Raw genomic sequence first — 72,089 nt, 5'->3', positions numbered from 1 at the left:
ATTTTTTAATTATATTATTTGTATCTGTTTTCATAAATTAATTTTATATTATTAAATTAAAGTATTGTAAATCTAAACTATTATAGGTTTGCTCTAATACCAAACCTAAGTATAAGAGTAGATGTCAAAGAGAACCAGGAGATTTAAGTATAAATTGGAATAATAATAAACAATTAAATATAACATATATTGACCCCCAACTATGGAACTCAATAATAATGAGTTGGAATGCAGAAATAATAAGAGAATATATAAAAAAATGAGCATAATCACATTGGAGAAGAAATGTATGCTTATTTAGAAAATTATTTAGGAGAAACAGTAAAAGCACATTGTGAGAGGTATAAAGCTCAGTACCCTAATGAAATAAAAGAATTAATTGATTTAGGAAATAATCCCTATAATTTTGTTAATAAAATATATCTTTTAATAACTGGAGAAGATCCTAATAGTGGATTATTAAGTGTTCAACAAGATGCTATGAAAAAACTAGAACAAATATATATTAGGGATTGGAAATATATTAAAGTTTATATTAATGATTTTGTAAAACTAGGAAGTATTTCAGGAACAGAAATAGTAAACTCATGGAATAATAACATGGCACACACTAGAAATATGACCATGGATAGTTTAAGTATTAGAGGAAATTTTATCCTAAAATATTTAGTAGATAAATGTACTTTTATCCGAATACAAAAATAATTAAAATGAGACAATTTTAGTTTTTGTAGTAATATATTTACTCCACAACAATATGGAATAAAAGATATAGAGTACAAACCAAGACATAATAAAAAATATAAAGGGAATAAAAAGTACTATCAATTAAGATGAAGTAACATTAAAAGACATTTTCTTCAAAAAGGTAGACATGTAAGAAGATATAATGATGAAAGAGATTATCGAAATAAAATAACATGTTTTTCTTGTGGAGAGATAGGACACGTCTCTACTAGTTGCAGAAAGAAAAATAATAAGTTTAGTAGAGAAGCAATGTTAGTAGAACAATTTAATATAAATTTCCTTAATGTTGAAGACGATATGTGTGATACATAAAATATTTATAGTATAGAAGAAATAGACCTAGATCAAATTATAGAAGAACAAAATAATAGTTCAGATGAAGAAGAATACCCTGGTAATAAAAACCCAGAATATGAGATATTAAATGAATTTATGGATATTGGAGAATGTATACATAATTGGGAAATAAATAGGGGAAGCTTAGGAAGAGCATGTAGTAATTGTAAATTCTACCCCAGCTATAGTAAAAGAGCAAAATGTAGTAACTGTTTTGAAGAAATGTGCATTAAATGTATTAATAATTTATATCAAACTAATATAGGAGAAGTCAGTCAAGTAAAAAACATTAATAGAAGAAAGAATTAAAACACTTGAAAATAGAGTAGCACTATTAGAAGAAGAGATAATAAATTATCAACATATTAATAATACCATAAATAATCAAGAAGAGCAAACTGAACTAATAGATGTTATTCCTTTAGTTTGTAATTCTAGTAATCTATACAGTCTAAAACTAAAAGGATTATTCATCCATAAAGATATAAAAATAGAAATAATCTATTTTATTGACACATGATGTAATTCCGTAGTAATGGATAGTACACTAATACTTAGAAAAATATTGGAAAACATCTAGTACACCAAGAATAGCCCAACAAATGGATACAAATACTTTTGAATATAAATATTATCTTGACACTTGTAAATTTTGATTCTTTACTAATTGTAATGATTATAGTAACGAATATCAATCAGGCCAAGTATGGCTCAGAGACTTAAAAATGAATAATATATATTATTATAGGATTAGATTTTCTATTAAAACAAAACGGAGGCATTAACATTACTAAAGACTATGTTAATATTTATAAAATGACTAGTATTATACCCATTCAATCAGAGTTGCTGCAGAAGCGTGGTGGCTATCCTAGTAATTTAGAAAACACCCAATGTAACTGTAAAATATTAGGATCGTGTAAAAATTTAATAGAAGAAAATGAATTAATAGATATAATAAAAGAAATAAAACTAGATAGAGAAATAATATAATAAGAAAACAATTATACGACTTAATATTTAGCAACGATATAGAACATTTAATATATAAACTACAAAAACAAGGAAATATCGGAGATAGTATGAAAAATTTAAAACAAAATGATAATCCAATATGTAAATTATTAATAAAAAATCCGGATTATAAAATAACTGGTCAAGCACTAAAATTTAATCCTATAGACATAGAAGATTTTAAAGATCATATTGACGAATTATTAAAAAATAAATTTATTATACATAGTGACTCACCACATAGGAGTCCTGCTTTTCTAGTAAGAAACCATAGTGAAATAATTAGGGGAAAAAATAGAATGGTAATAAATTATAAAAGATTAAATGATAATACTGTAGACGTCTCTTATAATATTCTTGATAAATATGTTTTAATAAATAAAATACAAGGTTGTAGAGTTTTTAGTAAATTTGACTTAAAATCAGGTTTCCACCAAATAAAGATGGCATAAGCTAGTATTCCCTGGACAACATTTGTCTGCCCACAAGGACTATTTGAATGGTTAGTAATGCCAATGGGACTTAAAAATGCCCCATTAATATTTAAGAGAATAATGGATAAAATATTTAATGAATTAAGTTATTGTTTAGTATATATTGACGATATTCTAGTATTTAGCAAAGATTAAGGAACATGAGTACCATTTAAAACAAGTTTTTAAATTTTTTGAATAGTATGGTTTAATTATTAGCAAAAAGAAAATGGAATTAGGAAAAAAAATATATAAAATTTATGGGATCCGAAATAGAAAAAGGGAAAATAATATTACAAGATCATATTAGTAAAAAGATATTAGATTTCCCTGAAAAGTTTAAAGATTTAAAAGTATTCAGCAATTTTTTGGATTATTAAATTATGCCCGTCCATATATTAAGAATTTATCAAAATTACTTGGGCCATTATATAATAAAACCAAACTTAATGGTCAAAGATACTTCAATATTGAATATATTAAACTAGTAAAGAAAATCAAAGAAGTAGTAAAAACCTTACAAAAATGATCCATTCCATTAATAATTGACTATTTAATAATAGAAACAGATGGATGTGATAAGGGATGGAGAGCAGTATTAAAGAAAAATGCTAGTAAATATTCTAATAAAGATATTGAAGAAATATCAAGATATGCTCCAGGATAGTATAAAGAAAAAAATATTACTAGTATTAATGTCGAAATAATGACAATCGAATATTCCTTAGATGCATTCAGTCTTTATTTAGTTAATAAAAAGAATTTACTATTAGAACAGATTGCCAAGCAATAGTAAGCTTCTATGAAAAAATGAGGCAAAATTATAAAAAACTAATGACTAATAGATGGACAAAATTCCTTAATAATTTTATTATTAAATGATATAATCCTATTATTGAGCATATTAAAGGAAAAGATAATTATTATGCTGATGTATTATCTCGATTAATTTACAATACAGATGGACTAACAACCATTTCGTCCAAGAATGTATAGGCCTGGAATACATCCCAGAGCCCAAATGGCAAACAAACAAGCAGTAGAACAAATAATATATAGTCAACCAATGGAGAAAGGTGAGGCAATATCCTTAAGAGAATTAGTATTACATTGTTATGGTAATAATGAAACCAAATATATCCCTCACAAGGCCATTAGTAAAGAACAACAGTGTTTATTAGATAATCTTCATCACGCCTATCTATTTAACAATCATAGATATTTCCAGGCAGTATTAAAATGCCTAATAGAATACTTCCAAAGTAAGAATTTTTTTTATTATTATTTAGTATTGCGAGGGAAAAAAACCAGGATTATATAAGTCATGACAATCAGTAGCCGAAACTGTAGATAAATTTAATAATGTCCTTTGGAAAGGCCAAGTAAATTATGAAGAAGCTACTAAAGCTGCTATTATGTATTGGGGTCTCAATTATTATGAGGAGACAAAAGATAAGGGGAAAGAAAAAAGTAACCCAATTAAATTGCCCCAATTGTATTTATTATAATAAAACAATAATAGAAAAAAACTTAGTAACAAAAAATTAAAAGAAGAAAATGAAGCCTCCTGGGACCAAATTACCAGTCTTAAGCTTCAAGTGGATGCCTTTCAACATCAGCATCAGCAACATAGCACTCCACCTACCGCCAATCAAGTAACCATGTCCACTAAAGACATACAACTTCTTATCAATAAAGCTGTCGACAAGAAAATGGAGGAGTGGAATAGTCAATATGATGGGACATATGATGCAAAAGACTCCATCGTCCGACTTGGACTTGAGGACCCTACTATGGGAAGCACTGCGATTTAAAATTTGATTTAAAGATAAGATGCTCTTTTCACAAAGACCAAAGGTAGCCGCCCATGTGCTACACATCTTATCCTTTCAGAAAAAACAAAATACCACAAGTGTTGAACCTTATCATCTTATCCTCACTTTAATAAAATAATAGAGGATAAATTTTTATTTATGTATAAATATGCTAAGGAGTCTGGCTTGTAGACTCACTTCTTTTCTTCTTAAATCTTATTCTCTAAACTCAGAGAAACCTCTAGGTCTTGAAAACCATCAAACTTAGTTTTTTCTTCTATTGTATAATATTTTATAATTTTATTAATAAAATGAGTCACCATTGCTAAAACACCTTGCGATAGTAGAAGGGGATAGTAAATCTTTTTCAGAAATTCCAAACTTTCTCAAAGATCTTCGATCAGGTATTTAAATTATTTCAATAGGATAAAAGCATTGGTTATTGCATATAATATGATCTAGGCATTGCTTCATCAAAGTTGTTTATGCCATTGACAGGCTTGTTAAAAAGTTGTGTTGAAGTTCACCCTAGATATAAATATGCATTGATACGTCACCTTTTATATGAGAAAATAATAAATTTACACGATAATAAGATTTTTTAGAAGAATTGCAGTTTTAGTAAAAATATTCCATCCACACTCTACTATCATATGAATATAAATTTTATTCTCAAAACCCAAGTCTTTTTCATATCTATAAAAACAATTATTTTTATAATCAATTATAAACTAAAAATATCAGGAATATATGAACGTACCTAAAGACATAAAAAAGTATACCAATAAACTCTGTCAACTCAGTATAGATAATAACAATATAGATCTATTAATAAATGAATTAAAAGAAAATCTAGATAATGAGTATAATAATTTATCACATAACATAGTAAACGCTTTTAATGAATATCATATTCAGTTATCAAACGAAGAATATAATATTAGCTATAAGTTTATATCTGGTTAAATAACTTTATTAGAAAGTATTAAAAGTGACATTTTCAAAAATAGAAATCAGACAGTCATAAATATTACTGATTATTAGTTATTTTCAAGCCTACAATAGCTGACCTTTGATATAAATAACGTATTCACCTACAATATTTATTATTTAGCCTGCAATATTTATTATATTTTTAGCCTACAATAGTTGACATTTGATACTATATAACGTATTTATCTACAATATTTATTATAACATTATATTATAACATTTATTATTTAGCTTACAATATTTATTATAACACTATTAGCCTAATATAACTGAGTTTTATTTAGCCTACAATATTTATAACATTATTAGCCTACAATAGTTGAATTCTGGTACCATGAACGTATTTATTATACCACAAATTTACAATTTTCAAGCTTACAATTTTTAAAAAGAAAAGAAGTCCAGTTTTTATTAATTTTTAATAATATAGAATTAATTTATGAAAACATATACAAATAATATAATTAAAAAATATTGCTTATTAGATAACAATAGTAAAGTTTCTTCTAATCACTGTCATACTTATCATATTTCTAGTAAAGATTGTGAGATAAATAAGTTAGCTAAATCACAAAATTTTATACAAGATAAGATCTATTATATTATAATAATATTAAAAAGAAAATTTACAAAGATTAATAAAACTATTAAACCTAGTCTTAAAGATCAAGAGTTTCAAAATAAAATATTAGATAATATAGACTATATTAAAAAATAAATAACTAATACAAATAATAAAATAGAGTTTTTTTAATAAATATTGAAAAATTTCCTAGTAAGAAAGAAGTAAAAGATTTATTAGAATATATTAACAAACAACCTAAAATAGTAGAAATAGAGACCAAACAATTAATAACAGATCAATATCTATTATTTAAAAATAATATATGTTATCCAAAAAACAGGCATGGATGACATGGCAAACGTTTAATACACGTGGCTGACATCTGGCAGGAGTCTTGTTCGACCATCGACCAAAAAGATGTCTATGGCGCTACACTCAATCTTTATATACGACCAGCCTGGTCGTATACTCGCTATATACGAAGAAAATCTTATGCAGTTATAATCATATCCGAAATTATCTCCCAGGATTTCCTGAGTATCTGATTATTTAGGAAAGAATATCTGTAACAAATTAATGTAATCTTCCTTGAGCCTATAAATAGAGAAAGATAGCTCAAGGAAGATGACTTTTTTTCTTTCTAATTATTTGAGATTAGAGTTTTACAAGTGTATTAGAGCTATCACATTCGAGATATTGCTTTGTTCTTTAGAGGTTTGTGAAACTCATTGAACCTTAGTTCTTTGATCACTCATTTGAATCTAATATCAATAACAACTCAAGTGGACGTAGGTTATTACCAGATTCTGGGGCCGAACCACTATAAATTCCTGTGTTTTACTGTTTTTGTCCATATTCTCATCTCAACATTTCTGTCCACATCAAGCAATTTTGACTCCGTGTCAGTTGACCAAAATCAGGGTCAACATTCTGGTGCTTTCATTGAGAGTTTGATACAATATTGTTGAAATATCAATGGTGAAAACAACCAAGAATACTAGATAGGCGGCTAGCGCTGCACAATCTCAGCCGCCTCCTCCTCCTCTAAACGTGACTGAAGATGAGCCTCATTTGGAGTTTGATGAGGAAGAACTGGATTCCGAGACGCTGAGGAATACCCTAGGGGTATTGCAGGATGAACTGGCCAATATGAGGAACAGCCAGGAAAGTGCTGCCAAGACTATGGCACGGCAACAACAAGAGATCGAGCGACAGCGCCTGGAACTGAGTGAAAGGCAGGCAAAGATGGACCGTCGCCAGAGGGAGGCCATGGCAGCCCTACAGTTGGCTAGGAATCAGGCTGCACCTGCTTCGCAGCCTGATCAACCTACAAATGGGCCGCCTCAAAGGGGTCCTAATCCTAGCCCACCGATCCAGCCCTCGAGCCCCCAAAGGCCCGAGCAGCCACCGATGCCTCAGGACGATGTCCCACTGAGGGACCCTGAGGCACAACCTCAATCCCAGGCTGGTCGCGGCAATCCCCCGCAACCAAGGCATACTAGGGCCGAGCAGCTGCCCCGCAGTCCTAGATGCCATAGGGGCGAAGAGACAAACCCTCCGAGCAGAAGACAGCGTCCTTCTGGCAACAAAAGGAACTCAGAGACAGGCTCTGCGGTCCGGGGCCCCCCACGACATGATAATGCATGGGGACCTACCGACCAACGCAGGCCACCCTCTAACGCTCGGGAGGTTCCAGCCCGGGAAGGCAACCGAGGGAATAGTCGATCCCATCGTAGCCAATCAAGATTCAGGAATGGCCACGATTATAATGAGGCCGACTCAGGCAGAGGGAACACCGGTCGGAGAAATGAAGAAAGAGGTGGGGGTAGAAGCCTACCACCTAGGGATGACCAACCCGAAAGACGTGACGCTGGGGGGCAGCCTAGACAAAATAACGTCTTTAACCGGCTCAGAGCTAGCGAGCAGCGGAGAAGAGATGAAGATTTAAGAGACGTACTCAACGATCGCCGGGAACGACATGACGAGTACGTTCCCCCAGCGCCAGAGGCCCCAGCAATTCCTGGCGCCATGCAGGCCCAGATAAATGCCCTCAACCAAGCAGTGCAACAACTGGTCGGGGGAAGAACATCTTATATCGATCACGATAGGAGAAATGGCACTCCTTTCGTTCAGAGGATAGCTATGGCAGAAACCCCTAGCAAGTTTAAAATGCCTACGCTTCCAAACTTTGACGGGTATGGAGACCTGGTATCTCACGTCAACAAATTTGAGATACAAATGGACATTCAGAAAGTTTCCGAAGACGCTCGGTGCATGATCTTCCCTGCAACACTTTCTGATGCTGCACAAGAGTGGTTTTTCAAATTCTCTCCTGCAAGTATAGTTTCCTGGTAGATGGTCGTGAAGGAATTTTACAGACAGTTCTATGCGGGTCGTGTGCACCCGACTGAGGAAAATCAGCTGGTCGAAATACGCCAGCAAGATGGAGAACCACTGAAAGACTACGTCCAGCATTTTATGCAAGCAGCTGCTGGAGTGAAAACAGTGGGAGATGAAGGCAAGATGATGGCCATAACTGCAGGGGTTAAGCGCCGTACGCCTCTTTGGAACAGCCTCAGAAAGCATGGAGTCAGGACTACCCAGGAATTTTTGGATCGAGCTGATCGATACATCAAGCTCGAGGATGCCATCGCCAGCGAAGGAAAAACCCCAGGACAGGATAAGGGGACTGCCGAGCCCGTCAAAGCCGCCAATGGGTCCAAACCCAACGACAACGACAAAGGTAACGGGAATGGCAATGGCAATGGCAAGAATGGGGGGAAACAGCCGCATAATGAGCCTTCCACCTCTGACAATAAACGAACCAAGGGTAATCGTTATGAACCTCGGTTCACTAACTACACTGCCCTTATTGAGTCTTGGGGAGAGGTGTATCAGGCCACGAGTTCCAGTGTGCCTTATAAGAAACCTGCCCCCATTCGAAAGGATATTTCGAGAAGAGACACTACCAAGTTCTGTCGTTATCATAACGACTACGGACATGATACGAATGAATGCAACCAGCTGAAGGATGAAATTGAGTTCTTTTTTAGACAAGACACTTGAGAAGATATATACGGGCCTCGGAAAATTCCCAACGAGAAGCTCCTGGTGGCAACGAGCATGCGCCCACACGCCAACGCTCGCCACCTCTGCAGCTGGCACTTTACTCACCATCTGTAGAGGCCCGCACCTCGCGGGAAGCAGTGGAAAGGCGAGGGAACGATATGCTCGGACCCTACGTCACGACCAGGACATCGAGATGATGACTGTGGAGGATATGGCATCAAAGAAGGCTCGGTCAGAGGAGGGTGAGATAACCTTCTCTGATAGCAACGTCCAGCATGTCCGGTTCCCACATTCTGATCCGCTGGTCGTGGATGTTCAAATCGCCAACATGATGGTGAAAAGAGTACTAGTTGATACAGGGAGTTCAGTGAACATCCTGTACAAATCTTCGCTGGAACGCATGAAGTTGTCTATTACGGAATTGGAGCCCTGAAACCAAACAATTTACGGCTTCTCTGGTGAGGGACTCGCCCCAGTAGGGTCAATCAGACTTCCTGTGACAGCAGGTACAACACCCGCTACCAGGACATTACTCGCTACTTTTATAGTAGTCGATTGTCCTTCGGCGTACAATGCTGTCATTGGAAGGCCCATACTAGTAGATCTTCGGGCCGTCACCTCAGTATGGCACTTGGCCATGAAATTCTCGACAGACGCAGGGGTAGGACGCGTGTTGGGTAACCAGAGAGAAGCAAGGGAGTGCTACAATGCCTCAGTCACAAAGGCAAAGAGGGGAACATCGAAGAGCACTCCCACAGATAGGTTGCAGATGGCTATTGATACACAAGCCCAATCCGATGATGGAGTCACCAAATAGGGTGTTGCCCAAAGTGAGGATAGGGATTTAGATCCTCACTTTGGGGATTTTGAGGAAAATGTTGGACCCGTTGAGGACCTGGAAGAGGTCCAACTTGACGAAAAAGACCTGACCAGAGTTGTGAAGGTCGGGAAAAACTTAGAAGCAACCAGGAAGCATGCACTGGTGGAATTTTTGCGAAAGAACCAGGAAGTCTTTGCCTAGTCACACAAAGACATGGCTGGGATAGATCCTGCAGTTATCAGCCATGTCCTGAACGTTGAGAAGAGTTTTCCACCCGTGTAACAAAAAAGAAGGCTGCTCGATAAGGATAGATTGAAAGCCTTAAAAGAGGAAGTAGATAGACTAAAGGAGAATGGATTCATCCGGGTGGCGTTTTATCCATCGTGGGTCTCTAATCCCGTACTGGTTCCCAAGCCTAACGGCAAATGGCAAATTTGTGTGGATTTCATAGACCTCAATAAAGCTTGCCCAAAGGATTGTTTCCCACTCCCAAGGATCGACCAGCTGGTTGATGCAATTGCAGGACATGAGATCCTCTCCTTCATGGATACATACTCAAGATACAATCAGATTAGTATGCATCCCCCTGATGAGGATCACACCAGCTTTCGGACCGATACGGGGTTGTACTGTTATAAAGTAATGCTCTTTGGGCTGAAAAACGTAGGTGCGACTTACCAGCGATTGGTTAACCACATGTTTAAGGAGTTGATAGGAGTAAACATGGAGGTGTATGTGGACGACATGCTGGTAAAGTCGAAAAAAGCAGAAGGACATGTGAAGGATTTACAAGAATGTTTCGATGTATTGAACCGGTACCAAATGAAATTAAATCCTCTCAAATGTTCCTTTGGAGTCGGATCAGGGAAATTCTTGGGGTTTATTGTCAATTCAAGAGGAATCGAGGCCAACCCCGACAAGATAAAAGCCCTGATCGACATGAAATCGCCAGAGAAGATCAAGGATGTGCAAAGTCTAACTGGAAGAATTGCCACACTAAGTAGGTTCATTTCCAAATTGATGGACAAATGCGTCCCTTTCTTTAATCTACTTAGAGGCAACAAGAAGTTTGAATGGACAGGAGACTGCGAGCAGGCTTTCCAAGCCCTAAAAACCCATATGGCACAACCTCCTATTTTATCAAAGCCCGTCGAAGGAGAAACTTTGTTCATCTACCTGGCGATCACCGAAGTTGCTGCTAGTGCGGTACTGGTACGAGAAGAAGAAGGCATACAAAAGGCGGTTTACTATGTAAGCAAAAGGCTAATTGGAGCAGAATTGAGGTATCCGCCCATCGAGAGGTTAGCCTATTGTTTAATCTTGGCCTCAAGGAAACTACGTCCTTACTTCCAAGCCCATCCCATTACAGTCTTAACTGACCAGCCCCTTCGGCAAGTCCTACAAAAGCCTGAGGCAACTGGACGCTTAATAAAATGGGCAGTCGAACTCGGGCAGTTTGATATTACATATTCACCGCGAGTAGCAGTAAAAGGACACGTCTTGGCTGATCTTATTGCCGAGTTCACTGAGCTCCCAGACAACGAACAGTGCGAAGAGTCTAGTGCGCCTGAGCCCCAGGATAAAACTCCCTCGTGGAAGTTATTCACGGATGGATCGTCCAACGAATCTCACGCAGGAGCAGAAGTGATATTGATAATGCCAGAAGGGCATCGATTTCACTGCGCTATTAGGTTCGACTTCACTGCGTCAAATAATGAAGCCGAATATGAAGTGATAACTCTACAAAATAGAGTTATTTTACCATATTTTATATGCTAATTGTTGCTTAGTTCTTGAGTTTTTAATTGACTTATTAAGTTTTTATGTAAATTTTAATTTATTAGTCTTATTGTAGTTTTCTAGATTTTTATATGTTTTTATAGATATTTTATTATAATATGTTGTAGTTAATTATTTGAAATTTGTGTTGTTAGATTATAAGTTAAAAAAATGTGATTTTATTGAACTTAATTGCCAAAGTAAATTAAATTTCAATTAGTATTTTCATGGACTTAATATGAGTTATTTTATAATTGAAAATATTTTATTCTAATTTAATATTTACTTATTTTGTAGGATGAGCTTTGCATTTTTTTTATGCTTGAAGAGAGAAAAGTGTAGTTTTGAAAGAAAAGAAAATAACAAAAGAAATATGGCATTTTTGAAAGCATCACTTACCTTGTCCCAACAGCCGTGGCCCAGTCCGAAGCCTTCCAGCCTTTCTCCTCACCAGGCCCAGGCCCAGGCCCGCCTGGCCATTTCTCTTCCAGCCGAAGACTCCACCAGTTGCACCACCTGTCCCAGCCTGCTGCCTTCATCAATGCCCCAGCTCCTTTCCACGTGACGCCAGATTAGGCCCAACCTCATCACTTCAGGATCACCATCCTTCATCAGCCGTATGCCCATCTCAGCACACCCAGCCCAAACCGTGGGCTTGCCATCATGGGCCGCCTGCCCAAGCTCCAGCCCGGCTCACCCAGACCCGGCCCACCCAGCCACCAGCTGCTACCCGTGCCTCCTCGCCAGCACACAGCACCCAACACTTCTCAGCATCACCTCACACCCAAGCACTCCATTACCCAGCCCAATTGGGCCTCCGAATCACTCAGGCCCAAGGCCAAATGGCCACCTGCCTTCCCAGCCGCCTGGTGCTACTGTACACCACCTCCTTGAGCCCATAAAATTGTATAAGTTTACCCTTTGTCCCCTATGTCCAAAATGCCAACTTTTTACCCTTTTTTCTACACATTTTCACCACAACATCATCATTACACCCTATAATTTACCTCTACTTACCATATTTATTTTATTTAATTAATTTAATCAATTTAATTAATTTAAATTGATTATTTTAACAATCTCATTTTGGCTATAAATATGGTATTTCAAGACCATTTGAGGGTGCTTAATTTTTGGTTACTATCTTCTTTTCTCCCATTTTCTCTTTACCATTCTCTCCTCCATTTTGGGGTTTTCAAGAGCATTTTGCAAGTATGTATGTCATTTATTTTGTAATTTCTACTCTAGTTATGTGCTTCTAATCTTTTTCATAAGATTATTAAGATCATGATGAAGCAACTTGTAACTAGGTAATATTTATGTTGTATGTTGATTTCCCTTGTAATGCAACAAAGTTTATGGATTTTTCTTCTTGATATATTTCTTTCATCTTAAATATCTTGTATTTTAGATTGTTAGAACATATTTACACTTTGTTCTTCATTAGTACATAAACATAATATTCTTTGTGTAAGATGTGTCATTAAATTGTACACATCCATGCTTAGAACAAAAATATTATGTTTTGCCTTATAAATAATGTTCATTGATTTATTTGTTATTTCATTAGATTGATTTACACTAAATGCTTTGAAATTATAATTTTGAAAAGTGAAGAAAAATCCTATCTTTTTAGAAGTAATTTGTGCTTAAAATTATAAATATATTTGGAAAATGATAGTTTGAATTATTTTAACTATCACTAAAACTTGGGAATCAATATACTAATAAATATTATTAAACTTACATTTTGTGGATTCTAGTATCTTAATAATCTTTTCTTTTAACACTTATTTTCAAATTATTATTGGTTTATTTTCATTCTCTTAAATAGCTTTATTTTTCAATCCTTTATTTTATGTTCATAATATTAAAACTCATCAATCTTTGGAGCTAGGTTAGAATTTATTACTTTTGATTTAAAATAGTTTTTTTTTTTTTTTAAATTTTATTTTAGACAACTCCTTTGGGTTTGATCTCGTGCTTACATGAACACTATATTCCATATACGATTTGTGCGCTTGCGAGTATAAATATTTAAAACATACCCATTTTGGGTCCATCATGAAGCACTCCTCGCTAGGTTAAGATTGGAAAAAGACATGAGTATAAAGGTGCTGGATATTTACAGGATTCACAGCTGGTAGTGAATCAGGTCCTAGGGGAATATCAAGCACGAGGCCTCAAAATGGTGGCCTACTTAAATAAAACTAAAGATCTGTTGGCTTAGTTTGAGAAGTATAACCTCCAGCAAATACCTCGGGATCAGAATTCGAACGCAGATGCCTTAGCCAAACTCACAAGTGCGAAAGACGCTGACACTTTGAATATTGTGCCAGTAGAAAGATTGTGCGAGCCGAGCATACGAGCAGATGAAACTAATATGGAAATCCAGATGGGGGATACATAGATGGCACCATACTTGGAGTATCTCACAAATGGTGTATTACTGGCAGATAGAAACAAAGCCAGAACTCTTCAAAGGCAGGCTGCTGGGTACATACTGGTCGATGGTGTTTTTTACCGAAGAGGATATTCCATGCCACTGCTCAGATGTATTACACCGGAAAAGGCTAAAGAGATGATGAAGGAGGTACATGAAGGCTTCTGCGGGGATCACGCTGGGGGGCAAAGTTTGGCAAAAAAGATTTTAAGGCAGGGCTATTTCTGGCCGACTATGAACGAAGACTCAATGGAGTTTGTGCGAAAATGCGATAAGTGTCAAAGATTTTCCAAGATCCCACACGCAGCTCCCAACGAGTTAAAACAAATGCAGAGTCCTTGGCCTTTCACAATATGGGGTATAGACTTGATTGGATCCCTGCCAACGGGAAGGGGTGGAGTGAAGTACGCAGTCGTAGCAGTCGACTACTTCACCAAATGGGCCGAAGCTGAGCCGCTTGCTACCATAACGACCAAGAAAGTTCTTGACTTCGTCATCAAGAACATTGTTTGCTGATATGGTTTGCCTCAAAAAATTGTCTCAGACAATGGCACCCAGTTTGACAATGACTTATTCACAAACTTCTGCGAAAAACATGGCATCGTCAAAAGCTTTTCTTCAGTCGCGCATCCACAAGAAAATGGGCAAGTTGAAGCAGTGAATAAAACGCTTAAGGGCACCCTGAATAAAAGGCTCGAAGATGCTAAAGGAGCATGGCAATAACAGTTGCCCGAAGTCCTCTGGTCGTATAGAACGTCCCATCGAACAGTGACAGGTCATACCCCGTTTTCCTTAGCATACGGGTATGAAGCTATGTTGCCTGTCGAGTTAGATCCCCCCTCACACCGACGAATTACATACGACCAGGACCAGAATAGCCAATTGATGATGGAGTCCCTAGACTCACTTGAAGAGAAACGGGAAAAAGCCCAACTCCGAGTAGCTGCGTACCAGCAAAAGGTCGCCCGATATTTTAACTCAAAGGTGAAAGAAAGAAAATTCAACGTCGGAGATCTAGTACTACGACGAGTTTTCCTAAACACCCGCGTCCCAACTGCTGGAGTGCTCGGTTCAAACTGGGAAGGACCTTACCAGATTGAGGAAGTCCTTCATCCAGGCACCTACAAGCTTGCACGCTTAAATGGAGATCTCGTTCCACGCTATTGGAACGGAGAACACCTGCGCAAGTATTATCAATAAACAGTCCTTTTTAAAGGACTGGCTTGTATTAATTTTTACTTTTTACAAGTTTCGAAAAAGGGTTAGCCACATTGTATGGGTAATCGCTTATAAGTGTAAGATCTTTTTAAGATCACTCGTAAAGACATGTTTAGTCCATTTTTAATACGAGATTATAAGGGACTGTGCGCAGCCAGTCATTCTCGCCAACCTTTGTAAATTTATTTTTACAAGTATTTGTTCATTACGTGTGTTGTTTTGCTGTATTATAAGTGTTACGTTTCCTATGGAGCAGTAATGTTCGCACAGGTCGTGGTCAAGGCAAGTGACCAAGGACCTAAAGCTCCTCGATCACTTGGGGGGCATATAAGGTACATCGATAGCAAAGCATACCAATAAGTATGTAAACACATGAACAAAATGAGTGAAAGCATGCTACGGTACTTAGAGTATTTTTCAAAACTTATATTTTGTTAAATCAAGCCAAAGTACTATGCTAAGTTCGGTCATGCGAACAGATACTATAATAGACAAAAATATTATAATATCAAAAAGCATTCTTTTACACCGCGAGCAGTACTGCTCGGATGTAATTGTTTAATTAAAAGTAAAGCTGCCCTCGCAGCAATAAAAACAAATTGTCTTTACAATACGACCCGTGGGCCGTGAAAATGAAATAAAAGAAAAAAAAGTATTATTGAGGAGCAGGAGGGTCCTGAGGATTGGGAGGAGTGCCTTGGCCAGCCGAAGGACCAGCTTCAGCATCAGCGGCAGGCACTTTGGCCTTCTCTTCTTCTTTCAGCCGGATGGCGAACTGCGCCATCAGAGTCCTCTTCAATCGCTCGGACAGGTAGTTGAAGTTAGCCTCCCGGTTGTGCTTCCAGAATTCATAGAAGCAAAGGTGAGTGGCCTCCTTATAATTCTTCAAATTCTTGGCTCCGTCCTCCTCGAGCTCCTACACTCGCTTCTCAAGCTCCCTCGTCTCCTGCCTGCTGGCGGTCAGATCAAGCTCAAGCTGCTTACATTCTTGGGTGACGAGCTTGGCACTTTACCTGAATTTTTCCCGGGAATCGTTGGCTTTCTTCAAGGCATCTTGGGCATCCAGAAGCTCCTGGGTGAGAGTAGCTTGGTCCTCGCACAGTTGTTCGGCCTGTTTGGACAGCTCCTTATTCTCCTCGAGCAGCTTGTTGTAGTCAGCCTCAAATGCTTGCTTAGTCTGGGCAAGCCTGGAGTCGAAGTTCTTTCCCCGAGAAACCAACGCCCTGACACGGCGCCAGCCAGCAGTTAAAGTTAGCAGCCCCTGAAGACAAAGAATGAGATAAAGTAAGGAAAAGAAATTAGACATAAATGATAAAGTAGCAGGAGATTACTTACGCTAACTATCTCATTCAACCCTCTATTGATGACTTGATCAGCCTCCATTGAGGCAGTTTCAGTAATGGCGGCCTGGCTGCGTCTGTGCTTCGAAAGCTTGTATATCCTCTCCCTGGCTGAGTCGACCACGAAGCTGGGCAGGGAGCCTTCGGGCAAGTTGTCCAAAGCCTCCTTGTCAGCAGCCTTAGAAGAAGGCTGTGGATTAACAGGAGTAGGAGTCGACTACTCGGGAGGGGGTGGAGGTGGTGAGTTCTCCTTGGAGGGGGCAGTGGCTGGAGCATCGTCTGTTCGAACCTTCTTCGAGGTTGTCTTGCTGCTTTCCCCTCGAGCCCTCTTGCCATCCTTCTTCGGGACAAAAGAGGCAGCGGCGGCCTGGTAGTGCTCAAAGACGTCCTCGGAGTCCATACCTGCACCAAAGGAAGCAACACAAGCAGTAAGACTAAATGGTCATGCAGGATAAAAGAATAGAAGTAAAAGGATTATAAGTAAAGTACCCGCGCTACAACTACTGGTCGTAACATTATTTACTGAACTACCTAGTTCCTGGAAGAAATCTGAATTTAAGGAGGGAGCATTCCTAAAGTTGCCATCTCCATCAAATAGATGAGAGGGAATTGGAAAATGATTTAAAAGCGAGATTATTGTACCGTTTTCATCCGACGAGTCGTCAGAAAGTTTGGTAGGCTCGGCAGCCTTTTGTTTTCCTTTGCCCTCGGGGGCCAAGGGTTTCTCTGCTCGACGAGGGATGGTAGGTTCCCTGATCGTAACCCCAGTTGGTCTCCTCCGTGGAGGAGACGCTTGGGGTTGCTGCTCGGGTTCCACTTCGGCTTGGGCGTTCTCCGCCGAAGGTTCGCCCGTCTCTGGTTGAGGATTCTAGAGGCCGACCAGCCTAAGGTTAGCCTCAGTAACTAAATTTTTAACACTCTTATCAGCATTCAGCATGCAGGCTAAGAGTGCTGCCCTTGACTCCATCCCTGGAGTTGGGATTGGACGTAACCATGGGCCTGGAACACAGTGGAATGTCAAGATATTGTGACGGAAAAACACTAAGTGAAGAAGCTAGTGACGTAGAATTTTTACCTCCTCGGGTGAAGGCCAGGTTGTCTGCGGCTAAGTCGGGAGTAAGGAAGTATTCTTGGTGATACCTCCCCACGTTGGAGATGTGAGTAGTGTCGGACAAGAAAGTGCGCCTAGTTTCTTGGAGACAAAAATGGAACAATCTCGTGCCTTCTTGGTTAGGGTTGGATTTAAGATTAAAAAGAAAGTTGACCTCGTGGGGAGTGGGCTCTGACCATTTTCTGAGTTTGTAAAGGACATAGAGTGCGACCAACATTCTATATCCATTTGGGGTGATTTGAAAGGGGGCGACTCCAAAGGAATTTTCCACCCCCTGAAAGAACGAGTGAAGAGGCAAAGTGGCACCTGCCTCAATGTGAAACCGCGACCAGGCGTTGTAGGCCCCGCCTGGCAAGTTGGCCCTCTGATCGATAGAAGGTCTGACCAGGGTCACCCCTGTCAGTTTGTACTTATTTAAGTAGTTGGCGATCATCCGCATCGTCACTCTACTATGAGGAACAACATGCCACTCGACATCCGGCTGAGCGGCATGTCGAGAACGGGCATGCCTTTGTACATTGGCATCAGGGACGTTTTCACTTTGACCACTGGTCGAGGGGGCATCAGCAGTAGGCTGGCACGAGGAGTTAGGGATTTTCCTTTTTTGAGATTTTGTTTTTGTTCGAGCCATTCTCTGGGTTGGGACTGGAGAAGGGTTTGGGCTAGGGTGAGAAAAAGGGATATCTGGTATCAGAGTAGAGGGGTTTTCTTCACCTTCAAGCAGCTGAGCTAGGAGGTCATCTTCGATGGGTCTTTCTCCTCCCCAAGGGTCCTGCATATGAACTGCAAACAGACAAAGGAGGAGATAAGACACATAGCCTGCGGAGTTACGTGGGAAATTGGGATAACGTTGCTCGCGTCTATTGACCAGCAGCATCCTACCCATACACTAAGTTTGGTGCTAACAGTTTGAAAAACGGATAAAAAATGAAATAAAATGTTTTCTGAAAAGGAACTTTTTCAACTCCTAAAGGGCGGGAAAAAACCCAGTTTTTTCTACTAGCTTAAAGATTGGATTTTTACGTCGATCTTACGCTCTAAACCTATGATCCTTACTATCGAACTAGCTCCTAACTTATATAAAATAGAAATACAGTCTCCTATCAAGCATCAGATGGTTTATACAAAAATCCGCAGAACTTATACTGAAGAACGCAGGAAATCACAGAGCACAGTAAACAACATGCATGGCATAATGAAGAGTTTAAAAGATGAAGTGATTACCTGGGAAAAGGGTGGAGATTCAGAAGAGATAGAAATTTTGAGTCGGAAAGACCTTCGACAGGACGTCTGAGTGGTGTCGAAATTCTGGGCTCTGAGGAAAGTTCTTGAAATTCTTGATTGGAATGGTGAGTAAAAAATTATAAGAAAGATAAAGGGGTTACTTATAGAGGCTGAAGTATGGAAAAAAGTAGCAATCATGACTTTCCCATTTTCGAAACGTGGGGGAGTGTATAAGCCGTCGAATTGATTTCTTGAAAACCGAAAGGGCTTGATTAGACATAATTATGTCACGGTTTTAAAAAACGCACGAGGATTCTGACAGATTTCGTGGGGCATATGAACGGTTGTTTCCCTAAAGTTTCTTTATTGCTGGTCGCACTAAACAAACTTGGGGGGCAAATGTTATCCAAAAAACAAGCATGGATGACATGGAGACCGTTTAATACACGTGGCTGACATCTGGCAGGAGTCTTGTTCGACCATCGACCAAAAAGATGTCTATGGCGCTACGCTCAATCTTTATATACGACCAGCCTGGTCGTATACTCGCTATATACAGAGAAAATCTTATGCAGTTATAATCATATCCGAAATTATCTCCCAGGATTTCCTGAGTATCCGATTATTTAGGAAAGAATATCTGTAACAAATTAATGTAATCTTCCTTGAGCCTATAAATAGAAAAAGATAGCTCAAGGAAGATGACTTTTTTGCTTTCTAATTATTTGAGATTAGAGTTTTACAAGTGTATTAGAGCTATCACATTCGAGATATTGCTTTGTTCTTCAAAGGTTTGTGAAACTCATTGAACCCTAGTTCTTTGATCACTCATTTGAATCTAATATCAATAACAACTCAAGTGGACGTAGGTTATTACCAGATTCTGGGGCCGAACCACTACAATTCCTATGTTTTACTGTTTTTGTCATTATTCTCATCTCAACATTTGTGTCCACATCAAGCAATTTTGACTCCGTGTCAGTTGACCAAAATCAAGGTCAATAATATAGAAGAAAGACACACGTAAAAAATATTCGTAATATAGGTCTTTCTTAATTCATGCTTTATTTATGTCTTTTAATAACCCTGATTATATTACTATTGTAGCCTAATATTGACGAATTAATATTAAAATGTAATTAAAATGGAAAGTGGAAGAAAGAAAAAAAAATATTTATAGCTCAACGAATAGTTGTCTCTAAACGTGGAGTAGTACTTTTCATTGAATTAAAAAAAAAATAGCTTAAATTTAGCTCACCCATTAGAAGTTCATTTAAACAATTTTTTTTCTTCTATATTTTAAAGAATGAGTTATTTTCGCTCATCCCTTAGGAGTATTAGGAGTTTTATATGTTAGGTATACTTGACGTATATATTTTTTTGGAAGTCTGCATGTTTTGTAAAAAGAAATCATATTTTTAATAAGAACTTTCAAGGAATGAAAAAAGTTATAAAAAACATATAAAATAATCATTTTTAAACAAATCATTTTAAGATAAAATAATTGTTCAAATTCAACATGTCAAACTAATATCATGTTACAAATTAAACCCGTATTATTCATTTGTTCAATTATAATAAGCATACTTTGCAAAATAACATGCCGGGAATAAGAGCACTCTCAATAGATGAGGAAAAATGCGTAATTCTTTATAATATAGAGAAAAAATTGTTAAATAATCTTCCAATATGTGAAGTAAAGTTATATTTATTTACCTAAATGAATAGTATTTATCTATATGTAGTGAAATACTATTCATCAAGTTATAAATATTTTATTATTTTTTATAAACTTTTGTATATATATGAGTGTGATACTATTATATTTAATTATTTTATTTCTTAAAATAAATAAAATATTTTTTTAAAATATAATATTTAAATGATGTAGAGAAAAAATAGAGAAGTTGATATATAATATAATGTAAAAGTTTGAGGTGAATTATAAAAAAAATATGTTTTGGTGTTGTATTTTGTAATACACTTTCTCTATAATATTTAGCTAAAACTCACAAAAACATATTCTATCAACTATTTTATACATATATTTATAATAGATATGCACAAATTCCAATTAATACAAATCTACATTTACATAACATTTACATATCATTTATATAATATTTTAATATTATTATTTTTCTTTATAAGCTTTCTCTCTCCCATTTAGTATATATATATATATATATTTTTTTTTTTTCAATTATTTTATTTTACTTTAATTAATAAAATATGTTTAAAGATATAATATTTAAATGATGTAGAGAAATATATAGAGAAGCTAATGTATGGTATAATGTAATATATAAAAGTAAAATAGAAAAATGTGTGTTTTTTAGATATATTTTAAAAAATGGACTAGAGCATCTCTTGAAAGTGCTCTAAGTAAACTTCTCCGAAGCACACATTCAAAAGTTTAGATAAATCTTTTATATTTCTTTTTTTTTTCCAAATAAAAGCTTATAAGAATATTCTCACAGCATATTTTAGTATGCCATTTTTATTGATTTACAAATACGAATAGCAGGGATAGCAAGGGTTGGTACTTATCTTGAAGACCACAATTTTGGTAACAGAAACTAAAAATCCTACCTTCTATGACGAAATTGACATTTGACAGAAGCAGAACTATATTAGGATTAAAATTACCAATTATAACATTATCTAATATTGCCATATATGCAGCACTAAAGACGTTACCAAAAGCAAAAGAATTCACAAAAATTTAGCCCCTTCTATGACTCTATATAAAGGCTTTGGAACAATGAAGCAACAACACAAAAGCAATATACAAGTGAGAATCTATTCTATATCTTGTAAGAGAAAACTTTGTTAATTATAGATATGGCAAAGTCTCTTCGTCTATGCAACCTTCTCTTAATCACTATCCTTGTTCTTATTGCTTCAAGTAATAATCTCTCTCTCTTATATATTATTCCTAGTCATTTTGTGAAAGAAAAGCTCTAATTGGCTTCAAAGTTTCACAATTTTTTATTATTATTATGATTAATTTTTTATAGTTTTGAGTTGTTAATTAATGATATTATATATGATTTTTGTGTGAAGGTAATAAGGTGGTGGTAATGGGAAAAGTATGTAGCACTGTGATAAGTGATTACACATGCAAGCATGCAGGGTTTGACAAAAGATGTGCACAAGAATGTACTCAGAATTTCCCTGGAAGCCAATCAATATGTGAAAAACCATTAGGTTCCCCTGTTGGATACTTTGCTTGCAAATGCAAGTATACATGTTAAACTATATATGTATAACTTCACTACACATTCATCCATCGTATCAATCTAATAATAAATTTTATTTTTTATTGTTTTTGCCTATTGATGACTACCAAAGATTCCAGATAATTCATTTATATTGTGCATATACTATATATATATATATATATATATTAATAATGACGGAGGAAGCTTGCGTTCACCATCGTATATGTAATATTTAAGGAGTAGTTATATGATATTTACCAATAATATGGCCTAAACTTGTCAAATGGAAAGACTATTGCAAGTAATTCATTCTCATTAGTTGCATAATTTAATTGAACATCATTCAAGGTTCGACTAGTATAATAAATTGTTCGAAATACCTTGTCAATTCGCTGTCCAAGAACCGCTCCTACTGCATAATCACTAGCATCACACATTAATTCAAAAAGAATTTCCCAATTTGGTGGTACAACAATTGGAGCAGAGACTAATTTTTCCTTCAATGTATTAAACGTCTTTAAACAATCAGAATCAAAATCGAATAGCACACCATTCATAAGTAAGGTAGATAAGGCCTTTCAAATTTTTGTAAAATCTTTTATGAACCTCCTATAAATCCAGAATGGCCCAAGAAGCTTCGAATCCCTTTAACAGACACTGGAGGAGGTAAATTTTTTATTGTTGATATCTTGGCTCTGTCTACCTCAATTCCATGACGTGAAATCTTGTGGCCCAAGACTATCCCTTCTGTCACCAGAAAGTGACATTTCTCCCAGTTTAATATTAAGTTTGACTCATCACATCTTTTTAGAACCCTTTCCAAATTAAGCAAACATCCATTAAAAGAGGGTCCAAATACTGAAAAGTCATCCATAAAAATTTCAATACATTTTTCCACCATGTCTGAAAAGATTGACATCATACATCTTTGAAATGTGGCGGAACCATTACATAACTCAAATGGCATCCTCTGAAAGGAAAATGTTCCATAAGGGCATGTGAATGTAGTCTTTTCCTGATCCTCCGGTACTATAGGAATTTGATGGTATCCCGAATATCCATCCAAGAAACAATAATAAGGATGGTTTGCCAATCTATCTAGCATTTGATCTAAAAAAGGTAAAGGAAAATGGTCTTTCTTGGTGGTCTTGTTTAGTTTACGGTAATCAATACAAATTCTTAACCCCATCAACGTACGAGTTGGAATAAGTTCATTATTATTATTATTATTATTATTATTAACCACCGTCATGCCACCTTTCTTTGGAACGACCTGGACAGGACTAACCCAAGCACTGTCAGATATTGGGTAAATTACCCCTGCATCCAACCATTTAAGAATTTCTTTCCTTACCACTTCTTTCATTGAAGGATTGAGCCTCCGTTGAGCATCAATACTAGGCTTACAATCCTCCTCCATTAATATATGATGGCTTCTCAATGGATGGAAGAGGTCTTTTAGGCACTTGCCCTAACTCCTCATATTTCTTTTTATATATTTTCCCTGATGAATTCAACCACTTAACATACTCACTGGCTTCAGTGTCAACACACTCTTCAAGACTTTCTATCAGACTCAACTCCAGTTGATCCTTAATAGACTGGATCCCTTTACTTGGTTCCTCCAATACACTCACACAAAAACAACTGTCACTGACTGTAGGATATTTCAAAGCTTTGAAAACATTAAAAACAACCTCATCTCCTTGTACTCTAATCCTTAATTCTCCTTTCTGAAAGTCTATCAACGCTTGCCCCGTGGCCAAAAATGGTCGTCTTAATATAATAGGCACGTCCTCATCTTCCTCCATATCTAATACAATGAAATCCGCTGGGAAAATGAACTTATCTATCTTTACTAGAATGTCCTCTATAATACCTCTGGGATGTGTTAATGAACGATCAACCAATTGAAAAGTAACAATAGTGGGTCTAGCTTCCTCCAAACCAAGAATTTTCAATACAGACAGCGGCATTAAATTTATGCTTGCACCTAAATCACATAAAGCTCTCGCACAATGAAAGTTCCCAATGGTGCAAGGTATAGTAAAGTTGTCCGGATCTCTTAACTTTTGAGGAAGCTTCTTTTGAATAATTGCACTACACTCTTCAGTTAATGCAACAGTTTCATAATCCTCCATTTTTTTATTACACAATATCTCCTTCATAAACTTCACATAACTAGGCATTTGTTCTAAAGCCTCTGCAAAAGGATGTTAATGTGAAATTTCTTAAATACTTCAGGGAATTTGGAGAATTGTTTGTCAAGATTAGCCTTTCGAAACCGTTGAGGATATGGAATCTTCGGTGTAGGCTCGATGTATTTTGTTTTTGGAAGGTCTTCAGTAACCTCTTCTTGAATTGGACTAGTAACTTGTTGATTCTCTGTATTCTTCCCTTTTTCATCTACTGTAGGTCCATCATACTTAGTCTCACTCCTCAGAGTGACAACTTGACATTGTTCTTTTGGATTTACCTCTGTGGAACTAGAAAAATTCCCTTGCTGTCTACTAGAAAAAATTTGAGCCAATTGACTTATTTGTGTCTCCAAACTTCTGATTGAAGACCTTGTCTTTGTCATGAATTGATTTAATTGGTCTGGCTAAATTGTTGGTGGGTTCATTTGATGATGTGGTGGTGGATGAGGTGGGCGTGGGTTCAGATCATAATATGGTCTAGAATGTAATCCATAAGTTGGTTGATGAAGGGGTTATTGAGGTGGGTACTGTGGATATTGAGGTTGTAACCCTTGATTATTTTTCCAAGACAGATTAGGGTGATTTTTCCAAGCAGACGTATAGGAATTTGAGTAAGTGTTGGGTGCAGGTCTTGAAAAATTACCAATAACTTGTACTTGTTCCAAGGGCATATTGTTCACATCTGTTGAGGCAACTAGATGTGCTCAGGCATTGTTCATAAGAATGAGGTCCTCCACAAATCTCACAACTCACGACATTCTATACTTGCATTGCTTGTGCAACGAGATTAGTTTGCTGCAATTGCTTGGTTAGAGATGCTACTTGAGCGGTCAATAGCGCTATAGGATCAACTTCTAAAACTTCTACTGCTTTTTATTCTCTCGCTCAGTAGGCCAATTATAATTATTCATGACCATCTCTTCCAATAGTTCATATGCTTCATTTGCACTTTTTCTCATAAACGCTCTTCCTGATGCTGCATCTATGATTGTCCTTGTATTTCCCCCCAAACCGTTATAAAAAATATGAACTAACAACCACTTCTTTATTCCATGATGTGGGCATTTTCTTTGCAACTCTTAATCTTTCCCATGCATCATATAAATACTCCCCATCCAGTTGATGGAAGTTATTAATCTCTCCTCTTATTCTAGTTGACTTGGCAGGAGAAAAATACTTACCAAGAAACTTCTGAGTCAAATCTTCCCAAGTAAGTATAGAGGTTGCTTGTAAAGAATTCAACAACTCTTAGCTCTGTCCCTTAGTGAAAATGAGAATAGTCTCAATCGTACATCATCGTTATTCACCCCATTCATTTTAAATGTCGCACACAACTCTAAAAAGTTTGTGATATGGAGATTTGGATTCTCATTTGGTAACCCCCCAAATTGTACACAGTTCTGCACCATCTGAATAATTGAGAGTTTTATCTCAAAATTGTTTGCCTCAACAATGGGAGGACGAATGCTTGAATGTATCCCCGTAACAGTAGGGAGTACATAATTCCTTAATGGCGGATCGGCTGCGGCTACATTACCCATATTTGCATTGTTGTTGACAACATTATTTGCGTTTTCAGCCATGGCAAAGCCCAACCTTTTCTTTATCTTTCGGTTCTGTCTGCACGTTCTTTCAATTTCAATGTCTATTGGTATAATTTCCTTTTGTCTACTTCCTCGCATATACCAACAATTCCTGAAACACAATACAGTCTTGATTGCGAATATATATATACGCAAGTGCATGCAATCGATTCAAGTAATATATGATAAGTATAGTATCGTTCCCACGAAGATTTATCCAATTACCAACAATTGTTCTTTTAATTTCTATTTGGAAACTAAAACTTAGATGAGTGAATTTGATTTTAAAATTGTAAATAACTTAGAACAAAAATAACTAATTAAAAGATTTAAATTACTATTAAAAAGACATAGGGTGTTAATTTCATCAACTTTTTATTCTACTAATTTTATTAATCAATTCTAGATTTCTTTCTTCCTATTCTAATAGCAGGTTAACATAAATCGATTCCTATTCTTTTTCAAGATATAAGATCTCATCCTATATGCAGGTTTTCTACATCTTTGATAAACTTAAACATATAGAAAGCATTAAGCATGGAAACCTAATTACTATACAAGTCATACAAGTACTTTTGTCCAATATGCAACCTATGTCTATATAATGATAGCATATTCAATTCTCATCTTTCGAATTTTGAATCAAAATCATAAAATCAAGCAAATATTGATCAAATATTTACTAGCATTAAACACACATTATATAGATTAGAATAGAGAAGAAAAATCAATAGAACATCATAATTAAATTAGATAGAAATCCAAGTGACTACATTAAACCCTAGTTATAAATTGTTTAGTTCATATCAGACATGACTAAATCAACAAAATAATAATTAAAGAACATAAGATTCATAAACTTAAAGAAGAAAGAAAAATATAAAACTACAGAACTACTAGCCTAAGAATCACAATTAGCCTTTAAAAACGTAATTAAAAACCAACCTCCTGACTTAATTAAACCCTAAATACAAATTTATAGTAAAAAAACAACAAAGGCTGTGTTTTTCCTATGCGGGCCGCGACTTGGCATTCTCTGGGTCGCGGCCCGTGTTTGATTTTTAGCCATTTCGCTGCTTTGATAGTCTTTAGGTGCCCTGACTCATGCATCATCAAGTCGCGGCCTGTGTTCATTTTTCCCCTTTTCTGAGCCTTTGACTTCCTCTTGAGTCACAACTTGTAAGCCCAAGTCGCGACACTAATTGCCTCCAGCAGTCATGCGTCTCTGACTTTGCCTTGAGTTGCGACTTATAAGCCCAAGTCACGACTCTAATTCCATTTTTTTCTCAGATTACTTCTTTAAACTCATCTCTTCATCAAAAACCGTCTTTTAATCATCCTTAGCATCATTTTGAGTCCAACAACCGCCAAGAGCCTCGTTTTTCCACCATTTTCACTTCTTTTTACATTTTTCTCGTGATTCATCACACTATCCTACAATAAAGACAAACAAAAGCGTAATCTTGCACAAAACACACATAAAGACTCAAGATTACCATAAAAACACATTCTAAAATAACACTAAAATGAAGTTATCACACTATTAACTAGGTCTATCCTTGCATAGTAAAATTCAATGATATTTTCTGGGTTATTTTGTTGCAAGGGTGCTTCACTTTGTTCAAGTGATCCTCATCCTGATGCAATTCGCCAACGAGATTATCATTTGAAAACATAAAAGAAAGTATACTACACTGACTTGCATAGATATAATAACAAGTACAATTGCTTTTTTGTTTTTGTTTCTTTCCAATAGTTTATGCTCTTTCAAATTGGATGTGGTTCCTGATAGCTTTTTGCAATGTTTCAATGCATTTGGATGAATCTTTAGTAAAGTTGAAGGAGAGGTTTTATAATTGTAAAGATCCAAAAATTGATATTTTGCTGAAGATACAAAGGTTAATTCATTGGACTATTTTCAAATCACTGAGATTGATTGATTTCCTTGCATCTTATATACTATGTATTGAAACTTCTGTTTTGATAATAATACTAAAACCACACATATATATATACATTTTTGTAATTGTAGATTAATTTTATATATCTTTCATATTTTATTTTGCTTTTTTGATTTAAATCTTTTTGTTATTTTCATGTTACGTATATATGCATTTTATTGGAGTGTTTGTTTTGAGAAGTTGAGTTGCTTTGGAAAATGTAGAAAGACTTATAATAGATGTAATATTAAACTCTTGTGTACAAAAGGGTTCACTTTACCCTTAAAATATATATGAGGCTCACACAAATTATTAACTTTACCCCTTTAAAATTTGAACCAAACATATGAAGAAATTTAGATTCTCATTCCCACCTTTACTTTACCCCATACCAAACACCCCATAACAATTATTAAACATAACCCTTGATTATTGTTTCTCCATAAAATAACCCTATAAGACAATAATGCCCTCAATACTCATTAGGTCACCTTAGTTTCTTCCCCAACCCACCCCTTCACTTTTGCTACAATGAAATAGTTTCAGACCTCAACATGCCCCCTCCCACCACCCTTCTGCCCTCCTCGGTGGCACCCACGACATCCGAGCTCGAGGCTTATGCGTCTCACCCCTTCCTGACCACCAACACCAAAGAATCCACAACCCCCATCCCCTCCGCCTGCTCCCGACCCACGAACCCACATCACCGCCTCGCCGAGCTCCGCAGCCACATCGCCGAAGCCCAAGGCCTACAACCCCCAACACCTGTCGCCGCCTCTGTTTTCAACCCCCGCGTGTCCCTCAGCACCTAAGACCCCACCACCATAAAGCATGCGTGAACAAAATGGGAACCATATATGAATTATGTGTGAACCAAGTGTGGATTACGTGTGAACAAAGTGTGAATAATATGTGAATCAAGTGTCAACCATATGTGTGTATCATGTGTGCATTATGTGTGAAGCATGCATGTGTGAACAATGTGTAAGCCATATGTGAATTATGTGTGAACCAAGTGTGAATAATGTGTGAACTACGTATGGAGTATGCGTGAACACAGTGACCTAAATCGCGGAAATCAAACTAAAATTCGTCATCTCAACATAAAATTATTTCTGTTCACAAACTTTTTAGCCTGGAATAGTTCAAAAATTTCATATAAACTGTTACACAAGACACCCATAACCCATAAATAAAAAAACACTTAATCATTATCAAATCAAATGTTCAATCTTCTTCAAGTGTGGGAGATGATTTCTCTTTAATCTTCAATCTTTTTCAACTTGGATGAGAAGAAAAGAGTTGTGGGAGATAACGTCACTTTCCAAATCTTGGTGAGAAGAAAAATGGTGATGATCTTCGAGATTGGATGATTTGAGAGAGAAGAGGTGTTTGCTCTTTTTGATGAGAGTAGATCTTCTTGGTGGCTGCTAGGTACGTGCAAGGCAAAAAAGTGAAAAACATAATATTCATTGAGGGAGTATTAATGTCTTTTTAAGTGTCTATAAGGTCATTAATGTGAGAAACATTAATTACAGGTTAGGGTTATAAATATAGGGTTAAAAAGGGTTAATCCATGAAGTTTCCCTCCTCATATTCTACCCTTAGTAACTAACTCACACGTCATACACAAGCTTCCCAATATACCATTGCTGCCTAATTAACCTTTCTGCCCCTCCTAGCATAAGTAAAACGAACCACGGGTCTATCATTATCCGTCCCAATGTCTTTCACCTCGTCCTCAAGGTGAAAATTAGAAAATTGATTCCGGATGGCCTCGAACTATTCCCAAGTAGCTTCAAACAACGACAAATCTTTCCATTGATCTAAGTCAGGAGTAGTACCGCTCTTACCATGGTGTACATCCAAAACCTTGGCAGGCTCTACCTTTAATTCCAAGTCGACAAACGGTAGCGGAGGCAGAGTTGGAGGAGAATTAGTCACACCGTGGGTTGGGCGAAGTTGGGACACATGGAACACCGGGTGTACCGCTGAGGTGGTGGGTAAGTCCAAATGGTAATCAATCAGACCAATACGACGCAACACTTTAAAAGGGCCATAAAAGCGAGCAACAAGCTTCTCATTCTTGCAAGATGCCAGAGTTTTCAATCGATATGGCCAAAGCTTCACAAACACTTGGTCGCCAACCTGAAATTCAACATGCCTACTCGTTGAGTCCGCTGCCACCTTCATTTTCTGTTGTACGCGCAACAAATGCATCTTTAAATGATCCAAAAAACAATCTTGTTCTTCAAACAGGTGGTCCATAGTGCTCACATAGGTGGAACCAACAGAATAGTGAATAAGAGTGGGGGCTCTCTGCCATAAAGCACTTTGAACAGTGTGCAACCCAACAAAGAATGGAAACATGTGTTATACCAATACTTTGCCCAAGGTAGCCACTGGGCCTACACTCTAGGCTTCTCGAAAGAGAAACAACATAAGCATGTCTCAAGGCAGCGATTAACCACTTCTGACTATCCATCGTTTGGGGATGGTAGGTTGTACTATGGCGTAACTTCGCGCCTTGCAAGCAAAACAACTCCGCCCAAAAATGGCTAAGGAATACCCGATCACGATTGGAGACGATAGAGTGTGGAAAACCATGAAGTTTGATCACATTCTTCATGAAAGCTTCAGACACAATACGTGCGTTGAATGAGCGTTTGAGGGGACAAAGTGGATGTTCTTACTCAACCTGTCAACCACAACAAAAGTGGTGTCGTAACCCTCCGATTTTGGTAATCCTTCAATGAAATCCATGGTCAAGTAGTCCCAAACCAAGTCAGGCACTCCTAATGGCTCTAATAACTCGGTTGGTGACATGACTAAGTGTTTGTTCTTTTGACACTTGTCACACTTCTGAACAAACTCAGTGACCATTTTCTTCATCCCAGTCAAATACACATCAGCTGCCAATCTTTGATAAGTGCGAACCTCTCTATAATGACCACCCACAGGAGTGAAATGATATTCCCTAAAAAAAGATTTGGAATAAGAGAAAATGTTTGAGATAACACCAACCTGCCTTTATAGAGCAGCCGTTCATGCTCCAATGAGAGCCCACGTGCTCCTTTACCCCGTTTTACATCTGCCACCACTTGCATAAGAAATGGATCTTAACTAATTTCTTGCTGCAAAATGTCCCAATCCAACCAGGTGTAGAGGTGAGCACCGAACACTCCACTGTGGGAATTCTAGAAAGGGCATCGGCAGCCTTATTACCAACATTGGGCCGATATTGGATCACAAAGTCATAGCCCAATAATTTTAGCAGTCACTTCTTATTTTCTAGTGTAACCAAACGTTGCTCCCGAAGAAATTTCAGGCTTTGTTGGTCAGTGCGTACAATAAACTTGCGTCCCAAAAGGTATGGTTGCCACTTGTGAACAACAAGGACAATCGCCATAAGCTCCTTTTCATATATAGACTGAAGTTGGGCACGAGAGTTGAGAACTTGGCTGTAATACACTATGGGACGTCCTTCTTGGATCAAAACAGCCCCAACTCCATATCCCGAAGCATCCACCTCCACCACAAATTGCTTGGAAAAATATGGTAAGGCAAGAACCGGAACCGTGGTCATTGCTTTTTTTTAACTCTTCAAATGTTGTTGTGGCTGCCGCCATCCACCCAAAGCGGTCTTTCTTCAATTGATCCGTCAGGGGTCGCGCAACGGTACTATAGCTCGCGACAAATTTTCGGTAGTAGCCCATGAGACCTAAGAATCCCCTCAAAAATGCCTGAGTGATTTGGGTAAAGGCTAGGCCAACATAGCTTGAATCTTACTCGGATCCATTGACACGCCTTCCCTAGAAATAAGGTGGTTGAGATAGTCCACTTGTTGTTACTCAAAGCTACACTTCTCCATGATAGCATAACGTTGATTCGCTGTCAATACCTCCAAAACATTAGCTAAATGAGTCTTATGAGTGGTGAGTTTCGGGTTGTAAACGAGAATATCATAAAAAAAGACCATCACAAAGCGCCCCAAATAAGGCTTAAACACTTCATTCATTAAAGACTGGAAAGTAGCAAGGGCATTAGGAACTCATAATGACCCATGTGGGTGCGAAAAGCAGTTTTACATACATCTTATTGGCGTGCACGGATTTGATGGTAGCCCGACTTCAAATCGAGTTTGGAAAAAATACGAGCCCCGTGGAGTTCATTGATCACAGGAATGGGAAATTTATCAGCCACCGTCTCCTTATTTAAAGCTCGATAGTCAACAAAAATCGCTAACTGCCATCTTTTTTCATAACCGAGAGAACACATGACTTGAAAAAGGGCTGGTGCTGGGTTGTATGATGTCGATAGCAAGCATTTTGTCGACCAACTTCTCAACTTCATTTTTTTTAATCTAAGGATATTTGTAAGGTCGAACACTAACTGGTGAAACCCCTTCCTTAAGAGTGATAACTTGGTCATGCAAGCGATGAAGAGGAAGCTCAGTTGGTGGAGAGAAAACACCCTCGTAGGTATGTAAAATGTCGGTAGAATGAGTATTTGGAGCCGCTAGTGGAACCACAATAGAACTCCCTAACTCCACCAAAACGCCTTGGCTCTCCCGCGCAATGTTTGAAGCATAAATTTAAGAGAAACTTTAGTCTTATGAAGAGATGGATCGCCTGCAAGGTCACCGACTTGCCCCGAACAGGCACTTTCATAGTATGAGTCTTCCAATTATTATAAGTGCCACCCAAGGTTTCTAGCCATGGAATACCCAATATGATATCAAACTGCCAAGAGGAAGACGAAGAAAATCCTCCACAATTTTAAGCTCTTGAAAACATTGTGGTATTCCCCAGCAGATACCTTCTCCCTTAATGGCATGTCCTATGCCTATTTGGATGCCATAAGCCTCAGTTTAAGACATCGGCAATTTCAACTTCGCAACTAATTCTGAGGTGATAAAGTTGTGGGAAGCCCCGCCATCAATGAGTACCACCACCACTTGTCCATCAATATTGCTTGTCAACTTCATGGTCTTAGGAGAAGTAAGCCCAACCATAGAATTTAAGGACACTTCGACGAACTGAGCCTTAGCCATTTCTTCCTCTTCTTGCCCCTCATCCATGTCGAGAGTCTCCTCCCCCTGAACCTCCAACTCTTCGTCTTGAACCACAATAACTTGAAGTTTCAGAAATTTGCATTGATGCCCATAGGAAAATTCGCCATCACATTTGAAACACAAGTCCTTAGCCTTCTACTCGCGTATCTCATCCTCTGTTAAACGGCAATAACCCCTAGGTCGATCACTGGGTGTAGTCAGTTTTGTGTTAAGAAGTTGGGTCGAACGGACCCTAGATCGAGAGGACAACCCAGTCGTGCGCCCTAAGCCCATAGTTGGATCGGGCCCAGTTTTCATGGGCCGAAATAGTGATTGGTTGGCTTCAATCTTTTTGGCCAATTCCATAGTCTTTTCCAAGACCCTAGGTCCCAGAATACAAAGAGCCTCTCGTGTGTTGGCCTTCAATCCCTTCGTAAAAGTAGACTTCAGTATCGGCATCAAGGGAGGAGGCCAATAACTCAAATTGTCGGCGATACTCCAACATGGTGGAATCCTGTTTCAGACCAAGGAACCGATCGTACACAGATCCTTCATGGGTCAGTTGAAAATGCTTCGGTATCAGGGACTTCTATTCCTCCCAACTCAAGATCTTGTGACGCCTGTTCTCCCAACAAAACCAGTGAACTGCATCACCTTCCAAATTGACAACAGTGACTTTTAACTTCTCACTCATCAAGAGTCGTTGTAAAGCAAAAGGGAAATTTGAGAAATGATGCATTAAATGAAGTCTTATAAAAAAAATTATTCTAGCCACTCTATACATGTCATATTGGTCCTATTGTTTCCCTTAGTTCCCAAAATACTCCTAGCATTTGTTTCCCATAGTCTCTCTGTATTCTCTCTCGCACTTTCTTAGTCCCGAAGGAAAAAAACTCCAAACCCAACTTAATCCGTCAGAACCCAAGCAAATTGAAGAAGCATTGTCTTCCAAGACCACGACCAAGCATATGTGGCTCGGATATTGTCGAAGTTGACGATCGGAGAAGGCAAAGGAGAAGAACGTCGAGCAAACAGACCAAGCTTTGAGGAAACAACCCCAAAGAAAGCGAAGGTGGGGGATTTCCTTTTTAATCTGCAATATGTGTATGTGCCTGATTTTTTTTGTTGATTTTTGTTCATAGGATAGATTGTGGCTGGGGAATGAAGAAATATGGGTTTTTTTTCGAGATTTTTTATGCAACTCAATAGTATATGTTAGGTATGGATTTGATTGTGCCTCGATGATATTTTAGGCATATAGCTGATTTTAGCAACTATCTCGATAAGACTCGATGATATTAGACTTATGGCTGATTTTACCATCTATCTCGATAGGACTCAATGATATTAGGCATATAACTGATTTTAGCACCTATCTCGATAACTTAATAGTTACCAGATTGTTTAACATTTTTTAAACTTTTTGTTTTTTGTTTTTTTTCAAATGCAATATCACGAGTTCTATCGAGTCTTATCGAAGCAGATGCTAAATAAGCCATATGCCAAATATCATCAAGTCCTATCGAGACAGATGTCAAAATTCAACCACAAGTCTAATATCATCGAGTCCTATCGAGGCAGATACTAAAATTAGCCATAAGTCTAATATCATAGAGTCCTATCGAGGCAGATGCTAAAATCAGCTCCAATCTATCCTATAAACAAAAAAAAAAAAAAAAAACCAGGCACATACACATATTGCAGATTAAAAAGGAAATCTCTTACCTTCACTTTCTTTGGGGTTGTTTCCTCCTGTTTGCTCGACGTTCTTCTCCTTTGCCTTCTCCGATCGTCAACTCCGACAATATCCAAGCCACAGATGCTTGGTCGTGGTCATGGAAGACAATGCTTCTCCAATTTGCTTGGGTTCTAACAGATTAAATTGGGTTTAAGGGTTTTTTTCCCTCAGGACTAAGAAAGTGAGAGAGAAAAGAGAGACCAAGAGAATACAAAGAGACTGTAGGAAACAAATGTCAGAGATATTTTGAGAACTAAGGGAAACAATAGGACCAATATGACATGTATAGACTGGTTAGAATAATTTTGTTATAGAATCTCATTTAATGCATCATTTCTCAAATTTCCCCAGCAAAATTACGTTCAGGTCAATATGTCCAATCATCCAGGCCATCTCCCATAAACACCAGTAATTCAATATTTCCCGCATGAAATTCATGTCACCGACACAAACCATCATCACGATGATCACTCACACTGCCCATCACCATCTGGCCAAAGCCACTAGGCCCATCCAAACTTTTACTACCGAACTCGTGAATACTAATTCTAGATTGTGCACCAACTTTCTTAGCCAAAGTCGATTGGCCTTTGAGTACCTCATCAAGTTTGGCGAAGAAGGATTGGATACCCTGCTCCATCGTGGGAACCTTCTCCTCCAAGGACGAAACATCGCCCTAGACAGTAGTGATCAGATCCTCGACCGAGTTTATTCGAGTTTCCATGTGAGTATGAGTCATCCACGTAGAGATCAATGCTCTGATCATACTAGATTATGTGCCCCACCTGCAATTTAAGAATCCGAAAACAAAGAGAATACCAAACCCAGCAACAAAGATGGAAATAGAGACAAAGATGGAAATAGAGGTATGTTAATGAAATAAGCCAAAAGAAACCAAAAGTAGCCACAAATATTTGAGAAACCTGCACTCCAAGAGCTTAGCTCACTTAGTACAATTTTCACACCCCTCTTACACAACTCCATTTTTCCTCATATACTACCCTTAGTAACTAACTCACACGTCATACACAAACTTCCCAATATACCCCTACTGCCTAATTAACCTTTCTACCCCTCCTATCGTAAGTAAAACGAACAACAGGCCTATCAGCATACATTATTTAGTAACATCTCATTCGAACAAATAATGCAATCCTTGAATCTAAACTCTCCTTAGCTTGCATTAGTGATTATTTAATCTAAGAATTCAACAACCAAAAGGATGGCACTATCATGTCATATCACAAGAAAATACAAAACAACTACTTAACCACATGCTTGATCAAAATACAAAACCCTACATATTGAAAATAGCATCCGCATTTAGCGAACCGTCTCTCTTTTATGGAAGTAATATACAAATGCTAATGTGAAAAAGAGTTCCAAATTAGTAAAACTTATTCATCAATTTTTAGTTTAGTACATTGAAACTCTATTTACACTCCATCAAAGTGAATATGAAGTTGTTACACATTTGAATCTATTTCACATCCTTACCGAGGCAGAAAATATAATTGATCTAGTTACGAAGAATCAACCAATCATCCCGTTTCAGTAGTCTTATGGTCGCGATCACCGTTGTAAGAGACCATGTTGGTGGTTGTGTTTACAGCTTCGGGATCATTAGCATCACCGTCGCTCTGTAATAAACATCCACAAAAGAACTTAACAAATGCACTTATTTTGAAAGGGTTTGAAAAGAAGGTACTCATCTTCAAAAGCATTTAGAGAATTTACATTAAATGGGAGGTGTACCTGCTCAGTTTCCTTCAGTGAAGCAGCCTGTGCACCACCATTTGGAACCTTGAGATCTCTTAAGACTCCCTGCAAAAAATACCAGTTAGCCTTACTAAGCTATTTAATCATAGATGATAAACAAACATGACATACAGCGTGATAAGTCACACACCAAAGCAACCACAGTAGCTAGACTCAGCATCATGAAGGCAAAATCAGCACCCAATGAGCCCTACAACTACTTCTACTGGAACAGTAATAGCAAATCTAAGTTTTGGGGAGTAGGAAATTATAGCAATCACTATATAGGTGCTTAAGAGAGACTCAAATCCCAGACCTTGTGGAACAAGGCATGATCATTTGAACTACCCTTCATAGGTATACAGTAATATATTTTGGCATAAAGGAAGATTACAAACATCATAGCATAGTAATAATTGTCTTTGATAATGATAGTACTCCAATAAAACCTTTAAAAATGTACTTGTACATTAATCAACATCTCGCACAATTTAAAATTATAATAAAAATACAGTTTAATATGATAACAAACTCTTTGGTAACAAAACACAATTAACAATATCTTTTATGCAAGTTTCTTTAAATATTCATGTTGGATTTTTAAGGACCTAAAACCAGGACAATGAATTTCAAGACTAACAAACCTTATTAGCCCACTTAAGCCCACATGCATTACACAAAGTCCTTGCACCAGCAGGCCCACGACGCATCATTGGTGTGGACTTCGAACTAGTTCCACAGTTTGTACACCTGCACAGTGCATTAAACAAAAAAATTACAATGTCAGATTTTTAGCTTGTCTTATCAATCAATAACTAAAGAGTTAAAGATGACATTAGAGATCGTGATTTGTAATCAAAATCCAAAAATTAGCACAATGTCTCTTCAAACACAGGGCTATGTCACCCTGGGGCAGGTACAGGGGAATGAAAAAAAAAATCAATTTAGGTCTTCAGAGTTCAAAAGAAGAAACTATTTGTTAGAAAGCGATTGACACTCACGAAGTTTCCTGCATGCTCTCATCTTGGCCAGAGCCCTGTGCGGCATTCCAAACAGATAAAGCTGAGCCTACCTCCTCGGAACTAGCCTTAGACGACGTAAACTGACCCTTCTTACGCTGCATCCTGAAAGAGCCACATAAGATTAAACACTAATTAAAGTTCTGCAACCAAAATAATTTTGGTGATATAAGAATTCCATTTTCCGAGAAATAGTTTAATCAGCTAGAGCCTTCATACTAAAAACTAAAACTAGTTTGTAAGCATAAGAAGACAACATTAAAGACTAAAAACTCCATATATATTTTTCTGTTCCTTAATATCATAAGCATTTGATAGTCCCTTAACCTATTGAATCTTTCCAACTAAAGAAGGCTACCGCAAGCACATTCTTGAAAATTTAAAAGTAACAAATTACTTGAGCACACCACCGATGGAAAGAATAGAAACAATTAGCACTACTTCATTTCGTTCATTCTCAGTACAGAAAATAAAATAGCACTAGGAAAACACGGAGAAAAATGTATGCATTGATGGCAACACAGGCAATTTGAACAACAATCATGACATCCAAAACCCCGAAATGACACGCAGAAAAGGAGTGTAGGGACTGCAATCTTAAAACTCAACTTCCTATTTGCCTGCAGTAGTTATTTAAATATCAATTCCTAAGCATTCAATTATGTACACACCACCATTGTAATAGTGACAGATACAACCTAAAATCTAACAAAAATATTTATCTTTATCCAAAATTGTGCCTTATCTTAGCACAATCATTTAAAACTAAGAAAGAAAAATTATTTTGTATAAATACTAGGCAGCCCTTTTGAAATTAAAATTTTATTTCATATACAGGACCGTATGTGTTTTTGAGCCTTTTTCCCTTGGATTGAAAAGCATAAAGCATGGGATGTGAAAGAATACCTCATTGCAACTTCCTTGCGGACAGTGTAACGGATTTTTTTATCAAAACAACGTTCTTTCCTCTTCTCCCGGAACCGATTTAAAGAAGCAGCTCTCTGTGGTTGAATTGGCTTTGAAACAAATTGATTTATACCCTAGAGACGTATGAATACAACAACTGAAGTTAGATCAACTATGCACCTTCTCAAAAGAAGTATGTTCAAACTAATAACATCACAAGCTTGAAATAAGAACTAAAAAGAAAACTCCATAACTTCTTCAAATTTCTCACTTTAGGAGGGAAACACTGAAGCATGAAAGAAATATATGCATACTCACTACCTCTATCTTCTCCTTTGCATTTCTCTCCAAAATTAACCATAAAAACATGAGACTCTAAGGACTATCCAATTCTTTATCTTTTTTCCTTTTCTTAGTGTACAAAACATATCAGAAAATAGTTGAGACATGTGCACACATACCCGTTGATTAAGAGGGGCTGTTCCCATGGCAGGTATACCAGAAGGGATCTCATATCCACCCAAAAGTAACAACACTGCCTGCACCTGTGAAAATCCAAACATTAAACGAGTAAAGTTCCTTAGATAATCATCAAGACAAGCTAAGAGGCCTCAAACTGCATATACTTGTTCACAGAAAACGTTCAGATAGTCGAAAAGTCGATAGTGCAAATCAAAAAAATAAATTAAACCATTAGTTATTTCCTACAAACACATTATCCGCGAGTTCCTCACAAAGCTAACATAAACCCAATTTAGGGAGAGAATTTTCAAGCTAACGTCATTGATTGACTAAACACCATGAAAAGATGAAGTATATCTAAACAAGTTAAAAAAATATATCAGAACAGACCAAATCAACAAGAACCATATCCAAAATCTCAACCTCATTGTGAGAATTACAGCAAAATACTTCAAAAACATTATAGAAATCCCAAAGGAAAAAAGAAGCAATTTAACCAAAGAAAGTCGTTACCTTATCAGGCGAAACAGCGTCGAACACGTAAACCTCGCCCTGAAACGAGAGAGTGAGCTGATCAGAGCCTCCATTTTCGGCAACGGGAGGGTATTCGGAGTTGGGCACGTAGATTGCGTTGGAAGGGACATCTTGAACGCCGTTCATGGCCGCAACACATCCACCATCTTCATAGCGGAGTTGAGGGTTATCAATGGACTCTTCTGCTCCGGTGACCTCGTCATCTTCGTCATCCCCATGACCACCACCACTCTGCATGTTGTTATTCGCCATGGTTCCTCTTCCATACATTGACGCCTCTTGATTCGATTCCGGCATTTTCTACAAATCACATTCAAACCCCCAAAATCGAATTTTTCTTCCCAAAAAGTAAACGAAGAAAGAAAAATAAAATTCGAGAAATTCCCAGAATCAAAATTGGATTTTTTTTATTATTGAAAAAAAAAAATTGTTTGGTTACGTGAAAAATTGATATTCTTATTTTTAGGGATTGAATCTGAATGAGAGAGATTTGGAAGGGGAAGATAGGTGAGGAGGATAGGGTGGAAGGAGAAGGTAGGGGTAGGGGTAGTGGAGAATGGAAAATGACCTTGGAATTGGTCAAATATTACGAAATATGCCACTGAATGTTAGGCTGTGCTATAATTATGTGTGAGACTTACTTTAGTTGAAGAAGAGGACAAGTATGTGAAGTGGTGGCTTCTTCTTTATGGGATGGGTCATGGCTTTTGCCTTTTGTGACCGGTGAGATATTGTTACACACACCCATGGGTGCATATAATAGCTGTGAATGGTGTATGACATGTCATTATAAGGTCATGACACGTGTATGCCGATGAATTTTTATTGAGTTGTTGGACTTTAAACATGGTCGTTATATTTAGTTAGACACTTACTAGTTAACTTCTCACTTAACACATAAACTAAATAATAAACAAGTACACATGCTTTTCATATAATAAATACATTGAATTTGTATTGAATATTAATTCTCAAATAGTGTTGATAGATGGGGTCATTAATTTTTATAATTACAATTAAAGCTAATTTATATTATAAAAATAAAGTTTATTGACCTATACCAGTCAAAAAGTTTCATTCTTTAAGATCTCAAAATCGGACCTAAGTTTTTTTTCCTCTTATTTTTTCTCTCTCAAATTTTTTTTATCTCTTGTCTTTATGCCTATAATTTTTAGAAATGAGAAAGTACCCAACATCCTATATTATTATCGATACAAATTAATATAGAGTCTCATATATTTTAACTAAATCACACCAATAAAAGTATGTCACATTTTAAGGTATCCAACACCCCGTAATATCTTATAGCAATGCTTATCACTTTTTTTCTATCTTATATGTCATTTTTATATAATATATATTTTATGTTGTGTTTGACACCTATAATATCTAATAGTTGTTGTTTACATTGGGTTGAATTTTCTTTATCATTTAGTTGAACAATATCTATTTGTTAATTATCTTAATATTCTCGTATTTCCGAACAATATCTATTTGTTAATTATCTTAATATTCTCGTATTTTCAAAAATTGTAATATCGTACTTCCAATTTTTATGATTGGATGACCTTCAAGTTCACTTACCATTATTCTTCTTAGTTGGGAGGTTTGGTTTCCCTCTTATTAACCTACCCTCCTTTTAGTTGGCCCTTCTTCATTTAATTGGTCTCTTATTTTGTGCATTAGTTTTGGGTCCATACCATTTTATTCCACTTAATGCTTATTCTTCATTACTTTATTCAATTTTCTTCTAAACAAGAAATGATTCGTGAGCTTGTTTAGAAAGGTATATTGAATTGGATTAAACTAGAATATTTGATCGAATTATGTTTGTATTATCAATCGTTTGCTGGATAGTTGAATGTGAATAATGAAAAGAGAAAAAAGTGCTTGTTGTTTGTTGGAAAATGAAAAGAAAAAAAAAAGTGAGGGGCTAACTATTCTAATCATGGTGGAAACTAAGTTTTAAAATGTGTACATCTAGGTGTTTTATTTTTGCCTCTCACAAATGTATCCATACTTTTTTCAAGCTTTAAACAAAAGATGGTCTAAACAATCTAATACCCTCTTGTAGTGGATTAAACAATCTAATACCCTCTTGTAGTTTTGTATGTTCTAGGTTACTTTACACCAAAAGAAGTAAAAACTTTGGCTCTTTCCTTCAATCTGCACCGGGCCTTTAATATTGGTTTTATGGTTCCAAAGTAGAAAGTGATGCTGAGGTAGTAGTGATTTTAGTTTTGTCTCAGCACTTTATTTTTTCTTAATGGAGATTTATTTTTAGGGACATTAGAAACTTGTTAGCTATCTTTCCATGTATTACTCGTTTTCATATGTTGTGTTATTGTAATGATGTTGCTCTAGGACAAGCAATCATGCACTTATGATATAAAACGAGTTTACATGGTTTAATGATATCCCTTTTTGTATTATGACATTTGTACTTAGTGATTATTATCAATGAGAATTGGTTTTTTTGTCCAAATAAAAGAAAGAAATTATACTGAAAGACGTATCTTTCTTACAGTCAATTTAGTAGATAAGGAAGATGACAACTTCTTGAATAGAGAAAAGATTCTTGTTCCTTTTAAACTTAGTAACACTGATAAGGTAATGGGATAAAGATGGATCATGGAGAATATTATTGAGATGAACATAAGCATAATTAGTGGAGATATGTTTGTAACCAACATGAGAAATATTTAGTTTCTTAGCATCACCCATGGGCACTTAATCAGAGAAATGATATGGAGAGGGAAGATCCATGAGGTTGTAGTAGGGCTGTGCAAAAAAATTTGGAAACCGCCCAAACCAAACTGAAAAAACTGACAAAAAATGCAACCTGAATAACCCAATAAAAATTCAAACCGCCCAATTATTATATTGGGCGGTTTGAGAATTATATTAACTCGTCCAAGTAACCCGAATAAACCGATTAAGAATTTTTTTTCATTTATACATACATATATTGTTTGGGGAGAGTGAGATAACACCACCTCGAAAAATAGAATCTACACAAAATTTTGATTGACGTAGACTTAAAAAAGATTGAGAAAGAACATGCAAGCCCAAGTAGATCAATGATGTTCTTCAACTTTGATGAAGCTTTAAACCCTAAGCAAGACCACCACTTTGAGCAAATCAAAACACAAACCAAGGCTTATATATGTTGCAAAACATTGTCCTAATACTCTATTTCCCAGCCACCATGGATGCTTGAGGCCTTCTCTTGAGGAAATGAGGATTGAGATTGAACAAGCTTTCAACTCTCAAAGTCAAGCACTTTCTTGGAGAGTTCTTGGAGCTAGAGAGAGAGAGAGAGTAAAGAGAGATTGGAGAGAGTGATCAAGTATTCCAAAACACTATTTTGACCATTCTATAGAGTAGGCACCGTCATTAAGTCTAACCAATAGGATTAGACTTGAAAAACATGTCATTATGAGCATTTACGTAATTTCACATACTACAGTAGGTGACGCATCGTCTGCATGTAGGCGATGCGTCGCCTTTTAGGGTTTCTTGAAACCCTAGGCTTCAGGCGTTGTCTTGCCACTTGGGTGGCGACGTATCGCCACCCTCTCTGACTTTGGACACTTCCAAAAGTCCTAAAAATGCTCTAAATGCTACCAAAATTTTTGGGAACCCTTAGATGCTCTCATGTATCACTTTGGACCCAAAATTTCATTTTATAAGTGCCTACAATTGAAGCTCAAATTTTACACATTCATTATGTGAATTTTACTAAGTGTTTATACCTTGCTTGTATTTTACATAAAATAAAGTGTCTTTCAGTTTGAACTTTACCTTGGTGAAAAATACCACAAGGTCTTATCGAAATCATTAGTTGTTTAAAGTTTGAACCAAGTATTCCATATGATAAAGCCGGTGATACTTCACACACCTCCACCACATCTTTTGTTTTTCCCACTTTCTCGCTTAGCACTATCATGTCCATGTGCTCATCTCTTTATGAACTTTTCGGGGAGAAACTCCAACTCCCATGAGAGGTGACACCACCTCTAAGTCCACATAGGAGAAGTTCTTACAACATCTTTGCTACATTTATAGATGCTTGTTGCACTCAATTGAACTTCATTCAAAGCCATAGGCTTAACCCTAACTCGGTAGCAACCAACACTAGCCATCTCGGATGGAACTCATTATTATTTTTAGTGTTTAAACTATTCACTTATCAATGACTTGCTCTTATCTATTGAAATTTTTCCCTTGAATTGTACAAGTTGAGAGTTGGGTTTCCATCATTGGTGAATCTATTCTTCTAGGAGTTTCAATCCCATCCCTTTTGAAGTAGAACTTACTAACCTTCTCACAAGAGGTTTTGTAAATGGATCCGCTAAGTTCTCACTTGTCTTAACATATGAGATCGATATGATTCCATCTTGAATCAATTGTCTCACATATTTACGTCTTATACTAATGTGTCTAGACTTCCCAATATACACACTATTATATGCTCTAGTAAGTGCAGATTGACTATCACAATGTATTGAAATTGTTGATGCCATATTCGTGGTTAAAGGAATATCCATCATGAGATTCCTAAGCCACTTGTCCTCTTTGTCGGATGCTGCTAAAGCTATAAACTCCGCTTCCATGGTTGAGTGTGATATACATGTTTGCTTCTTGGAGCCCTGTGAGATTGCACCTCCTCCAAGAGTAAACACCCAACCAGTGGTGGAGAGATTATCTTCAACTCCCGATATCCAATTAACATCGGAATATCCTTCAAGTATCTTTAGAAAATTTGTATAGTGAAGACTATACTCTTTGGTACCCTTAAGATAACCAAGAATTCTCTTAATAGCTTTCCAATGCTTGATACTTGGATTGCTAGTAAACCTACTAAGTTTACTAACCGCATATGCAATATCCGCTCTTGTGCAATGAGCGACGTACATTAGGCTACCTATTGCACTTGCATATTCCAATTGAGCCACCGCTCTTCCTTCATTCTTTTCAAACTTCATGTTTGAATCAAATGGTGTATGTGTCTCTTTGATTTTGAGATGACTAAACTTGTCAAGCACTTTCTCAACATAGTGGGTTTGACTCAACACAAAACCCCCACTATTCCTTCTAACTTTGATACCTATAATGGTATCCACATCTCCAAGGTCTTTCATTTTAAAGTTGGAAGATAGAAACCTCTTCGTTTCTATTATTCATTTCATGTCATTACTCAAAATCAACATATCATTTACATATAGACACACAAGTATGACATAGTCACCACAAGTCTTAGAGTATAAGCAATTGTCCGCATTGTTGTGTCTAAATCCATTAGAAACAATGACTTTATCAAACTTCTCATGCCATTGTTTTTGAGCTTGTTTCAAACCATATAATGATTTGACAAGTCTACACACTTTATGTTCATTTCCTTGAAGAACAAAATCTTCTGGTTGTTCCATATAGACCTCCTCCTCAAGATCCTCATTTAGGAATGTTGTTTTGACATCCATTTGGTGAACATAAAGGTTGTATATAGAACATAAAGATAGTTCTTGCTACCGGTGCATATGTGTCAAAGTAATCTATTCCCTCTCTTTGTTTGAATCCTTTGGCTACTAGCCTAGCCTTAAAGGTTTGTATGGTGTCATCGATATGATATTTCTTTCTAAATACCCATTGCACCAATTGGTTTGGACCTGTTTGGAAGATCAACCAATTCCCAAGTGTGGTTTGACATAATTGAGTTCATTTAATCATTAATTGCCTCATTCCAAAAGGCGGAGTCTCTCGAGGACATTGCTTCTTTGAAGGTTTTGAGATCATCTTCTATTTGAAGTACTATTGGATGTTTCCAAGTAACTTTCTCATTATCACCTTCAATAAGGTATAATGTCTCTATTGGAGAACACTACTCACTTGATCCTAAATCTTTGAGCTTTTGGCTCCTTCTAGGCAATTGAGGTTGCTCGCCAACTATTCTAGGACTTTCCTCTTGAGGTTCTCTAGTTTGAGTTGGTTCTAGCTTGTTGTCATCGCATGACATGTTCTCAAAGAACTCAACCTCTCTAGATTCAATTATTACATTAGTGTAACGACCTCCGTACTTAACAAACATATATATAGTGTAAAGCAAAATTTATATTTGAATATAGAATTACTGAAATTCTGAATTTACAAAAAAAAACTTTATTAAAAATGCATAAACTATTATTCATAACTTCAAGCCATACAATACTCTCAACCAAATAAAAAAAATTATCTTACATACAAATCTTAATACTTTTAGAAATAATTTACGTGACGTTACTACACCTTAACGTAGAACTATAGATATGTCCAACTGATAAATTTAAAAGTTTTGTGTAAATTACAAAGTTCACGAAATACTTTTATTTATTTATGTAAAGTATAAAGTTAACAAAATACTTTTAATGAAATATAGATATAAAATCAAGTTTCTCATTTATTTATAATATAGCATAGCAAAACTCCACTCCCTTCAGGTCAGCCTCATATGTACAGTCATGTTGGCTCCACGTATACTCATCAACAATTTACATTTGGGGCATCTTACCTACAATACAAACATTATCTGATGAGCTAAGGCTCAGTAAGCAGAATAACTACCTCATATGCATTAAAATAAACGTGCAACATGTTATGTATTTTCTTTCTTTCACTTTCCTTTCTTTTGGGCACTAGAGATGTTGTTGCCGGCATTATATAGGGAATCACATTCCCACCTAAACATAAACATGATAATAGAGAATTTCTCCCTCATTAACATTCACTATAGAGGGAAGTACGTCTCCCTTATTACATTTTGGGACATAGGTCTCCCAAGCAGCACCTCTACTTTAACGCTTTCAATAACTTATCTGTAAACTTAAGTGTGCTTATGCATAATAAATATAACATGCTTGAAAATAACTTATGCATAAAAAAAATATGGCAGAATAACATGTAAAGCATATAAATGCACATAAGCCATATAAAAGACTTGTGTTGTAGATGAGGATTCTACTTACCTTGCGTCCTGATAAAACAACTGAAATTATTAGCTTCCTGATAAAAACACAAACTATTAACTTACATAAAATCTACATGATGTAATTTTAGTTTATAATTGTTATTATTCCATTTTTCCTATTTTATTATTTATTTTACGTCCAGGCGTATGGTCATACTATAATTGTTCATGATAAGATCCCGGTCTAAAAGTCGTGGTTATACGGAAATGTCCAAATCATAATACCACTCCATACTTATGGGGAACAATGTCATATAATAAAAGTCCATATAATAGTCCACATAAGGGTATAAAAATTATATAATAGTCCAAAGTGTGACCATAACCTATATAAGTTTAGTATTATAATGACACATTAAAAATAGTTTATATTTCAATTTTTGGCATTATAAATTATAACAACATGGTAAAATAATATAAATATATAAATTTTGGCATTATAACTGCATAGTAAAATAATCTATATATAAATTTTTGCATTATAACGGCATGGTAGAATAATCTATATATAAATTTTTGGCATTATATCGTCATGGTAAATAATCTATATATAATTTTTTTGCATTATAACGACATAGTAAAATAGTCTATATATAAATTTTGGCAATATATTTCCATGGTAAAATGATCTATAAATTTTAGCTAAAAAAACTTAACTGAAAAGCTCGGGAAGGAGTTTACCTAAAAGGTCTTCGTAGGCTAGCGCTACAGACATAAATCTTAGAGATTTTGAACTTTAAAATAGTGCAAAGAATATTTTTTGGCAGATTGAGAGAAAAAAAGATTTTTCGTAATTCAAAATGAATTATGGAATGCCCTACTTATAGGAAAACCTTAGATTACTATGCTGCATAGTAAAATAATAAAATAATTAAAATATCAAACATAGTAAAATAATAAAATATTCAAAATATCAAGCATAATAATTTGCTGAAGTCATCACTGTATCACTACTGCATCAACATGTGGGACCCATGGGGCAGACCCCGCTGTGGGACCTATGCAGACCCTACTGTGGGACCCGATATAAATAGTGTCATGAATAGTACTCAGTGGAAAGTAACCAAACAAATAAAAACTTCTCAATCTTCTTATATTACTTAGTTCAACATTTTTTACTCACAAACTTTTCTGAAAAAGTTTCTATAACATCCATAAATTAATTATTCTCATGTGTTAGTTACTTCAACAACTTAGAATTGTTAAAATCCCATAGTAGAATACTGTTACAACAATTATATCCCCAACGATCAGGTTACTATTTCCAATGGTCGGATCACTATTCACCAACAGTCATAACGACTATTTTTTGTCCTATAAATACTTGTTCCTTCAACAATTTACTTGCAACAACTTCTTCATCTCTTACCCTTCTAGATAAAATTCATCCTCTAATAATGAATTTCTCTTTATTTCTCATAACTTGATTGATTGCTTGCTTGTACTTTACATCATTCTATGGGTATTATACTAGTGAAGTGCCTATGGATATTATAGTTGTGTATTCATTAGTTATTCTTCCACTTTACTTAATAGCTCTAGCATTTGATTAACATTGTAATGCACTCAAAAGTATGAATAAAAATATCTTATCTTATTTTTCATAATTGTTATAATTCATTTGTAGAAAGAAGTGGGAGTTACAATTAGACTCAAAGTCTAATAATTTATAACCTTTGTTATTTTGGGCATAATCCACAAATGCACATCTTATAGCCCTTGGACCCAACTTGGTCATTTTAGGATCAGTGCTCTTGCAATAAGTAAGACACCCTCACACTTTAAGATAACCAATGTTTGGTTTCTTTCCTTTCCATAACTCATATGGAGATATATTATTTTTCTTCATGGGAATACGATTCAAAATATGACAAGCAGATAGCAAGGCTTCACCCCACAAACTAAAATTCAATTTAGAGTGTAATAGCATAGCATTAATCATCTCAATAAATGTTCTATTTTTTCTTCTCGCTATACCATTTTGTTGTGGAGTATAAGGGGTTGTACATTCATGAATTATTCCATGTTCTTTACAAAACAAGTTAAATTCATTTGGAAAATATTCACCACCTCTATCACTTCTAAGCACTTTAATTTTCCTTTCAAGTTGATTTTCAACTTCCACTTTATACACCTTAAATACATTAAATGCTTCATCTTTATTTTTAAGCAAATATACATATGTGAACCTAGAGCAATCATCAATGAAAGTAATAAAATATATACTTCATCCTCTAGTCAACATTCCATTAAGTTCACATAAATCACTATGTATCAAATCTAACAACTTAGAGTTCCTTTCAACACTAGGAAAATATTTCTTTACCATTTTAGATTTAACACATAATTCACATTTGTCATGCTCAATAGTATCACGATAAATTAATCCACATTTGACAACCCTTTTAATTATGCTAAATCCTATATGTGCAAGTCTAATATGCCACAAAGTAATAGAATTTGAGTCAAGCATATAACAAGAAGAAGAAACTTTGTTGTTCACATGATCAATGGAAGTACAAAGTTTGAGCATGCCATCACAAGCATATCCCTTTCCCACAGAAACATTGTCTTTAGATAAAATGAGCTTGCCGAAATCTAGCACAACCTTGATTCCTGATTTGCCAAGTAAATTGTCACTCACAAGGTTTCCACTCATTTTCGGTATATACAAAACATTGGTGAGTACCTTCTTGCCAGATGTGAAGAGCAAATCAATAGTTCCCTTTCCTTCAACCTTGGACCTTTTCTCATTACCCATTTGGATTTCATGCCCTTCCTTTGAAGATTCAAAGGTCTTGAATAGAGTTCTATCATAGGTAACATGAATGGTGGCACAAGTATCATATCACCACGCACTCACCTTTCCATGAATGACATTAACCTCGCTTAGTGTTGCCAGTAGCTCCTCTTGAATTGAGTTGACTCTTGCCTCATTGTTTTGGCTCCTCTTGAACCTACAATCTCTAGCATAGTGGCCATTTTTGCCACACACAAAGCAAGGTCCCTTGGAACTACTGAATTGTCCTCATTCTTCTTGGGCCCCAAGGGTTTTTTACCATTGCCCTTGTTTTTACCATTTCCTTTGCCCTTGTTAGGAGGGTTAGCCACCACATTGGCCTTAGAAGTCTCTCCATTGGACTTCTCTTCATTTATATCTCTAGAGCGAGATTCCTCCTCAATTCTCAAGTGTTGGAGAATTTCCTCTAAAGAAATCTCTTCATTTCTATGGAGAATCTTCTTTCTGTAACCTCTCCAAGAAGGAGGTAGCTTGGCTATAATGTTACCAACAATAAATTGTTACAACAATACATTCTTAAAAGTAGACAATTTATTCACAATAATTTGCAGCTCATGAATTTGAGGGAGAGGAATTTATCATCATAAAATTTAAATTCCATATATTTAGTAATAAAGAATTTCTTAGTACCTTCCTCTTCTGTTTTGTACTTCTTTTCCAAGGCCTCCCAAATCTCCTTGGCGATCTTGGTGTTGGTGTAGAGATCATAGAGCCTATCCGAGAGGGCATTGAGAATGTGACCCCTACATATTAATTCATCTTCTTCTCATTTCTTCCTTTCTTTGACAACTTCTTGAGTATCATCTTCCTTGGGCTTTTCCAAGGCTTTTAGGTTCTTACCCAAGACATAGAAAACTTTCAAAGTGGTGAGCAAGAATCTAATCTTGTCTTGCCAACGAACAAAGTTAATCTCATCAAACCTATCCAATCTAACAAAGTCTTGAGTATTGAATTTCAATGTCGAAAGAGAGTTAGATTCTTCCATGATATGCTATCTTAAATTAAAGAGTATTAGAATGTTATGGGAGAGTAAGCTAACCCCACCTCAAAAAATAGAATCTACACAAAATTTTGATTGACAAAGACTTAAAAAAGATTGAGAAAGAACGTGTAAACCCAAATATATCAATGATGTTCTTCAACTTTGATGAAGATTTAAACCCTAAGCAAGACCACCACTTTGAGCAAATCAAAACACAAACCAAGACTTATACACATTGCAAAACGATGTCCTAATACTCTATTTTCCAGCCACCATGGATGCTTGAGGCCTTTTCTTGAGGAAATGAGGATTGAGATTGAACAAGCCTTCAAATCTCAAAGTCAAGCACTTTCTTGGAGAGTTCTTGGAGAAAACTAGAGATTCTTGGAGCTAGAGAGAGAGAGGGTAGAGAGATATTGGAGAGAGTGATCAAGTCTTCCAAAATACTATTTTGACTCTTATATAGAGTAGGCACCATCATTAGGTTTAACCAATAGGATTAGACTTGAAAAATACGTCATTGTGAGCATTTACGTAATTTCACATACTACAGTAGGCGACGCGTTGCCAGCATGCAGGCGATGCGTTGCCTGTCAGGGTTTCTTGAAACCCTAGGCTTCAGGAGATGTCTTGCCACTTGGGTGGCGACGTATCGCCACCCTCTCTGACTTTGGACACTTCCAAAAGTCCTCAAAATGCTCTAGACGCTTCCAAACTTCTTGGGAACCCTAAGATACTCTCATGTATCACTTTGGACCCAAAATTGCATTTTATAAGTGCCTACAATTGAAGCTCAAATTTTACATATTCATTATGTGAATTTTACTAAGTGTTTATACCTTTCTTGTATTTTAACTCTTATCATTTGTATTTAACCAATCACAACATATATTACATATATTATTACATATACTATATGTAATATTAAATATTGTTTTAAAATTTTTAACAATGAATTTAGAATAATGTTTTAAAGTTTTAATTTAGAATAATATGTCTAAGTTTGGAAGATGTATACTATACTTTTAGTTTGTTGAATCTAATTATTTGAATTTTTTTTTAAAAAAAAACTTAAGATTGGTTTGGGCTGGTTAACCCGACCAAATCGCCTAAAACATTGGATGAGTTCAACTTTTTTTTTAATTGGACGGGTTAGAGTTGATTTTTGCAACTCGATTTTTACATTAGGTTGACTGAAATATGTTATAACCTGACCAAACCGACCAATGAGCACCCCTAGGTTGTAGTCTAGAGTGAAATGATGAGTCGCATGAGAGTCGATATACCACTATGATGGATCTGAATAGTGCAAACATATTGAAGGGAGACCAAACGTAGTATAGGTAGTAGGAGACAACTAAAAGGACGTAGAATGAGAAGTAGGAGAAAGGAAAGTATTGAAGCTCTTTGGAACAAAAGTAGGTTGATATTGGAGGTTTAGCCCGATGGTAACAAATGAAAGCAATATGACCAGTTTTCCCACAATTTTGACAAGAGGACTCGGGAGGAGAAGAAGGGGGACACCACTGAACAAACGAAGGCCAGCTTGGAGGCTTGCCAAGTGTAATGTCCTGAATTCCCTAATGTGGCTTAATGCCTAGATTAGGAGGCCAGGAAGGCCATAATTGATTTAGTATGAAATTATGTGATTTTATGCATGATTATGTGAATTATATTATGATATGATGATAATTGCATGCATGTGGTGTTGGAAATGTGCCCTGAAAGCATATGTAGTAGACATTGTTTTTATGAAATAAATAAATAAATTGAATTTGTTATGCATATATTTTATGGACTATATTATTCTATGATAATATTATGTAAATATCAGGAAAATTCCTAAGTTCATGAATGTAATCTCAAACACGTATTAGTACGAGAGGATTGTGTTTGAGATAAATGAACTTGAATAGTTCACAGTAAAATAAAGTTATGGAATCTTTAGATTAATTACTGCAAGTACGGTCCACTAGTATTATGAATACATGTGATCTAGATCCGGATCACTAGTGTGGTAGGACACTTTAGTGGAGGTGCTTTATATATTGAGAATATATAGAACTGGACCAGATATGTTTATTAATACTTAGTTAAATACCGTTTCGAAGTATTAATTAAATGTATCAACTGATGATCATATACAAATTGATCTTAATCCTGAAGTTACTATGAACTCCTGTTTATATTATATGAGTTCTTTGATTCATTTGTTAGGGTCTGTCAGAATGATCAGGCTAGAAACTTTTGTTTTGGGAACTCATTAATATAGATGGCTGGGGACATAGTATACAGATATAGAATCTATACCTTCTCGCAAGAGATTGAATGATGGTTCTCTTAAGGGTTGACTTTTGGGACTGAAAGGTTATTGAGCTCAAATTCATAATTTAGTTACGAATTAACCTTCACTAGTAGAGTCAATGGTACTTAAGGAAACAAGACATAATTAAAAGGGTAAAACGGTAATTTTATTCCCGATTAATTATGAACCATTATTAGAGGGTCAAGTTGTATGCAATGATTAAATCAATGGACGCTTTATGATTATAAAGTACTCAGTAAATGAAATGTCTATAATTACAAGAGTTCAATCTCATATTTATAGTGGAATAATCATGAAATTAATAAATTAAGATTATTTAATTAAAGAGTTTAATTAATAATCTCAAATTTATTGGAGCTTGGAATTATAGGTCCATAGGTCCCCATAGCGGCTCTATCAACACTATTCAAGGTAAGAGTTGATATGAAGGGAAAATAGTTTAAAGACATATTTAAGAAGAAATTTGTTCTTCAGGCCAAATATGCAATTATATGATAATAGTGATTAATTAATTAATTACAAATTAGTTGTAGTTAACAAAATTAATTAATATTTAATTATTATATAATTTTCGAAATTATATTAAATAATTAAATTAAATTTCGAAATTTAATTAAATAATTAATTAATTGTAATTTTCGAAATTATGATTAATTAAATATTTATTTTCGAAAATTTTGGGTTTAATTAATTAGTAGAATTAATTAAATATCTTTATTTGAGTGGGAGAAAATAATCTGATAAGTTCAAATTGGATTTGAATTTAAAAGATTAATATTTATTCAAATTATTAATTATATTTGATAATTAATTAAAAAGATAGTTAATTTGAATTCAAATTTGAATTAGCTATCAGGTTGTTAGATCTTATCTGACAAAGAAATTTGAATAAATAATTAAATAAAATTTGAAAAACCAATATCCCTAGAAATTAGGAAGCTACACGTTCACACACAGTCCAGGACTGTGTGTGGCGTGTAAGGGCTGGCATTTTCAGGGATGGGATTTTCAATTTTATTTGTTTAATTAATTAATTAATGGATAATTCAAAAAATTGGTTTTTGGATTTTTTCATTAATGGAATAATTAATTAATTAAAAATTAAATTGTAAAATGGTTACAGATTTATTTTTAAATTTTGAATATTTTCTGTTAAGTAAGACTGATCAGATTATTATTCAAAATAAGAGAAGTGAGTGTGAGACATCTCAGAAGATTCGCTCTGTGAATAGAACGATAGTTTTCTCTCCCTGAAAATAAAGAACCGATTCTCAAGCCTATTCTCTTGATCTCATGAGTTGAGTACATCAAGAAGAATCACAAATAAACTATCCTTCATTCTCTAAGTGCCCACACATTTCTTGAGGTGTAGAGAACGCTTTGGAAGATCTTTGTGTGAGTACGTGGGAGCGGCTTGGATAGGAAGATCGTTCTAAATACGAAAAGATAGCAAGGACACTTGATAGGCTTCAAGAGGTATGATTTCTATTAGTATCTTGTTTATGATTAATGTATGTATATTAATGGATCCACATATTTAAAGGTAGTTTAAATATGTTACAAAATTTTTGTTGTACACTGGGCCAACCACACCACCTTTCCGCTGCGTATTAGGAAACTCGTTCCTAACATGTGGGCCCACTTCTTATTAGAATTGCATTTTCGTAATTTTGACCCGTTAAGAGCATAATTGTATATTTATGTGCATGTGTTTTAATTTATGGGTGAGATCACATTATTATGTGGATATGTTTGAGCTATTCGGCATGAGACGATCCTAGGATGCAAGTTAGCGGTTTGGTCATAACGGGGTTAATTACCAGGCTTGGGGTGAGTCTTAAGGTAATTTGATGCTTAGTACATTACCAGGAATGAACGGGTAATGAGATATGATTTAAAAATTATTTGAGAATACTGGGAGTAACGGGAATTGAGGACGTTAATTATGATTAACGGGATAGGTGAGAAATGATAGTTTTGCCCTTATTAGCTTTGAAGGATTAGACTGAGCCTAGGGACATTTTGGTCTTTTGACCATTAGATATGTTTAAAGTTAGAAGGTTGTGGAATTAAACTAAGGCAAAGCAGAGCTTCCTTCTCATCACTCTCGATCATCTCTTTCTCTCTCTTGGGTTAGAATTTTGAAGCTAAACTTGAGGATTCAACTGGAGAATTAAGGCTTGAGAGTTTAGGCTAGTGATCAACAGCTGAATGGGGTTCAATTCGTAACTGATGTAAGGTTTTTAGATTGATGTTTCAAGGTTTTTACTCTGATTTTAGGATAGTTCATAAGCTTGATCGTTCTTTTATTATTTCATGCTCGAACCAGAGGTAAGAAAACTATACCTAGTATGTGACATGCATGGTTATTGATGAGGCATATTGAGTGCTCTATTTATGAATATTGATTGCATTGTAAATGCCTGGCAGCTCTGCTTACTTTTGAATGACACTGATTTATTAGTCAGAAGTGACGTTGGTGTTTAGTATGGGTCGTGAAGTTCTGACTTATCAGTCATGATCAGTAGTAGTATTGAACACTGGTTGTACGGTATTGGCTTATGAGTCAAGAGCAGCATTAGCGTGTTTAACACAGGCCGAACTTATTAGATCTAATCAACATGAGCATTAAATGCTTGACCGACCTATTGGTCGAAGAAAACTAAAGCGCTGGTCTAGTCTAATGGCTAGTTACTTAGAGCCAGAGCTAAAAGGCTCAGGTGACTGAAACGTCACGTGGCTTGGGGTGCGAGACCCTAGAGAGACTTATTAGTCATCTATCCAGAGAGACTTATTAGTCATCTATTCATAGAGAGACTTATTAGTCATCTATTTAGAGAAACTTATCAATCATCTATCCAAAGAGACTTATTAGTCATCAACCTAGAGTGACTTATTTGTCATCTATCATTTATTTATATTGTATACATGTAGTAATAAGTTTTCTTGCCAAGCCTCGGCTCACGGGTGCTATGTGGTGCAGGTAAAGGGAAAAGAAAGCTCACCTAGCCTTGAGTAGAGAGCTTAGGTGGTGATGTGTACATATGCGACCGCTTGACCACCACAGCTAAGGTGTTTCTCAATGGAAACTAGGGTTTAACCATATTTTTGTCACTTAGGTCGGCGGGTTGTAACTTTTATACTGTAATGACAATTTTGGATTGTAAATAACTTTGTAAACACTTTTATGGGCCCTTGTACAGTTTAACATTTTAAATTAAAATATATCAATTCCTTTTTACCAAGGTTTTTCACCCCGGCCTGTTAATAACACCTAGATGCACGTTTGTAACCTAGTGGCTCATTTAGCGAGTTAAGCACTATTTAAAGTACACAATGTGACGATCTTGGAGTAACCAGGGCATTACACCAAGAATGCTAGATTGACCAGAAAAAGGGAAGAGAAGGCTTAGATGTATGTGGAGCAAACTGAGGAAATGGTGTAAAATTATTTTTGGGAGTGGGAGTTTGGGAGAGATTAGCTTGAGTAAGATCAAGCTGATTAGTTGTAGACTAGATTCAAGATGAAATTCAAAACTAATCAACAAACTATGAACCTCTTCAATCTAGGATTATCGAGTCGATTATTGATAGTAGTAACAAAGGCATTGTACTCACTAACAAGACCACCAAAGAGATAAATCAAATGGTCCTTATGAGATATGGGCTCACTGGTAACAGCCAGACTGTCACACAGACGAAGAAGCTTTTGAAGATAAGTGGAAATGAAGAGACCATTTTTGTTTACCCAAAAACGGCTGCTTATGACGTGGCAGGTATTTCTTACACGTGGATGACACGTGGCAATATTGAAATAAGGCGGTGCTGTTCGGTTATCGACCAGCTACACATTGCTTCATCAAGCCTGATTATTAGGTACGACCAGGCTGGTCGTATGATTCGGTTTATTCCCTTATAAGATTGTGATCTTGTAATAATTACATTTATTATCTCATCTTTATTACCTTGATACACATATATTAAGGAGAGTTAAGGCCCAATGGCCCATGTAACCCCCCTTGAGCCTTTAAATATGCATGAAATAGCTCAAGGAGGGGACTTTTGATCTTTTTCCTGAATATTGAGAGAGAGAGCCTATAGTGCGATTATCCATAGTCTTGTTGTAATTCTCCCAAGGTTTGTGAAACTCAAAGAACCCTAGTTCTTTGATCACAGCATTGAAATTCAATATTAATAATAGCACTAAATGGACGTAGGTCATTACCATTCATTGGGGTCGAACCACTATAAATTGTTGGTGTTTCTTCTTTACCATTAGATTAAACTCTTAATTGTCGTCTCATTTCCTGTCGTATTTTTGACTTCGTGTCATTGGCCAAATCGAGGGTCAACATTCTGGTGCTTTCATTGAGAGATTGAAAAAAAAATTGCAAGAAAATCTAATGGCGAAGACATTCAAGAGAGCTGGACAGACCGCTAGCGCTGCATCATCCCAACCTCCTCCCCCAAATGTGGCTGAGAATGAACCACATTTAGAGTTTGAAGAGGAGGAGTTAGATTCGGATACGCTGAGGGCAACACTGGGGGTGTTGCAGGATGAGTTGGCTAATCTTAGAGCCAATCAGGAGAATGTTGCGGAGACAATGGCGCTGCAGCAGAGAGAAATTGAACTCCAGCGCCAGGAGCTGAGTGAGCGGCAAGCGGACATGGACCGACGATAGAGGGATGCCATGGCTGCTCTTGAAGTAGCCATCCAATTGGCTTGGAGTCAGGCTGTGCCAGCCTCTCAGCCAGATCAGCCATCGAATGCGCCGCCTCAGAGAGCTCCCAATTCTAGCCCTCCGCTCCAGCCAGCAAGCTCTCAAAGGTCGGAGCAACCACATGTGGCTCAAGATGATGTCCTAGCTAGGGATCCTGAGCAGCAGCCTCCATCTCAGACTGGTCGAGGCAATCCCCAGCGCCCGAGGCAGAATAGGGCCGGGCAGCCACCCCGCAGCCCTAGACGCCCAGGGGATGAAGAGTCGAATCCACCGAGCAGGGGACAACGTCCTTCTGCCAACAGAAGGAACGTCGAGTCAGGCTCTCCAGTCAGGGCCCCCCCATGGCATAATAATGCACGGGGACCCAACAACCAGCGCAGGCCTCCCCCTGACGCTCGGAAAATTCCAGCCCGATGAGGAAATAGCGTGAACAGTCAGTCGTACCGTAGTCAGCCTCAGTTTAGAGATGGCTACGATTATAATGAAGCTGACTTTGGAAGAGGAAATGCTGGTCAGAGGAATGAGGAAAGAGGCAGAGGTAGAAGCCCCCTACCTAGAGAAAATAGGCCAGCCAGCCATAACGCTGGGGGGCAACCCAGACAGCAGAACACCTTTGATCGGCTAGGAGCTAGCGAGCAGAGATGCAAGGATGACGATTTAAGGGACGTACTCAACGACCGTCGTGAAAGGCATGATGAGTACGCTCCCCCAGCACTAGTCGCCCCTGCAGTCCCGGAAGCGGTTCAGGCTCAGATTGATGCTCTGAACCAAGCAGTACAACAACTGGTTGGAGGACAAACGTCCCACATAGAGTACGATAGGAGGAGGGGCACTCCCTTTGTACAAAGGATTACTGTGGCTGAAACCCCCAGTAAATTCAAGATGCCAACACTGCCAAACTTTGATGGGTACGGAGACCCAGTATCTCACCTTAACAAGTTTGAGAAACAAATGGATATACAGAAAGTGTCGGAAGATGCCCGCTGCAGGATCTTCCCCGCAACACTATCTGACACCGCCCAGGAGTGATTCTTTAAGTTCCCTCCTGCCAGTATAGTATCTTGGGAGATGTTCGTGAAGGAATTTTACGGACAATTCTATACGGGTCGCATACACCCCACAGAGGCTAACTAGCTGGTCGAGATATGCCAGAAGGAGGAAGAGCCCTTAAAGGAATATGTCCAACGCTTCATGCGAGCAACAGCTGGAGCCAAGACAATGGGTGATGAAGGCAAGATGATGGCCCTAACTGCCGGGGTTAGGGGCCATTCACCCAACAGGAGTAGCCTAAGAAAGAATAGGGTAAGGAGTACCCAGGAGTTTTTGGATCGGGTTGATCGATATATCAAGCTCGAGGATGCGATTACCAATGAGGGGAAATCGCCAACAAAAGACAAGGGGCCAAAGGAAGAACCCGCCAAGGCCGCCAACGGGTCGGAGAAACCTAATAGCAACGACAAGGGCAACGGGAATGGCAATGGTAGGAATGGTGGAAAACGAGCAAACAATGAGTCGTCAGCCTCTGACAATAAACGCCCCAAAGGCAATCGATATGAGCCAAGATTCACCAACTACACGACCCTTATCGAAAGTCGAGCGGAGGTCTACTGTAATGCCCCGATTTTCCTAATAAGGGTTAGGACCTTGATTAGGAGGTCAGGAGGGCCATAATTGAGTTGTGATGCTATTTAATGAGCATATGCATGCTTATGTGAATTATATTATTATATGATGGTAAATGCATGCATATGGGTGTATTTATGAATATAGGGGTATTTTGGTAATTTGGCCGTTGTGGGCGTAATTGTGTATTTTGGGTGCATGTTTGTGATTAATTAATATAGCCACATTTTAAGGTGGATTGGTTCGAGCTATTCAGCATGAGACGATCATGAAATGCAAGTGTTCGGTCTAGTCATAACGGGTTTAAGTTCGGGGCTCGGGGTGAGTCTCGGGGTCATTTCGATGATTAGAACATTACCGGGAATTAAAGGGTAATGGGATATGATTTATTGGTATTTGAGATTATTGAGAATAGTGGAAATTGGAGAGCGTTAATTATAATTAACGGTATAGGTTGAAAAGGACAATTTTGCCCTCGGGAAGGCTTTAGAAACTTTTAATGACCTAGGGGCATTTAGGTCATTTGGTTTTGATTTATATTGACTTTCAAGGCTGTAGAAATTCAGAACAAAAATAGAGCATCATCCTCATCTCCTTCTTTCTATCCCGTACATGTTCTTCTCTTCATTTTCCTTTGAATTTTGAGAACCAAACCGAGGTAACCAGCTAGGAGAGCAAGGCTTGAGGACTTAGGACCTTGGTTCGATCAGTGAGGGGCGCCTAAAGCAAGCTTGAGCTAAGTTCCAGCCATTAGTTTTGTGGTATACTCTGTTTTGGGCTTTAGTTTTCAGCTTGTGAATTCTTTGTGGAAAGTGAGGATTAATGGAAGTTTTTATTGATGTTCAACTTGGGTTTTAATGAGGGTTTGATATAGATGATGTTTGGGGTTGGATTGAGTGTTTGAATGAGGTTTGGGACTGGTTTGAAAGTTTGGTTTCGAGGAAAAACGCAGGGGAAGAAAAGTTGTCGCTTGCTGTTTTGTGTAAAGGGTCGCGGCATGGCTATGGTGAGCCGTGGCCTATGTTGGTTTCTGAGGAGGAAATGCCTCTGTCAGAGAGGTGAGCCACGGCATGGCTGTGGTGAGTCGCGGCCCATGGAGGCATTTTTGGCCAGAAATAGGTTTTGACTTGGGGATGCTAGCCTTAGGCCTCGGGGTTGATCCTACTACTCGGTTTAGTTTGGATTGATGTCCCGGAGGCTAGATATTGGTTTGGGAACCTATGTTAATCATTTTTATTGATGGTGTCCCGTATTTGGTTATGACTAGGTGACCGCTAAAGGACTAAAGGTTGATCGTTCTCAAGGGTCGTTCTTTTAATCATTCTAGTTCGAATTTGAGGTAAGAAAACTGCACCCTGAGTATATGTGACATGCATGGCTATTCTTAATGCATGTTGGTTGATTATTAAAGGTGACATGCATGGCTATTCTTGATGCATGTTGGTTGATTATTAAATGTGACATGCATGGCTATTATTGGTGCATGTTGGATTGTTAAATATAATGCATATGATGCATGAGAAACATGTGATTAGGACATGCTTTATATACTGAGTATGATATCGTTCAGAGCTTGAGTCTTTGTGTTCGTGCATGGTCCTAATTGTACTTGTACTAGTTAAGTAAGCATGTTGAATACCTTGTATATGGATATTGGACATGTGATATATGTTTGGTGGCATGGCTTACTTGTGTATGGCACTGGCTTATTAGTCAGAATCGGCAATGGTGTTAGATCCATCTGTGAAGCTGTGACTTATTAGTCAAGTTCACAATGAGTTGAACACTGGTCGTGTTTTACTGACGTAAGAGTCAGAAATGGCATAGTTTTATGAACGCGGAGCTAAGTGAAGATTAGATCTAATCGATATCAGCGTTGAATGACTCATATGGGGTATTAACGCTGGACCGACCCTAAGGTCGATGAACTTATAAGCGCTTGTTTGGTCTAAGACCAGTTATTCAGAGCCAGGGCATATGGCACCGGTGACTGTTTGTCACATGGCTAGGGAACGCTGTTCCACAGTTATGACTCTAGAGCCAAGAGGAAGGTTATGTTGGTGACTAGTCACCATGCACCTATCCTGTTAAAGCTAGTGAGGTGCTCACTTATTTGTTAAGCCCTGGTGATCCTATCGTCACATGGCTAAAGGGTGTTGTTCCCATATTAGTGACTTGTGATATCTGTTAAGCCCTGGTGATCCTATCATCACATGGCTAAAGGGTGATGTCCCCATATTTGTGACTTTTGTGATAGTCACCTATTTGTTTGGACTGTTGGTCCTGAATAATTAATACAATCACTGTTGATATTATATCATGTTATATTGTGTTTTCATGCTGGGCTTCGGCTCACGGGTGCTATGTGGTGCAGGTAAAGACAAAAGAAAGCTGGACCATCCTTGAGTTGGAGAGTGTAGGTGATGACGTGTACATATGTAGCTGCTCGTCCGCCACGGTCGAGGTTTAACGAGGAACTAGGGTTAAACCCTGTTTTGCCGCTTAGAACGGCTTGTTGTAAATATTTTCTTGTAGTAGACTCACTACACCAAATACCCATTTCCATAACACATGAATATAATACTAATAAAAAAGTGTTATGCTAGAGTACTATAATGGCCCACTTTGTGAAAAAAAGGGCGCCACTTAGATTTTTTTTCATTTCTGACCTCAAAATTTGTGAGACCCGATAGAGACCCAATTCTCATACCTTTTTTCTCCTTCTCCTTCTCGTCTCTCTCTTACCTTTGCCCTAGCCGCACTCCCGTAACCACCATCATCCTCAGCTCTGACCACCTAACCATCATCCTCACACCCGTTTTTCTCCGAGCCAAGCTCCAAATCTTAGGCACCCGTGAACCCAACCCCCGAACCAAGTGACCCCAGGTGCGAGCCCACCTATGCATGCCTTCGACCCAGTGCGACTTCCATTCGCGGGCCACCACCAAGCTTACGCCGTTGAGGAGAAGATGAAAGGTTCTTTTCATTTTCCTTACGACATTTTGTTTGTGATTCATCGCTATCCCTCGTGTCCTTGAACTGTGTTATATGATCATAGTGAAGTAATTTAAAATTTCTTAATAATAATAATAATTTAGGGATCTGTCCAAAATTTTGCAAGTTTTTTAAGCTAAAGCCCTTTGTCCATAGCCGAGAAAAAGAAGAAGAAAAGATGCAGCAGAGAAAATCCACATATGGAAGGCCTACTAGAATGAACGGTTTCGATTTCTCCTACCGCATGGTCGTTAAATCTAGTGGGTTTCATCTCCTATTTCGATTCAATTCAATTTTCATTTCAGTTTTTAGTCTAATTTAATCTCTTTTGTTCTACCTCATTAGACCCAACTTTGGTTCTAATGTAAGTTTTTTTTTTTATTTGAATTTGAATTTTAGGGTATCAAAGAGTAGCTGAAGGAAAGTCCCACCTCTCTAAGCTAATTTTTGTTCAGGTATATTTGAATTGCTTGCTTGTAATTTCTGCAAATCATTACAGAAATTTCATCAAGTAGCTGCTTCATTTTACTTAGTGTAATTTGTATTTTAGATTTCATAAACCATTCAATTTGACAGAACTATTGAAAATCATATATTTTGTCTTCAATTTGTTGTCCTTGTGTTCATTTCCATTTCTTCAAAGTCAAACCACTCTTCTTGTCAGTTCATGTGGTGCTGTGTATGCAGGTATTGGGAATCTTGTAGCTGTGATTTTGTTTCCCATACTTATGTATTCTTTCCAAATGGGTGCAACTGGTGCAGCAATTTCCACAGTTGTGTCTCAGTACGTGTTCTTTGACTAGCATTGCAAATTTTCTTTAGTTTTTGCTGTGATAATCCCTTGACATAAGATCTTGCTCGAATGTTTATATTTCAGATATGTTGTCACCTTCTTAATGCTATGGTTTCTAAATAAGAGAGCAATACTACTGCCTCCAAAGATGGGATCATTACAATTTGGAGGATACATAAAATCTGGTAAATTTGGTTTTGTTTTTCATTTTTTTCTTAAAAATATTAAAAAATAAAAAATAAAAATAATCCTTATGTTGTTGAACTTCCCTCTTTTGTATGAAGATGCTTTCTTGTCTTACAATTTGACTGAAGCATAACCAGTCAGTTGATATATAATATGTTCTGTTTTTTAGTTTACTTTTCTTTAGCAAAAATATTACTTGTTTCTCTGTTTTAGACATGTTGACCTTTTTCTTTGCATGTTATAACTAAGGTGTTATATTTTTATGAGTAGTTTTTTTGCTGTTTTAATTGATGGACATGCAGCCTAGAAAGCTTTATATGAACCTACCCACTTAAAGGGAGGAACTTTCACTTCATTTTCGTGTTTGTTTCTGCATTGTATTTTTCACTGATCTTTTCAATTGAATTCTAGTGATGATTATATCATGTATAATAGTGTTTCTGCCCTGTGATGGAAAAATTCATTGTTGGAAACAAAATCTCCTTGGTTTTTCATAATTGCCCTTTACATCTTTGCCGCCTCATCATCGCCACCACCACCATCATATCTATCTATCTATCTCTCTTTCTTTCCTTCTTTACGACTACTACTACTACTACTCTCTCTCTCTCTCTCTCTTACGAGGTGGGTGAAGATGTAAATGGGCTTTGAAAAATAATCTGTGGTTAATATTGTTAATGATCTGATATAACTATGAGATCTGAGTGCTCTCTAATAATACATTGGCTACATTTAATGGGTTGCTCTTGTTACTTCTATAATGAATTTGTGTTTCCTCAATGGTTGTTCACATTCATTACGGATCCTTAGATCATGTATAACTTGAGTTGCTGATTTGTGATGACATTTTTACTGTGTCAACATCTTCACTGAGATGGTTCCTGGTCGCATTCCTTATGCTCTCTTCCTCACTCCTATACTCTTGAAAAATTATATGTAATGTCGAACTGAACTTAATCCATGATTAGTAACTAATGATGTCTACAATATAACTTATGTACTGATTTTTTATTTGTAAGCTGTAAAGTTGATTTTACTGTATTTTCCTTTTTAATGTTAGTGGGTTTTACAAATTGTAGTATCCTTTCCCCTGTGATGGAAAAACTCAATGTTGGAAACAATGCCTTGGCTTTTCATCATGAGTCGCTATGCCTTTTTTGCCTTATCATCTTCACCTTCATCATCATCATCGTCTTTTTTTTCCACGGTTCTTTAGTTTGTTTCTAGATTACTTTGTGCCTGATGATGAAAACTTTTATTTTTGTATTGATATGTGCATTGATTTCATTTTGAGCCTCCATCTTTTCTGCTCTCACCATCTTTGGTACTCACCATGATCCATTATTTTATTTTATTTATTACTATTTTCTCATGTTGGTTGTGGTGATGATGATCTGTGTTTGCTGTTGGTGGTGGTGAATACCAAAGGTGATGGTTGAAGTGGTGGTGTTTAAACCTTGAAGATGTGATTGGTTCTTAATGAATTTTCAATGTTCATGAAATTTCTAGCATTAATCTCTGAGGGCATTTATATATTAAAATGGTCTCTTTTTACAGCTACAAAATATATATTTTATTGGCTTATGTAATAATATGAAGATATTGTCATTTTTTTTTGTTAGTTTTCACTTTCTTTGCATGCTTATTTGCCCTGTGATGGAAAATCTAATTTTCAGAAGCAGTTTCATGGTTTTGCATTATAAGCCTTCTCTCTCTCTCTCTCTCTCTATACATACATACATACATACATACATACATACATACATACATACATACATACATACATACATACATACATACATACATACATACATACATATATATTGCTCTCTCTCTCTCTCTCTCTACTTTTTCACCAGAAAAGTCTATTTTACAGAATCTATTGTGAGTGCTCTTAGGGCTTATAATGAAAATTCTCATGTACACTGTTAATGACCATATTAGCTTATGAGATCTGAGGGATTTTGAATATCTAAGTTTGTTATTCTCTGTTGTATAATGCTTTATTTGCTTTATCACCTGTTAATAGATTAGAGGAAGAATTATTTAAAGATTACCTTTATTATTAATCTGTTTTATAATGCATGTTTTTGAACACTACTTGACAATGCCTTTGATGCTTTTGTATCAAGTAACTTGAACCTGTTTGCAGTGCATTCTTGTTTACATTGGATTTGATTTTGTCGATATCTATTTTGGCCCATCTTTGCTTCTTAGATTATGAACTTTTTTTTTTGGCCTGATGATGATAGTTTTACACACGAGTCTTCGGTTTGGTTTTATCTTTTTGCTCCCACCATTATCAACATTCATTATAAGCCTCCAAAGGCCATTTGCTGCATATTTTGTGTCAACGTATCGCTACTCTTATTATTATTGTTGTTCTCTAAAGGATAGAATAAATTATCTGTTGGAAGTGCATTTATGGTGGTTTTGGTGAATGTCAATGGCAGTGGTTGTAGTGGTAATGGTTTAACCTTCTGAATGATGTGATTGAATTTTTAGCAAGTTTTGCTACAAGGTGGCTTCAACATTGTTTTTTTCTTGAGGAACTTGTTGGATTGAGTACCACATTGTTGTTTAACGTCTACTCTCATTGATACTTTTCTGGGAATGAATTTCATTCTTTTCAGTACTTTTTTTTATTCAAACCTTTGTTGTAAATATTGTATTTTGTTTCTCTTTGTAAAATTGTATTATATCTTTCTTCTTTTGATGTGTTCTCTGGAATTTGTATCTTAGATTGGACAGTTTTAGTCTACAATTTATTTCTAATACTTTACAATACTATTAAAATAAATTTAGTTATGATTTCTTGTTAAAATTCTTTTATTTGTAATTTACTTTTCTAAAATGTTCTTACAGTGGCAAAATCTATTTTTATATGCTAGAGTAAATTGATTTTTTCTTCCCCAAGTTATCATTCTCTTGCCTGGAGCTGTTTATGCTCTTTCTGCTGGTTATAAGGTATTTGGTGATCTATCCTAGTACTAGCAGGCTATAAATTTATACATCCAGTTGTCACTACAAAACTAAAACTAGATAATTTTGGTACTAATTATTCTTAGCGATTCCAAACATCAATAGGCCCATCTGGCTTGAGCCCTGGGTGAGCATGTTACATTTTGGTACTAATTATTCTTAGCGATTATTTTTTATTAAGACTCCTGTTTGGTCAGTAATGATATGTAATTAAATCTCCTCTGCTGTAGGTTCATGCGGCCAGAAACTGTACAGGGCATATTTGTTAACTTCAAAGACTTGTACTATTACAATGGGAACAAGCTTCCTTTTGCTGCTGCTCAAATTGGCCAGGCTTTCAGAAATGAGGTTCTTAATTTTCTTATCTTTGGACTTTAGCACTTATGTTTGCATAGGATGCTCATATTATTTCTAATTGGTAACGGGTCTTTGTAACTAGTATTTTGGTCCTCTCCTTTCTTATAAGAATAGAAAATAGCCCTGTAATGTAGCTGTTGCATTCCTTAGTGCTATGCTTCTTTTGTGCCCAAAACTGTGTCCCATTGATCTGTGACAATGTTGCAAGGTCCATTTTGTTTTTTAAATAAAACCTTAAACAATATCTCATTCCAAGAATACTGTATATATCTGCAGATTTCTCCTCGACAAGGGCTTTTGAGAGTTTGTGAATTTACACTTGCTGAGATTGAACACTTTTGCTACACAACATTTGATTCTTCATACGGTCGACAGGGTCCTATGCTACACAACATTCAATTAAATCAAGGAATGTTTTATGATTTAATTATGTCTTTCTTTTAATTGGATAACAATAAGTACTATGTATCTTAACAAAATTTACATTTTGTTGTCTATGTAGGTTCGAGATCACCTCATGAGAAATCACATAGCATGGAAGGTGTAAGGTTCTACTACCTCTAATTGTAACTTTGATTGGTAAATAATATTTGCATCTCTAAAGTTTGATATAATTATGCCTGTTTATTTCACTGTAAAATGTTAGATGTACCAGTCTGTGGTACCCTTTTGCAAATTGGTCATGAAATATCTATTTGCTGTAAATTAAGATTGTGACCCATTAGCAATTTATAGTATTGTCAACTTTATGTGGTCTTTTGAGATGTTGGACCTTACCTTTTTAGTATGATTGATGAAGGGTATTAGCACATATCTTGGAGTAGCTCCCATTGTTGAATGTTTGGAAAAGCACCAACCTAATGTAGTAATAACTTATTGTGTTGCAGATGCTGCCTTATTTTTGGTGCCAATGGTATGCATTTTGTTTATTCTCATACAAAATTAATTGCTCTTAAGATATTTCCAAGTTTGCCAAGTAAAAAAAAGGTTTGCTTTATAAAAATATAAAAAGCAGCAATGTTTCTTCCTTTCTTATCCATCTATGCAAAACTGTTATTGGAAAGGTTGTAATATTGGGTAGTGAGATCATTGAATGGGTAATTTTACCTAAAAGTTTCATCACATCTCTTGATTGTGAGCAACATAACTAGAATTTTGCTTTACTAATTGTGTCATAGTTTGATTTAGACAGGATAATTTCTAAAGGATTCTTCTGTTGTATGAATAGATATATGAATTGGGTTGGAACTGGGACAATATAGAACTTCTAGCACAGGGCAGAAACTTCATGTTATGATAAATGGCAGTGTAAGTAACATCGCATTCAATGGAAGTCTTAAAGGCAGTGCTAATATAACAATAAAACTTTTTCTATAAGCCCTGCTAATTTAAAATTGTATTTGTCCTCTGTTTTTGTTATTCTACTTAGTTTTGTTTCCTCAACTGAAATATATGAGTACTGCCCTGTTTTTGTTTCTCAGGCAAGTAAAAAAGCCTTGGATCCAGTTGCTCCAGTTTATAAGTACTGCCTTGTATCAGTATCTAACATATTAACTTCAACATGCCAAAATGAGGTTAGCTGTCTCCATTTTCAACGTTCAAGTCTAGCGCTAATCCATATTGCATTTTTTTCTTTCTACTTTTGGGTATAAACTTATATATGGCTCTTTCTTGCATGAAGTTTGGGGTGAATTTTAGTTAGTCATTTTAAAGTCAACACCATACGTTTGTTGTTTTAGCGTGTTCGAGTTAATGCATTTTCTTTCCTGATCATTAATTTTTTTATTTGAATAACTGACCCATTGTTTCTCATTTAATATATTTTAATTAATACACCGTCTAGGTTGCTGATTTGAAAGATTTTGTAAGCTTTATTCTAAGAATAAACGAATTGTACTGAAAAGAACCAAAATCTTGTACAAAGTCTAGGTTAATTTGAGAAAACCTAGCAAAAACTCCCAGAGTAGAAATTCTAAACTTTAAACAGTAACCAAATTCTTCTATATATCCCTTCCAAGTATTCTCTTATACTATTTATAGACTAACAATAACACTTACTAGCCAACCAATAGAACTTGAGTAAATTTACAAGTCAACACACTAATCCTATATAGCTCTATTCAATATCTGATGCCTAACAAAGTGTTTGCAGATCATATAGTTTTGGATGGCTTCTTTGATGTGATTACTGATTATTGTTGATTTTCTGATGATCTTTCGAAGCTCTTCTTTCATGTTGTTTCTTCAATTTCTTCTATTACTGATTCCACAGTATTGTTCCCTTGCAATATATGTATATATTAGTTGGCATGTTGTATTGGATTCTTCTACTGTATATACTACTGGTATGTGGCCATCATTATTTTGTCTATAAGCTTGAATCACCAAAATACATGTTTCTCTCAGCACCATTGATCTATTTCTCTTCATTTTATTTGTAAATATGATTTTGTTTTTCAGCATTTGGGTTAGCATTTATAACTTGAATTTCAAATTGGAAGGTCACTTTTGTTTTAATACTATGAAAATTTCAGGGTCATGTATAGTTTCTTATGTAAATGATTTCTAAACATGAGCTAGCTAGCTTTGGCAGAGAAACCAGTTATGATAGTTATTTATATATATATATATTTATATATAAGAATAAAAGAATATCATTAAATATGATAGTTTATATATAGTAGTATAGTATCTACAGTCCCAACTGACTGTTTTGAGTCATCAGACTCATCACCATAGAGAAATTCTCTACTGATTCTCTCTTATTTTATTGTTCATCTAAAAATTCCCTAGCTCTTTCTTAATAGCTCTCTTATTTTATTGAACTAAAACAGATAATTATTTATCTTAGTTTTCCATTTTCTTCTTTTGAAGTTTTCAATGTATCATTTAAGAAAAGACTGTAAGTTTGTTGTTGTGGTGGCAAGAACTTTTTGTAATGACCCACTAATCTAGACTAATTGGACCATTATCGAAACTATACATAAAACTTACATTTTTACGAAAATACCATAATTTATTGAATAACTTGAAAATAAGAGTTATTCACAAATAAACAGAATACTAAGAAGGATTTTGGGATCCCATTGTCTTTAAAACAAAACAATATTTAAAATAAAAGACATTACATAATAATGCGGAAAATACACATAAAAACCATAAAAACATAAAAGGAGACTATATCCTCGAATCGAATAACGCTCGGCCCCTTGACTCCATTCATCATCGATACACATTCTCCAAGCGTCACGAATCTTTCCGCCTCTAAACTTATTTTCCTGCACATAAACAGAAAGGAGTGAGCCTAATGCCCAGTAAGGAAAATCTAACACAAAGTCACATACATAATTTCATAAGAAAACATAAAGACTTAACATAACACATATAACATACACTTATTATAATGGCCATTATTACTTGGGGTCCCATAGACTAAACAAGCATATGCCCATGGGATTAGTGGGGTCCTACTAGCTAAGTAGGTCATATGCCCATAACCCATTTGGGGTCTTGTTAGTCATATGGGTCATATGCCCAAGCCTACAAACATGCACATATACATATCATAACACTTTTAATAACATAAAACATATAAATAACATAATCACATAACATGTTGATTCTAGCCTATTTCCTTACCAAAGTTACCGAGATTATGGACTGAGTTGGGATTGTTGGAACACTCCTAAAACCATAAGAAAGAGTAAGTCTAAAGAAAGGAGATGAAATGAAAGAGATGGAAAGACTAAACCATAGAAAACATACTTACCTACTTATATGCTTAAAAGCTTGGATTCCCTAACCAAAATAAGAATAAGGTTAGGGGACTGAGTAGAAGGTTTTGAGAAAGGAAATAACATAAAAAATACAGAAAAGAACTAAAGTTTTGGGTTTACCTCAAAGATTGCAAGATCAATCTAACATCCACCGAAATACTATAGCACTCTCTTCCCAAAGTGTTTGATAAGCTTATGATGTTTAAGCTTATAGTTTTTCCCCAAACCAAGTGTTTACACTCTCACACTCACTTAACACTAGCAGCCTCTGAACTTAGAGCAAATGGTGAATAATGGCTGGGTACTAGGTCCTATTTATAGAGTTTGGGAATGAAAATATCTTGATTTTACTTGAATAAAAATAATGGCTTTTTAAGTGAAAATCATTTGAATAATCGTTCAGCAGAGGCTGAAGACTCGTTCAGAAGATGCTGGACTGTTGAAGGAGTTTGAATGGCTGAAGGGAAAAGAATTCAAAAGTATTTGAATTCATGCTGGTGGAGGCGATATATCGCCCCCTATAGGCGATATATCGCCTGGACCTTTGTTCCCGAGGCGACCGTGCATCGATTCGTGTTTTCCGTATCTACGTGCTGCGACATATCGCCCCCTATAGCTGCGATATATCGGCATACGCAGAATATTTAAACACGAATTTACACATTTTTAGCTGAGTTTGAATGGATTAAACAGCCTTGACTAAGCCCTCAACGTGCTCAAAGCTGCTGACTGACCCTATACATTCAAACTTTTACCCTTATTTAATTTAATCCTAAAAAATACTTAATCCTTAATTACCATTCAAAACATGTGCTTAAAATCCTATTGGTTGATGTCTAAACCTTATAATATAATAATATAATCCTTAATATCAGACACATTAATCAAACCTTAGGTTATACTTAATATTCTTAAACTATAGGTTAAACTTAGAAAATCTATAAGTACTACTATGAGTGTCCAAATAACTCCCGGTCTGAACCAAAAATCCAAAGTAACAATGATAACACTAAACATACTATAATACTACTAAACAATTAGCTAAGTAAAGTTCTTGGACTCTACACTTTTGTTCTTAATAATAAAATGACTTTTTTTTTTTACAATGTGCAGGTATATTGAGATGATTTCTTTGGAGCAATTCTTGACAACATTTGTAGTTGAGGCCTTTAGAATGGAAGAGTGTATTTCACTAATTTTTGTATACATTTCTTGTTTTGTATTTAGTGATAAAGGAATCTGAATTGGGCATAAATTATGTTGTAATATGATTTCTTAAGCCTAGACTAGTAGACTAAATATTGTAATTACATTTGAGTAATTAATAAAAATCTATTTATGTTACCTTATTTGGCTTCAACTTTCATATTTGTTTTCCTAGTTTTGCGTAAGTAAAAAAAGATTATGTTTCTCTAAGCTAATATAACACATGTGTTATACTAAAGTGTAGTATAACACAAAAAATGTGTTATACTAAGGTGTAGTATAAAAAAAAAAAAATGTTATACTAAAGTGTAGTATAACACAAAAAAAAGTGTTATATAATCGACTATAAATAACATAATTAAACACTTATCTATATATTAAAATAACACAGAAATTGTGTTATCGTTAACAGTACAATAACACATCTGTATAACACTGATAAAATGTTATGTAAAGTACCCTGACCTACGATAACATAGTCGGTCTTAACACATTAGAAAGTGTTATCGTATGTTTTGATAACACATTTTCGCTGTTATTAAAAGCATTTTTTCTTGTAGTGACTCTGAAATTATAGTTTTGGGATCCCAATATATATATTAAACGTTCTAATGAAACGTTACATCTTAACCAAAAATTTTAATCCCTAAACCGCCAATCATACTTAGTTACATGATTTTGGCCAAATGACTCGATTAGTGAGTTTAGCACTTTTTACAAGGCACACCGTAACAGTCCCTGGAGTTGGGGCGCTACATCTACCAAGCAACCAGCTCTAACGTGACATATAAGCGATCCGCGCCCATAAGGAAGGATATCTCTAAGAGAGATACGACGAAATTCTGTCATTTTCACAACGACTACAAGCACGACACTAACGAATGCAACCAGTTGAAAGACGAGATTGAGTTCCTGATAAGGCAGGGACATCTAAGGAGATATGTGCGAGCCGCAGGAGGGTCTCTGCGAGAGGCTCAAG

At 36.3% G+C, this 72,089-nt stretch overlaps 1 protein-coding gene, 3 long non-coding RNA genes and 1 other non-coding gene across 5 annotated transcripts; 4 read left to right on the top strand and 1 right to left on the bottom strand.

Annotated features, from left to right (window-relative positions):
* The first annotated feature begins 21,734 nt into the window (after window positions 1-21,734).
* On the top strand, window positions 21,735-22,271 carry LOC133790049 (uncharacterized). Its single transcript, XR_009873865.1, has 2 exons — window positions 21,735-21,854; window positions 22,013-22,271. It is a non-coding gene; the product is annotated as an uncharacterized LOC133790049 (long non-coding RNA).
* A 3,144-nt stretch (window positions 22,272-25,415) lies between these two features.
* On the top strand, window positions 25,416-25,520 carry LOC133793237 (small nucleolar RNA R71). The gene has a single exon (XR_009874691.1). It is a non-coding gene; the product is annotated as a small nucleolar RNA R71 (small nucleolar RNA).
* Window positions 25,521-35,984: 10,464 nt separating this feature from the next.
* On the bottom strand, window positions 35,985-39,911 carry LOC133788966 (GATA transcription factor 24-like). The gene is made up of 7 exons (XM_062226655.1): window positions 39,341-39,911; window positions 38,827-38,910; window positions 38,366-38,499; window positions 37,442-37,564; window positions 37,085-37,190; window positions 36,438-36,506; window positions 35,985-36,322 (listed from the first exon to the last, which is right to left on the bottom strand). The coding sequence occupies exons 1-7, from the start codon at window positions 39,656-39,658 to the stop codon at window positions 36,224-36,226; spliced, it is 933 nt and encodes a 310-aa protein (XP_062082639.1). The 5' UTR covers window positions 39,659-39,911; the 3' UTR covers window positions 35,985-36,223.
* Window positions 39,912-62,197: 22,286 nt separating this feature from the next.
* LOC133790048 (uncharacterized) lies at window positions 62,198-62,790 on the top strand. The gene is made up of 3 exons (XR_009873864.1): window positions 62,198-62,265; window positions 62,498-62,594; window positions 62,688-62,790. It is a non-coding gene; the product is annotated as an uncharacterized LOC133790048 (long non-coding RNA).
* Window positions 62,791-66,007: 3,217 nt separating this feature from the next.
* Window positions 66,008-67,041, top strand: LOC133790047 (uncharacterized). The gene is made up of 3 exons (XR_009873863.1): window positions 66,008-66,119; window positions 66,631-66,707; window positions 67,016-67,041. It is a non-coding gene; the product is annotated as an uncharacterized LOC133790047 (long non-coding RNA).
* The last annotated feature ends 5,048 nt before the right edge of the window (window positions 67,042-72,089 follow it).

Source organism: Humulus lupulus, chromosome 7 (assembly GCF_963169125.1).
Source record: "Humulus lupulus chromosome 7, drHumLupu1.1, whole genome shotgun sequence".
Taxonomy (NCBI): domain Eukaryota; kingdom Viridiplantae; phylum Streptophyta; class Magnoliopsida; order Rosales; family Cannabaceae; genus Humulus; species Humulus lupulus.
The sequence above is the reverse complement of the archived record's forward strand: the minus strand, read 5'-3'. Positions and strand labels throughout refer to the sequence as shown.

What these genes read in the sequence shown, in the direction of transcription:
- LOC133788966 (XM_062226655.1), bottom strand. Translation starts at nt 39,658, where the DNA reads ATGCCGGAATCGAATCAAGAGGCGTCAATGTATGGAAGAGGAACCATG. An exon ending in ACGCTGTTTCGCCTGATAAG is followed by an intron (nt 38,911 to 39,340) that starts GTAACGACTTTC and finishes GGATTTTCACAG; the next exon opens with GTGCAGGCAGTGTTGTTACT. An exon ending in GAGAGCATGCAGGAAACTTC is followed by an intron (nt 37,191 to 37,441) that starts GTGAGTGTCAAT and finishes TGCACTGTGCAG; the next exon opens with GTGTACAAACTGTGGAACTA.